General features: G+C 31.4%; 2 protein-coding genes and 1 pseudogene across 10 annotated transcripts; 2 read left to right on the forward strand and 1 right to left on the reverse strand.

Annotated features, from left to right (window-relative positions):
- The first annotated feature begins 9,653 nt into the window (after positions 1–9,653).
- Positions 9,654–36,354, forward strand: LOC111290113 (aldehyde oxidase GLOX1-like; annotated as a pseudogene).
- Positions 36,355–37,049: 695 nt separating this feature from the next.
- On the reverse strand, positions 37,050–44,899 carry MSH3 (homolog of DNA mismatch repair protein MSH3). Of its 9 annotated transcripts, none has more exons than XR_016346267.1 (13): positions 43,843–44,899; positions 43,114–43,305; positions 42,642–42,806; positions 42,043–42,141; positions 41,699–41,950; positions 41,043–41,306; positions 40,800–40,931; positions 40,400–40,660; positions 40,246–40,317; positions 39,213–39,362; positions 38,194–38,642; positions 37,404–37,735; positions 37,050–37,225 (listed from the first exon to the last, which is right to left on the reverse strand). XR_016346267.1 is itself a non-coding variant. In XM_022880346.2 (13 exons), exons 1-12 carry the CDS (start codon positions 44,803–44,805, stop codon positions 37,412–37,414), a joined length of 3,345 nt encoding a protein of 1,114 aa, XP_022736081.1. In that variant the 5' UTR covers positions 44,806–44,899; the 3' UTR covers positions 37,050–37,225; positions 37,404–37,411. The 9 variants fall into 9 exon arrangements, 6 of the variants coding, with proteins under 6 accessions (XP_022736081.1, XP_022736080.1, XP_022736079.1 ...); XR_016346268.1 differs by having other exon boundaries at positions 37,050–37,321; XM_022880346.2 differs by having other exon boundaries at positions 38,194–38,664.
- A 2,367-nt stretch (positions 44,900–47,266) lies between these two features.
- LOC111291211 (pre-mRNA cleavage factor Im 25 kDa subunit 2-like) lies at positions 47,267–50,727 on the forward strand. Its single transcript, XM_022882842.2, has 7 exons — positions 47,267–47,532; positions 48,162–48,207; positions 49,187–49,280; positions 49,385–49,458; positions 49,597–49,683; positions 49,780–49,890; positions 50,317–50,727. Exons 1-7 carry the CDS (start codon positions 47,414–47,416, stop codon positions 50,386–50,388), a joined length of 603 nt encoding a protein of 200 aa, XP_022738577.1. The 5' UTR covers positions 47,267–47,413; the 3' UTR covers positions 50,389–50,727.
- The last annotated feature ends 9,491 nt before the right edge of the window (positions 50,728–60,218 follow it).

Genomic DNA, 60,218 nt, shown 5'->3' on the forward strand with positions numbered 1-60,218 from the left:
ACCTAGATGTTAGAGAGTTGCCAATAATTATCATTTATAAAGATGTTATTTTATTATTTTTAAAATGAATGTTACAATAAATTTTAGATAAAAAGACTATCATTGAATTCTACCTTTATATCGAGAAATTTGAAAGTATTTCATTAATATAAAAATTTCATAATATTTCTAAATAAAAAACTTTAATATAACTACTTTCTTTTCAAAAAATAAAGGGAATTATTATTAAATTTTAAATTGAAACCATTTTGTCCAATACCAAAAATAATGCATGATTAATTGGTACCAAATTATAGGCGTTGTGGGGGTGTTAATTCTTCCCCACAAGTAACTGACTCTTAAACCTAACCTAGTTTTTTGTAGACCGAAATTTATCTTTTTGATAAACTTTAAACATGTTTTTATAGTTTTATTAAAAAGATAAACTTTTGGATAGTCAATCATACCCTAAAAAAATATTGGTGGCAACTCTCCCTATTTTCTTCAATTTTAAAATTCTAAATGTCTAGTGATCCCAAAGCCATTACAATAGCTTGACGACTCCACTGGGAACTTTTTTAAAGTTAAGCAAAAAATTAATCATACGTTATCCGAAATGTTGGATTTTATAGTTTTAGTTTACATTTAATTTTAATTCCCTTCATTTTAATTTTTTCAAAAAAAATTGCATGTTAGCATCCTACCTTGGTTTTGTCATTCGTTTTTCTCTTATGTTGTTTAATTGATATATCACTTTGCACATTTTTGCATATTTACTTATATGCATAAGCTCTAGACCTAAGCTCAATCTTTTTTAAGAGAAAGTCTATACTCTTTGTTATGACCTCCGTATTTGTTAGCAAAACACTTTCATTCATATTGAAATCTTTCTATTTACAGCCTGTAATAAGTGAAGATTGGGGTACTTTATTAGTTTGTAGTGGATGATGATATAAGATTTGGTCTGGGAACCTTTAGATGAATAAATCTTGACCTAACATATCATGAACCATAAAAAGCTTACCTAGGATAGAATCATGTGACCTTATAAAAAATCATCAAAAGTTAAGACAACGTTATTTTGTTGTATTGCTTTTATTATTTAAATGGTTGAATTATTGATTCATTTTATATGTATAGTCTTTAATTTTGTTGCTTACATTATATAGGCATTATGTTTTAAAAGGAGGTTTTTGTTATGGATCATTCATCAACAAATAAAGTTCTTATGAAGTCATCAGTAGTGTCAACCTCTTATAAAAATTATTTATAAGTTAAAAGCTATGCCAATTTCTTTCATAAAAATTATCTAAATTAATATATGTGGGGCATTTTAACACAATTTGTGTTTAAGTTATTACTGTAAATAAAGTTAAGATAAACAAAAAGAGTCCAAATAAAAAAAAAGGGTAAAAATAAAAAAAACAAAAAAAGAGATTTAGGATAGATAATGAGTTTGTTATCTTTTTGAAATTTAATTATTTTATTCTACATTCATTGTTAAGGTGATTTATATATTTTGGGTTATTATATTTTTGTAAATATAATTGCTTCATTATCATATTCAAGCATTTATAGATATATTTTGTGTAGCATGCAAATTAGGAATTGTGTCATTCCTTTAGCAAGAAAAATAGCATAAACGTTTTAATTTAAACCCTTGAAATAAAATATTTATTTTAATAGGTATAAGAAGTTGAAAATATAGAGGATCAATTAAAGGTCCGAATTAGTGCATTAGAATGCAATCAAGAGGAGTTTAGTTATGACATTCGAGAGATGACAAAACAACTCGTTGAGTTGACAAAGATCATTGATAGACAAAAAAAATTTATTTTGGTGCCTTCTCGAGAGTCCTTACCAATTTCAGCTCAAGTAAGTCCTATGAATTCATGGAGTCATGATCAACTGATTCTTGTTGAGCCTAGCACACTTCCTAAATATGCTGAAGCATTCAATGGTTTGATTAATAATGAAGGTCTTGACAAGATCATAAAAGGGATGAGTGATCTAACCATTCAAGTACCTGAGCTCCAGAATTTGATTCTCATGATAGAGTTACTAGGTTCTATACAATCTTCACCAATCGTTTTGAACTTAAACTTGCATTCAAATCTTTCTCATACTTGTTGTTGACCTCTTTTCTAGCATCAAAGATCAAGCCCCAAAACTTCATGCAATCTCTGAGAAGTCCACATCTGAACAAAAAATTTTGACCTTTCATTCCCCAACCACTTTTTCAGCCAATTGTTCAATTTTGAACCTTTACACTACCACTAAATCTTTAGACTTCTAGTCAACCTGTTGCCCAAAAATACCTAAGAAAAAAAAATTTAGATCTTATTTCCACTTCATATGGAATACTCTATCCCTATCTATTGAGAGACACCTTGTTACTCTTATGCTTTCAAAGCATTTAAAGCCTCTATACCTAAAATATTTCAACTAAAATGCGAGATGTGAATACCATGGTGGGATTAAAGGCCATTTCATTAAGAATTGTGATGGTTTCAATATAAGTTGCAATCACTTATAGAGGCAAAATGGTTCGATCTGACTATTATAGGGTATTAAAGATTTAAGAACAATAAGAAAAGAATGGCATGATGATAAACATGGATGAGATTTTTTATTAAAAAAGGTCTTAAAGTGATAGGTCATTAGGAAAAATAAAATGCTTTATGAATTTTTTATGTTTGAAAAATGTTTCTTTTTATGTTGATATGATGTTGTCTTTTAAACTTAGATATATGAATTATGGTTTGTATTTAATTATTGCTTTTTTTTCAATTTTCACACTTTTCATTAAAGAGCTTTGTCATATGTGCATTCATTCATTCATTCATTTATGTATCCACTTAATAGAATGCAATTTATGTGTGTTCAAGAAAATGAATTTTTCCAAAAATAATCCTTACGATTTCTTCTGAGGAAAACGAGAATATTAATTAATAAGAGAGATGAAAAAAATTATTGAGGGACTTTGTGCTTAAAAAAATTATCAACCTAAAAAACCTAGCTTAAGACCCATATAGGAGGAGTTATGGATCTAAATGAACAAAAAAATATAATCTCTTGGAAGAAAGAGTTCGAGCTATTGAAGGTAAGGATGAATCTTGTAATGTGAATGAATATCAATTGGTTTTAGATATGGTTATTCCGCCTAAGTTCAAGGTTCTAACATTTAAGAAATATAATGGAGCTAGATGTCCTGGGACACATCTAGCTCGATATTGTCATAAAATGGTTAGGTATGCCTATAATGAAAATTTGTTCATTCATGTTTTTCAAGAAAGTTTGACTAGGGCAGCAATTAATTGTTATTATATGTTGGAAAATGGTCATATTCACAACTGAAGAGATTTATCTCGAGTATTTTTAAAACGATACCAGCATATATTGAAGATGGTCCCATACCGATTGACTTTTCAAAACATGAAAAAATGCCTTACTAAAAGCTACAAAGAGTATGCTATTAGATGGAATAAGAAGGCATCGCAAATACAACCACCTCTTACCAATATGGAGCTAAATTCTCTATTTATGGATACCTTTCATTCTTTCTATTATAATAAGTTGATCAGTAATACATTGTCAGAATTTGTAGATTTATTATTTACTGTGGGCAGAATTGAAGATAGGATAAAAATGAGAAAAATTATGGATGCCAGTAATGAAATGATGAGAGATATTTTTACTGAATAAGCCCAAGAAACAATTATTGAAGGGCATGGTGAAAGAAGCCTTCATGTGATACAAAAAGATCTTATAAATGTTCATTTTCAATGGCCATCATATTGTTCTCAACTGAAGTTTTTGACTAGTAATTTTTCTCCATCACATCATCTATATGCTTTGGTTTTTTTACCATAAACAATCATATAACAAAAAATCAAGCCAAGCCATTCATGAAGTCGTAAAAGAAAGAAAGTCAAGGTGTATCATTCACTCTCAATATCTTACGTTAAGCTTTTTACCTTGTCAAAAATCATATGATCTTTGTTATTCCTGCAAGACCTAAAAAATCTCTCTACTCGAAGTGGTATGATCTCAATACTGAGTGTGAATTTCATAATGGGGTTGAAGAACATTTCATAAAAAATTATACTGCATTTAAGCATACAGTTTAGGCTTTAATCGATGTAGATTCTACAAGTTTAAAGAATTGGTGGATGGTCTTGATGATTGATAACAATAAAGTTACGAGTTAATGATGTTAAAGTTAAAGTGTCAAGTGGAAAACTTTTGTTTTTGTAATTTTGAATGTCATCTCAATAGTACCATTGGGAATGTAAATTTTTTTATCATGTTAGAATGTTTGTATTGCATGAGTGAACATTTGCATCATAGTGTTTTATAAGGTCTTTTATTCCGTTTAAATTTTAGATATTATACGTTTTTTTTTGAAAAAAATAGTAAAAAGGGCAAAGCTATTAGATTTGAATAAAGTCCCATATAGTTAAATACCAAGGCTATAAGAAGAGAAATGCCTTAAAGAAAAATAAAAAAAAGAAAGTGAAGAGTGAAAAAAAGAAAGTTTTGAGTCTAGGATGAGTTGACGATCACTATTAGAAATTTCTCAAATACCTAAACACCAATTTGCTTAAATCATCCAGTTGACTCAATTTCATAAGTCATGACCCTTCAACAGCCTTAAATTTAAATTTGAGAACCTGGCTTTCACCTGATAATATTATGATATCAAAGGATGATATTTTGTTCTAAGGCAATGAACAATAAAATAGCCAATGTAAAAAAATATGGTTCCTAGAAAATCAAGTATATATGATATTTTTAAGAATTCAAATACGGTAATTTGATATGTCAATGTTATACTGTAGTTTCAAATTCAAAATCAAGTTACCCTAAGTATTGTAAAATGACCTCAAACATACTAATATTTCAACTCTTTACACCAAAAATTGGCCTGGTCCATTATCTTGGGGGCATGTTGGTCAGAGAAAAAAAAACATCATTGCCTTTAAGATAATTTGATTTACGGTCAACCATTTTATTCTTTTTTTGTGGAGTAACTTAGATAATCTAATACTTTTAACGAGTTTATTCAACATGATCATTTTTTTGTTCATTCCATATGATCATTTTCTCATAATAACTTTCATTAAGAGTGATTTGTTAAAATGTACCATCTTTCATAAGATGTATTATTGGCAAAATGAATTTAGATATAAGTTATGAGGAGGCATGTTAAACAAAAAAAAAGAAAAACAATAAAACAAAATTTAAAAAAAATAGAAAGAAAAGAAAAATAATTATGACATTATGCACTTAGGAAATTTGAATAAATCCAAATAAAGTTTTGACAAATTCAAAGTTTTGAAAAAGGGATAAGGAAAAAGCCCAAGATAGAAAGGCCAATAATTCAAAAACAAAACACACAAATTTAAAATAAAAACCTTTTTTCAAGTTTATTTTCCTAAAGGAAACTGCTTTTCAATTTAAGTGTTTATGCTTGAAATGACAAGTGGTCGTCTTTCATTATCCCTTCACAAATGTAGAAATTTATCTTTTGTTATCTCTTTTAGCCTGATTGAATTTTTTCAAAATAAATCCTAACTAAAGATTACCCTCCACACTAGGGTAAGAATATGGATGTCTAAATGGAATCCCATGTGTTGGGACAAAGGCCCAATATAAAAGTTCACAAAAGTTTTGAATACACTCAATGAAAAAACACAAAAAAAAGGTGAAAAAAATGAAAGGAAAAGAAGAATAAAAAAAAAGAAATGAATGGGTGCAAAGCATAAGAAAATAAAAAAGAATATACTTCAAAGTGTATCTTTCAAATAAAAAATCATCCTTGGTTTAAAAAAAACCCTTAAATATTTTTTTTTTTTTACCTTTCTATCCTTTTTTTTTATAACACCAAACCTTAACGTACGTTACATCCTATAAAAAGTCCATATTGGATCAAGTATAGATGTTTAAAATTAAAGAGTTTCTCTTGAAAAAATAACCACGAATATTTTGGGTCCCCTTTTTATTACCTAATTTCCTTTTTAGATTGTTAATCCCTTTTAAAAAAATTCTTTTTCTCTTTTGAATAAGGTTGAATTCTTAGGTACATAATGTAATAATAAAAAAGATAAAAAAAAGAGTAAAAAAGAAAGATAGAAAGAAAGAAAGAAATATAAATAAGAAAATAAATATGACTCTAGAACGAAAACCTTAAAAAGGGCATTTTAGAGCAAACCTTAAAGGCCACTCCTAATGCTAAATGTGGTAGGTGCTGAACAAAGGTAAGCTGAACCTTTTTGAAAGATCTGCAATATCAAAGTCCCAGAAGTCTGAGATGGGTTAATTTCAAAAAGCTCAACTTTTGTTCATTTCCAAATAACCTTTCAAAGTATCAAGCCCTTACAACTAACCTTGACATATATCAAAATATCGCATTTGGAGAATAAGAAAAATGTTGAATATGTTTGGTTTTCAAGATATTCATATTTTTAGAAAAACTTATATTTCATTTGTAAGCTTGCATGGAAAATAATGTCTTTTTTATTCCCTTCAGGTGTTAAAACCCTTTTAAATAAACAAAAATGTTCATCTACAAAACCATTCAATCCATTTTGAAAAAAAATTTTCACCTCTTTCATTTCTGATAGAGATCGTCAATTTTTAAGAATTTAAGTCCAATTTAGCTGGCATCTAGGTTTTAAACCTAAATTATCTGGCACCGGTGAAGTCTAGTTTAGCCAGCATCAATGAGATTTAAGTTCAGTGTAGTTGGCACGCAAGCCCAGATTATTTGGCACCAATAAAGTTTTAAGCCTAATTTAGTTGGCATTAATGAAATTTAAGCCCAATTTAGTTGACACCTAGGTTTTAAGCACAGATTATCTAATACCAATGAAATCTAAAATCCAATTTAGCTATCATCAATGAAGATTTAAGCCCAAATTAGCTAGCACGTAAAGCCAGTATTAATTGGCATCGGGAAGCTATAAGCCCATATTAGTCGACACAAAAGTCTAGATCGACTAAAAAAGTATACACCCTTTTATCTCATTTAGGTGGTGAAATCTTTCTGAATCAATATAAATCTCTGGGTGTAGAATCATTCAATCAATTGAGAGAGAGATTTTTCACTTATTTCATTTCTAATAGGAATTGTTAGTTCCTCAGAAAAATTTAAGTCTACATAAATTCTTAAATCTAGTTTAACTAGCATTAAAGAAATATTTAAGTCCAGATTATCAGCATACCATGAAAATATTTTAAGCCCAACTTAGCTGGTACCTAAATTTAAGCTTAGTTAATCTAGCACTAAAGAAAGATTTAAACCCAAATTATTTGGTACACCAAAAAAAACTTTTAAACCTAGTTCAGCTGGCACCCAAATTTAAGCCTAAATTATGTAGCACACGATGAAAGATTAGGCCCAGCTTAACTGGCATCCAATTTTAAGTCCAGTTTATTTGGCTCTAATGAAATTTTAAAACCAGTTTATATGACACCTAGTGAAAATTTAAACTCAATTTAACTGACACCCAATGAAGTTTTAAGTCTAATTTAGCTGGCTATATGAAAATTTATGCCTAGTTTAGCTAGCATGTAAGCCCAAGATTAGTTGGTATGTAAACTCAGATTAATGGTCACCTTATTCAACATCCGATGTTGTCTTAAAAGTTTTGTATTTTTTGACTTACAATATTGTCCTGGTCATTCTTTATTTTTTAACTTAAGGTGTTGTCCCGATCATTATTTAATTACTTGACTTACGGTGTTATCTCGATTATTTTATATTTTCTAACTTATGGTATTGTCCTAGTTATTTTTTATTTTTTGACTTACGGTGTTACCTTTGTCATTCTTGAATTACATGACTTGTTATGTTGTATTGTTCGTTTTGTATTTTTTCACTTATGGCGTTGTCTCGATCATTCTTTATTTTTTGACCTACGGTATTATCCTTGTCGTAACGGTTTTGTATCCGCCCGACGAATTTCGAAACGAAATAAAAAAATAAAGGAGTCGCCACCAATCTTTTTTTGGCTAGGTGCGATTGGCCACCTATTAAAACATATCCTTTTAATGAAATCTTAAAATTAATTAAAATTTATTAAAAAGATAATTTTACGGTCTACGAAACAGTCTAGGTTCGGGAGTTGATTACGTGTGGGGAAGGATTAGCACCCCCACAGCGCCCGTTAAAAACGGTACCAATTAACAACGTGTTATCCTTTGATTTTGATAAAAACAGTCTTATTTTCAGTATTCAAAAAATAATTTCCTTGATTTATTTATTTATTTTTTTAAAAATTATTCTCAAGAAAAATAAATCAAAACCTTTTTATTGAAATAATTCTTAAAATGTTCCAGTATGTTGGTAACCTTAAAAAAACTCTCTCTCACCTAGAGATTTCTTAAAGCATCTCTACTCGGAATACTTTTAGAATCTCATCTTTGGAGGCTCGAATTTATTTTTCGTAAGAAAATGTCATGTTAAAAAAAAATTATTCTCGAGAAAAAATAAATTAAAACCTTTTTATTGAAATAATTCTTAAAATGTTTCAGTACGTTGGTAACATTAAAAGAACTTTTTCTTACCTAGAGATTTCTTAAAACATCTCTACTTGAAATACTTTTAGAATCTCATCTTTGGGAGGTCTAAATTTACTTTTCGTAAAAAAAAAAATGGCATGTGTGCAATGCAAATAATAACATGTTGATGCACACATTTTATTCTTTTTCAAAAATTTTATTAATTGTTTTATTAATTTTTAATTTTAATTGAAATTTTGAAGAAAAAAAGGAATTTAATCATATTGAAGATTTTCTATAAATATTCCAATACGCTGGTAATATTTTACAAAAAATCTTCTCACCTAGAGATTTCTTAAAGCATCTCTACTCGGAATATTTTTAGAATCCCATCATTGGATTAAATTTCTTTTCTTCATATTTTTATTACTTATATTTTTAATTTATTAATCAATTTTTATTTATTATTTTTAAAAAAGAAAATCTTTACTGTATTGAAATTTTTTTATAAATACTCCAATACGCTAGTAGTACTTAAAAAAAATCTTCTCACCTAGAGATTTCGTAGGCATCACTACTTGAAATACCTTTCAATCTCATCGTCGGATAAAAATTTATTTTTCTATTATTTTTTATTAGTTTAGTATTATTATTAAATTTATTTTTATATTATTATTTTTAAAGTTTATTAACATAATTACATAAAAAAATTAACCACAATTTCATCAAGTAGTCTAACAAATATGATATTTTAATATGCATAAATATTAATAAAATAATATATAAAAAATAAGAAAAATTCAAAAAAAAAATTTTTTTTACCTGAACCGGACCAATCAACGGTCCGGTCAATGCCTGGTTCGGTCCGACGGTTTGGCTCGATCTGGTTGGTTCAGCGGTTTGATACCGGTTCGGTTTGGTCTGGGCGGTTCGATTCCGGTTCAATCAGACCGGTCAGAACTGATGAAGGAAGCAGGTCGTGAGTCGGGTGCCAGACCCCGGGTCGGGTCGCGAGTTGACACGCGGATCCTCCTAGGCTGAAAGGACGTCATTTTGACCCTATGCCCAAAACGATGTCGTTTTGCTTTTAATTTTTTCTATAAATAACTTGAAAATTTTTTTTTTGTTCATTTGGTCCTGTTTTCAGAAAAACAATGAGAAAGAGAGAGATGGCTCTGGGAGAGGGGTTCGACCAGTCGTCGTCCGATCGTCGGATTGCCGTATCGGTCGTCGCCTGGTCCACCATCGACGGTGGTCGCCAGTGATCAAAAAATGGTCAGAAGGTCATGAAAACTCCTCGAGACGCCTTCTTTCCAGATCCGATCTCTTTTTCACCGGAAACAACCTCGATCAGCGTAGATCGGGGCTCAAAGTTTTTGTTTTCAAAATTTTTTTTGTTTGTTTTGTTGACATAAGATTGATGCAATTTTTTTACTTTTACAGGTAGCTTCGACGCTGGGTTCCTCCCTACGGGGAGGACTGTGCTATTTTTTTTTTGTTTTGTGTAAATCTATTTTCAGTTTGGGTGCTTTGGGAGGGTTGTGTGAAACTGAGTTTTTTACGCGTAGGAATGAGGGTCTGTCTGGGGTTGAATGGGGATTCCAGAGGGAGATTGAAGGGGATTTCAGCCAGCTGCTTCTCTCGCTTGAAGGGGAAATGGCAGGAGATTTTTAAAAGCTTCAATTAGGGGGATCTAGGTGGCTGAAGGGTAGTTAGTTAGTGGCTATAGGGTGGCTGGTCGGGAGGCTAGATGGGAGGCTGGTCGGGGAGTTGGTCGGACCAGTTCGGCGTCGTACCAACCCCTTAACTTTTGTTTTATTTTCGTTTCTTTTGTTTGTTTATTTTTTTTATTTTTTGTTTTGTTTTGTTAAATATTATTATTATTAAAATAAAATAGCAGACCCAGACAAAATCAGTGTCTACAGCTGCCCCTCTTTACACATTACTGAGAATCAAGAATAGGACAAAGATAAAGACAACGATTTTGTCTGAAGATAAATCATGATTTGATTTTTTTATTTGATTTTTTTATTTTTTTTAAAAGGTTCCTCTTAGTAGAGGCTCAACAACTTTAAAATCTCATCTGAAAAAGCTCCTCTCAACAGAGGCTCAATAACTTTAAAAATTCTCATCTTGGAAAAGCTCCTCTCAGCAGAGGCTCCATAACTTTAAAATTCTCATCTTGGAAAAGCTCCTCTGCTCTCAGCAGAGGCTTAACAACTTTAAAATTTTTTCTGAAAAAGCTCCTCTCAACAGAGGCTCAACAACTTTAAAATCTCATCTTGGAAAAGCTCCTCTCAACAGAGGCTCCACAACTTTAAAATCTCATCTGAAAAAGCTCCTCTTAACAGAGGCTCCACAACTTTAAAATTCTTATTTTGGATAAGCTTCTCTCAACAGAGGCTCAACAACTTTAAAATCTCATTTGGAAAAGCTCCTCTCAACAGAGGCTCCACAACTTTAAAATCTCATTTGAAAAAGCTTCTCTCAACAGAAGCTCCATAACTTTAAAATTCTCATATTGGAAAAGCCTCTCTCAACAGAGGCTCCACAACTTTAAAATTTTCATTTTGGAAAAGCCCCTCTCAATAGAGGCTCAACAACTTTAAAATCTCATTTGAAAAAGCTCCTCTCAACAGAGGCTCCATAACTTTAAAATTCTCATATTGGAAAAGCCCCTCTCAACAGAGGCTTCACAACTTTAAAATTCTCATCTGTTTTCAAATTTGAGTTCTCATCTTTGAACAAGTAAATTTCTCTCTTTTGAATTCCTTTGTTTGATCATCGTCTTTACCAAAATCTTGTTTTTCATTAAGAAATGAAAATTTTCTATCTTTGTTACAACTTCTCATGAATGCATGTACTGAGTGCTCATAATGCAATACATGTAATGCAATCAAAATCGTTCATTGTAGTAAAAAGGTTCTCGAAATCTCTCGCTTTCGATTTTTTTTATCTGAATTCTTATATGACCTATCTGTTCTCAACATCTGACCATAATATTTTTTTTCAAAAGTCTGCAACATCAATGTCTTATCATGCTTTTCTCATCCTTTTTCATTTGCCTTTGTCAACTTTAAAAGTAATGTTGAGATCTTTCATGTTTGTTTTTCTTTTCATCATTTTAAGTTCAAGACAAATAAAATGTAATCACATTTCTCAAATGGACAAAAATATCAGATAAGGATAAAGGAAAGGATAGGCATTATTTTCAAAAGAAAGATAATGTATTTCATATGGCTGATAACAAGTGTATGTCAAAGTGTTTGAATTGAAATAAATGTGTCAAAAGAATAATCACAAGATAATCATGAACAAAATATTCTCAGATTCTTTCTCTAAAACTAAATTAGACGACTTCTTTGATCATTCAGAGTTCGTCAAACTACACTTGTCCCTGTATTATGGGATCTTTTCTTGATGATGTTTCTGCTTCACATCCAAGCTGCCTTTTCAGGTTTTCAGCTTAGATAAGTCATCATTTTTTTTTCTTTTTCTTTTTTTTTACTCTTTTTTTTAAGCAAAATATTTCTTCACAACATCTGAATTTATTGGGGTAGGTTCATTTCTGCCAAAATCAATGCCCCACCAGAAAAAGGCCTTTTTCACACATACGGGCCTTTCCAATTTGGTGTCTATTTCCTCCGATTATCATGTTGATTTGGAAGGATTCTTTTTAGCACTAAGTCTCCTTCCTTAAAGCAACGGGGACGAGTTTTCTTGTCATGTGCTCTCATCATCCTCTTTTGATATAATTGACCATGACAAAATGCTGACAATCTTTTCTCTTCGATGAGGTTTAACTGCTCGTAGTGATTTCGAACCCATTCTGCTTTCTCTAACTCTACCTCTATCAGGACTCTAAGTGAGGAAATTTCCACTTCGACCGATAGCACAACTTCCATTCCATATACCAAAGAGAATGGTGTAACCCCAGTAGATGTTCTGACTGACGTTCTATAAGCATGCAAGGCAAAAGGTAACTTCTCATGCCAATTTTTGTAAGTCACTTTCTCTAGGATTCTTTGGATATTCTTATTCGCAGCCTCTACTGCCCCATTCATTTTTGGATGATATGGTACCGAATTACGATGGCAAATCTTGAACTGAGTGCATACTTCATTCATCATTTTGTTGTTTAAATTTTTGGTATTATCAGAAATAATTATCTCTGAAAGCCTATATCTGTATATTATCTCTCTTTTTATGAACTTACATACCACAGATCGGGTCACGCTAGCATATGATGCAGCCTCTACCCATTTGGTGAAGTAATCAATCATCACAAAAATGAATCTATACTCGTTCGAAGCTTTTGGAGTGATGGGACCAATGACATCCATACCCCACATTGAGAATGGCCAAAGAGGAGCTAGAACGTGTAATGTTGATGGTGAAGCATGAATCTTGTCAGCATAAATTTGACATTTATGACATCTCCTAGCATAATCAATACAGTCGCCCTCTATTGTCAACCAATAATAATCGATCCTCATAATTTGTCTAGCCATCATATGACCATTTGCATGTGCCCCACAAACTCCATCATGCACTTTTTCAATAATCTTCTTTGCTTCAACTGCATTTACACATCTTAAGAGCACTTGATCTCGACTTCTTTTGTAAAGGATATCTCCATCAATGAAGAAACTCATAGCCAATCTTCTGATAGTCCTTTTATCATTTTCTGTTGCATGTTTTGGGTATTGCTGGCTTTTAATGTATTGCATGATATCATGATACCATGGCCTTTCATCAATTTTTTTTTCAACACCTGAGTAATGTGTTGGTACATCTTTCACATCCAGCTTTATGGGTTAGATTTCAGTATTTACATCTATTTTGATCATTGCAGCTAGAGTAGCTAGTGCATCAGTAATTTGGTTTTCCTCTCTAGGTAGATGCTCAAACTGAATTTCTTTAAATTGCTTGACTAACTCCGAGATGTATTTATGGTACTGAATCAGCTTAGAGTCTCTTGTCTCCCATTCACCTCGTAACTGATAGATGACTGGAGCTGAATCTTCAAACACATCTAACACTTTGATCTTCTTTTTAATTGCTGCTTGTAGACTTATAACACAGGCCTCATATTCAGCCACATTGTTTGTGCAATTAAAATTTAACCTGGCTGTGATGGGGTAATAATGTTCATCAGGAGATATCAAAATTATCCCAATACCATGACCCAAAGCATTAGCAGCTCCATCAAAATACATCCTCTATGATTTTTCAACAGGTTCATTTTCTTCAATGGCCATCACATCTTCATCAAAAAAATCTAATTTCATTGGCTCGTAATCTTCAACTGCACGATCAGTAAGAAATTCAACTATTGCACTCCCTTTAATAGCTTTTTGAGTCACGTAAATGATATCATATTCTGAAAGCATAACTTGCCACCGTGCTATTCTTCCTGTCAATGAGGGTTTTTCGAAGATATACTTAATAGGATCCAGCTTTGCTATGAGCCAAGTAGTGTGATAAAGCATGTATGTCTAAACCTTCGAGCTGTCCAGATTAATGCACAACACATCTTCTCTAATGGTGAATACTTTGACTCATAATCAGTGAACTTCTTGCTCAAGTAGTAAATTACTCTTATCAGTTTCATCTCTTTGCCCCAGCACACATCCCATTGAATTTTCATGCACTGTCAAGTATAAAATCAAAGGTTTTCCTGGCATTGGTGGCACCAACACAGGTGAATTTGACAAGTATTCTTTGATCTTATCAAAAACTTCTTGGCATTCGTCATTCCATTCTCTAGGATCATGTTTTCTGAGAAGCTTAAAAATAGGATCACACTTATAAGTGAGTTGAGAGATGAAGCGAGCAATATAATTTAATCTCCCTAAGAAACCTCGCACTTCTTTTGAGGTATGAGGAGGAGATAAGTTTTGGATGGCTTGTATCTTATCCGGGTCCACTTCGATTCCTTTTTCACTGACTATAAAGCTCAATAGTTTTTCTGATTTGGCTCCAAATGTACATTTGGCAGGATTCAACTTCAACTGAAATCTTCTCAACCTATCGAACAGCTTTTTGAGATTGACTATATGATCTCTCCTTCATGAGATTTTACAATCATATCATCCACATACATTTCTATCTCTTTATGCATCATGTCATGAAAAAGAGTCACCATTGCTCTTTGATAAGTAGCACCAGCATTTTTTAACTCAAAAGACATGACTTTGTAACAGAATGTTCCCCACATGGTCATAAATGTAGTTTTCTCCATATCATCTCGAGCCATCTTGATCTGATTATAGCCTGAAAAACCATCCATAAAGGAAAATATGGAGTGCCTAGCAGTATTATCTACTAGAGTATCGATGTGAGGTAAAAGAAAGTTATCCTTGGGGTTTGCTCTATTCAGATCTCGATAATCGACACACATTCTCACTTTTCTATCTTTCTTAGGAATTGGCACTATGTTGGCTACCCATTCAGGATATTTTACCATTTCTAAAAATCTAGCATCTCATTGTTTCTTCACTTCTTCTTTAATTTTCAGCAGCATCTCTGGTTTCATGTGCCTTAGCTTTTGCTGCATCGGCTTACATCCTAGTTTTAAAGGTAACTTATGCTCTACAATATTAGTGCTAAGTCCTGACATATCCTGGTAAGTCCACGCGAACATATCTACATATTCTCGGAGTAGCTCTTTTAGCTTTTATCTTTCAACTGGTAAAAGAGATGTACCAACTTTGACCTCTTTTTTGTTCTCACCATCTCTCAAATTTACTGATTCAGTAATTTTTTGGTGGAGTTTAATTGGCTTATCTTCATGTTCTATTAATTTTAACAAATCAAGAGGCAGTGTGTAGTTATCTGAATCTTCCTCATTATCAAGTTCATCAACATGAATTAAGTTTTCAAAATCAAATCCGAGATTATTGTCATGATTATCTTCGTGTTCATTGTTTGAGACCCTGTAAAAGGGTAAGATGAGGAGAATATTGGCACACAAAAATAGAATGGCAAGAAAATGATGGAAAGAAAAGAATGAAAGGTAAAATGAAGATAAAAATAATAGAAGAAATGTGGATGCATCTTCTAAGTCTTTTATTAAAATGACAAACATAAACACACCATAAAAGATCTCCTAATACTCGTAGAAAGTAATTAGGGATTTAAAGTTTTCACATTACTTTTTCAAAGTTTTAAAAACAACAAGCAGCTCTGTAACTTTTCAATTATCCAGCTCAAAATTTGAAGGATAAGGGTACACAAATAGCTCTTCACTTTGACTCTTCTTTTCTCCATCATCCATCATTTGAATGGCCAGCTCTGAAAATTTTTCCACGAATCCTGCACTTGAGGCTCCCGATAAATCTAGATAAATGTATCCTCTCGAGTGAAAAGAATCATAAAGGTATGAAATGACTATAGGCTCTGACTCCGGCTCATATCCCTTAAGATTAGCTATCTTTTTATCTCTTTTCTCATTCACCATTCTTACTCTGTCTCCTCTTGTTGGTTTATATCCCAAGCCAAATCTGTCTCTCTTTTCATATATGATCGATGGCTTCATGATTCCTTGCAAGTTCTTCTCAAGTCTGGTTTCAGGTTGCCATCCTATCTTGATAAGCTGTTTGACTACCATTTTAGTAGTCGTAGATAAGTGTGGTGAATATAATTTAGATCCTTCAGCTATATATGTTGCATTGGCAATCTTGAAGGATCTATAAGAGCATTCTAGAGCTTCATTTGTCGATTCCACATAAAGAGTATTTATCGATTGAGTTACCAATAAATCTTCTTCTCCTACCACACATGTTAAATTCCTTTCAACAATGAATTTAACTTTCTGATGTAATGAAGATGGGACAGCACTTGCTATACGAATCAATGGTCTACCCAATAAATAACTGTATGAAGGAGAGATGTCCATGACTTAAAATTTCACGTTGAAAGTACATGGGCCAATCTGTAATGGCACTTCTATATCTCTCAACACCTCTCTTCTGGTTTCATCAAAGGCTCTCACTATCATATGACTAGGTTTCATATAAGATCCATCAACAGAGAGTTTTACTAGAGTAGTCACAGGCATAACATTGATGGATGAGCTATTATCAATCAAAATTTTAGTCATTATATGACTTTTACATTTCACAGTAATGTGAAGAGCCTTGGTACTTTTTTTACCTTCAGGAGGAATCTCTTCATCACTAAAAGAGATATAATTTGAAATCATCAAATTACCAACAAGCTGTTCCACATATTCAACAGAAGCATTGTGAGATACATATGCTTGATTTAGCACCTTCAGCAAAGCATTACGGTGTGACTCTGAACTGAGCAATAATGACAATAGTAAAATTCTAGCTGGCATCTTGTTAAGCTGGTCTACCACGCTATACTCACTATGTTTTATTAACTTCAAAAATTTACCTGCTTCACTCTCAGCTAATAGCTTCTGGCATTCTTTTTTTGGGGTTACGTCAAGACCATTCTGACTTTCATTTTCTTTTCCTATCTTGGCTTTCTCTTTTTTTAGCTTTTTCTAGAGCCTCTAGGGTATAGCACCTGCCACTTCGAGTTATGCCTCCTACACCCGTTATGTTAGCAGTATTTGGGTTGACTACAACATCATAATCATACTTTCAAGGTACTGCTTTATCATTTTGATATAAAAAAAGATCAAAAACTTTAATTGTCACCACTGGTCAAGAGACGGGCTTTTCTAACTTTGATGTTGGCTTCTCATCATAATAGATAGTTACCGGTCTACGTACAAACTTATTCTTTGAATCAATGGTAGACATTTCAACTTTCACTAATTTTTCTCTCTCTTGGTAAAACTCCATTCGACCTTTATCTATCAATTTTTACACCTCCTGACGAAATTGATGACAATTCTGGATAGAATGCCCCAGAATACCACTATGATAATTGCAGCTTTCAGTTGAGTTTATTATTTCAGAGTAATTTTGAGGTTCTATTGGCTTCAACATGTCAGTTTTGACCAATACTTCGAACACCTTAACCATAGGAGTTTTGACCTCCTCTATTCTTCTTTTCACATAGCTTGTTTGCCCATTAATCAAAGCATTTATTGATGATCTAGTATGATTTGGTAGAGGGTTCCCATTGACATTTGGAGTCCCTTGTTGGTTAGTATCAAAATTTAATACTCCTTCATTGATTAACCCCTGCACTTTACGCTTCAAAGCAGTACAATTCTCAGTGGAATGACCTGAATTTCCATAATGATAATCACAATATACATTGGGGTCATACCATTTGGGAAACGAAGGTTTCATAGGTTCAATGATAACAGGAGCAAGCAGATATTTCTCAACAAGTTGAGGATACAAATCTATGTATGCCATGAGAATGGGATCGAAAGTGAGTTTTTCTTGGGTATTTCTTGGGACTCTTAGACTACTATTAGGTCTCCAGTCTGGTCTTATAGGTACAACAGGACGATTATAGGAATAAGTGGGTGTTCGAAAGGATGGCTAAAAATAAGGTGAATAAGCTGGTTGTGGTAATGACAGGTATGGTTGATATGAATGAGGGATAGATGTAACATGGTTTATAGAAGGGTAATGGGTTTGATAGACTGGTACAGAGTAGGGTGTGAAACCTCTAAATTGTTGCCCTACAAAGTTTACTGCTTAGGCCTCATTCTCTTTCTTTTTGGGAGCTTCACTTTTTCTTGCTTTACTTGTCTCTCCTGCATCGAGCTTACCATTTTTTATGGCATTTTCAATGATCTCACCTGATATCACCATATCTACAAAGTTCTTGGTTGCATTGCTTATCAATCTCTCATAGTACGGTGCTTTCAAAGTGTTCACAAATAAAACAGTTATTTCTTTCTCAGTAAGAGGAGGTTGAACTTGTACAGCCACGTCTCTTCATCTTTGTGCATACTTCTCAAAGTTTTCAGTTGTTTTCTTTTTCATACTTTGAAGGGACAGATGATCTGGAACTATATCCGTGACATGCCGATATTGTGTAAGGAATGTCTTTGTAAACTCTTGCTAAGAACGAATATGAGTCCTATCTAGTTGGACATACCATCTAGCTGCAGAACCTTTAAGACTATCTTAAAATATATGCATTAACAACTTCTCATCTCGAGCATATACTGTCATCTTTCGACAATACATGGTGATGTGGGTCATTGGGCATTTTGTGCCATCATATTTTTTAAATTCAGGGACCTTGAATTTAGGTGGAATTACCATATCTGGAACTAAATAAAGGTCAGTCGCATCTGTGAAGCCATAAAAATTCATTCCCTCTATAACCCTAAACCTTTCTTCCAATAACTTCATCTTCTCCCAGGCACTGGTATCTTCTACCTTTTCAGGTGTCTGTATCCCTAGCTTTTCTCTTTCCTTGGGATCATCCAAATCAGGAACTAAGATCGACTCAGGTGGTTTTTCCATCATAATGGGATTAACAAAATTTTGAAATTGTCCTGGAGTAAGTGTGGATGTTATTCCTGGATAAGGATTAAGATATCCACCGGGAGTAGGAATTGGTACTCTAGTTCCTTATGAAGGTTGGTTCAGTCGTGGCTCAAACCCTGAAGGATAGACAGGATCTACCATATCTGGCGATTGTTCTTGAAAGCTAGGATTTTCTTCCACTGCTTTTCCTTTGTCAAGTTTCCTGAGCATATCCATTATTGTACTAAGATCTTCTTTTAGTTCTTCTTGAGCTTTCTTAATTCTCTCAAATCGACTGACCTGTTCTTGCTCCATGATTCTTGTCTGTGTCCTGGTATTGTATGAATGACGAATAGGGTGGGTTAAAATTTTTGATGGGTGAACTATTCTTGAACCTTTATTACCACAAAGTTTTTATTTTGAAAAAGAAAAAAAAATTAGAATGCTATGTGTTAAAAATTTTATTTTATGAAAAATGATGTATATGATGCATGAATGCAAGTGAGAGATATTTGTTCTTGGACAAATTTCAACATTAGAAATTTTTATTCATCCCATACAACTTTTATTACATAGGATTTACCATTCTAGAGTTATATCCATAAAAGCATTTGACTTGCTCATTTACCATTCTAGAGTTATATCCATAAAAGCATTTGACTTGCTCGTAATGGTCCTTCACCTCATCTAGAAAGTTCACTAGGTGCTGTCCATGTTCTCCTATGGGATTGACTTCTCTTCTTAATGCTTCTACCTTTTCAACCATCTCTCATGCTTTCCTCACTGCCTTGCAAACTTGATTAGTCAAGTGCTCTATGTATTGTTGCCTCCCTAAGCTTTCTGCCTTCCATCTCATATGAGCATCCCTTTCTGAATCACATGTGAAGATCCAATCTTTTTTCCTTCTATGCCACTCATCTATCATTGCTGAAATATGACTTTTGTGGTTTTGTAGTTGTAGCTCTAACCTTTGGATCACTTGGTGAAACGATTCTTTTTCATTCAATACTTCAAAGTGTTTTTTTTTCTCTCTTTTACGAGCATGACTTTCAACCAAACATGTACATTATACGACTCACATGGCACACTGATTGAGGATGAGCAAATCTGTAGTTCTATGGGATCCATGAAAACTTCTTAAGAGAAATATGTTCTAGAGCAAATATCTCGATGCAAAATTGTATGATATGATTAATGCAAAAAAAATGAAACCAAATCAAGTTAGTGTGGTTCGAAAAAAAACATTTTTTTTATTTTTGTGTTTTGAGATTTTTTTTTTGTTTTGTTTTGTTTCATATTATACACAACATTTATTCTTAGGTATTTCCTACAAGAAGAAAGACAAGGCTCTACATAAGGCTGGGTTCTAGGCTTATTATATGCTGAGTTTGGATTGACAGGGTTTAAAGGTTCCCAAATTGTTTCTCACTGTCGTCCATATTGGTCTAGTAAGGCACCCCGATCCTCACCCATTACAGGCTACGAACGGAAAGGGTTCAATTCGAGTGAAAGTATTTCGTTTGCCATTGCGGAAGTTATCACCTCACGAGAGCAATAGGTACTTTACTTCCTCTTATAAAGGACGAAACCCGGGTATAGAGTTTATGTATGAGATGCATCGTGCCATTATGTGCAAATATATCCTAATTTATTTACAGTAATATATATAAAAAATAAAACATAAGAGGCATAGTAAGAGAAATGTGTGAATTTTTTTGCTTTTTATTTTTTGATTTATTTTTTTTTTATTTTTTTTTTGTTTTTTTTTTACTAAAAATAAAGATTTAAAAAATTGATTAAGACTTTTTAAATCAAAATTTAAGGATAACAAGTAGTTAATTTTGGCCTGATTCTCGAAAACAAAAGGCATCCCCAACGGAGTCGCCAAGCTGTCGTAATGGTTTTGTGTCCGCCCGACGAATTTGAAAACAAAATAAAAAATAAAGGAGTCGCCACCAATCTTTTTTTGGCTAGGTGCGATTAGCCACCTATTAAAACATATCCTTTTAATGAAATCTTAAAATTAATTAAAATTTATTAAAAAGATAATTTTACGATCTACGAAACAGTCTAGGTTCGAGAGTCGGTTACGTGTGGAGAAGGATTAGCACCCCCACAGCGCCCGTTAAAAACGGTACCAATTAACAACATGTTATCCTTTGATTTTGATAAAAACAGTCTTATTTTCAGTATTCGAACAATAATTTCCTTGATTTATTTATTTATTTTTTAAAAAATTATTCTCGAGAAAAATAAATCAAAACCTTTTTATTGAAATAATTCTTAAAATGTTTCAGTACGTTAGTAACATTAAAAGAACTCTCTCTCACCTAGAGATTTCTTGAAGCATTTATACTCGAAATACTTTTAGAATCTCATCTTTGGAGACTCGAATTTATTTTTCGTAAGAAAATGTCATGTTAAAAAAAAAATTATTCTCGAGAAAAAATAAATTAAAACCTTTTTATTGAAATAATTCTTAAAATGTTCCATTACGTTGGTAACATTAAAAGAACTTTTTCTCACTTAGAGATTTCTTAAAACATCTCTATTCAGAATACTTTTAGAATCTCATCTTTGGGAGGTCTAAATTTACTTTTTGTAAAAAAAAATGGCATGTATGCAATGCAAATAATAACATGTTGATGCACACATTTTATTCTTTTTCGAAAATTTTATTAATTGTTTTATTAATTTTTAATTTTAATTGAAATTTTGAAGAAAAAAAGGAATTTAATCATATTGAAGATTTTCTATAAATATTTCAATACGCTGGTAATATTTTTTTACCTGAACCAGACCGATCAACGGTCCGGTCAATGCCCGATTCGGTCCGACGATTTGGCTCGATCTGGTTGGTTCAACGGTTCGGTTTGGTCTGGGTGGTTCGGTTCCGATTCAGTCAGATTGGTCAAAGCTGATGAAGGAAGCGGGTCGCGAGTCGGGTGCGCGGACCTCGGGTCGGGTCGCTGGTTGATGCACGGATCCTCCTTGGCTGAAACGACGTCGTTTTGGCCCTATGCCCAAAACGACGTCGTTTTGCTTTTAATTTTTTCTATAAATAACTTGAAAATTTTTTTTTTGTTCATTTGGTCCTGTTTTCAGAAAAAAAATGAGAGAGAGAAAAATGGCTTTGGGGGAGGGGTTCGATCGATCGTCGTCTAGCCGTCGGATGGTCGTATCGACCGTCGCCTGGTCCACCGTCGATGGTGGTCGTCGGTGATCGAAAAATGGTCAGAAGGTCACGAAGACTCCTCGAGACGCCCTCTTTCCAGATCCGATCTCTTTTTCACCGGAAACAACCCCGATCAACGTAGATCGAGGCTCAAAGTTTCTGTTTTCAAAATTTTTTTTGTTTGTTTTGTTGAAACAAGATTGATGCAATTTTTTTACTTTTACAGGTAGCTTCGGCGCTGGGTTCCTCCCTGCGGGGAGGACTGTGTTGTTTTTTTTTTTTTATTTTATGTAAATTTGTTTTCGGTTTGGGTGCTTTAGGGGGGTTGTGTGAAACTGAGTTTTTTACGTGTAGGAATGGGGGTCTGTCTGGGGTTGAATGGGGATTCCAGAGGGAGATTGAAGGGGATTTCAGCCAGCTTCTTCTCTCGCTTGAAGGGGAAATGGCTGGAGATTTTTAAAGGCTTCAATTAGGGGGATCTAGATGGCTGTATGGTAGTTAGTTGGTGGCTATAGGGTGGCTGGTCGGGAGGCTGGTTGGGAGGCTGGTCGGGTAGTTGGTCGGGGAGTTGGTTGAACCAGTTCGACACCGTACTAACCCCTTGACTTTTGTTTTATTTTCGTTTCTTTTGTTTGTTTATTTTTTTATTTTTTTGTTTTGTTTTGTTAAATATTATTATTATTAAAATAAAATAGTAGACCCAGACAAAATCGGTGTCTACAATCCTAATTGTTCTAAATTTTTTGACTTATGGTATTGTCCTAGTCGTTTTTTATTTTTCAATTTACTGTGTTATCTCGATTGTTCTTTATTTTTTGACTTGCAGTGTCATCTCGTTCATTCTTTACCACTTGACTCATGGTTCAATCCCAAACCTTAAAACAAAAAAAAACCAAAAAACAAAAAAAAAAAACTTTTAAAGAATCCTCAAGTTACCTCTAGACAAAATTATTGTCTTTGTCTTTGTCTTTGTCTTTGTCTTTGTCCTATTCTTTATTCTCAGTAACATACAAAAAGGGACAACTGGAGGCACTGAATTTTGTCTGAATTTTTCAAATTAGGACCTGATTGTTAATTTTATTAAAATTAATAATTAAATATTAAATATATTGGTAATAATTAATTAAAAAAAAAGATAATGGTGTTATGCACGGCACCACTATATCTTAACTACCTTAACCCACTTCTCTATGCACCAATCTCCCTTTTATCAAATAGCCTTGCCCATATCTTATGCCTAGTCACAAAAATAAAACCCAATACACCCACCAAGTTGGTTCAGACCATCCAAGAGGATAAAAAAAAATCCCTTGCAACTCTCATTTAACCAACCTCTAAGCCATTGCAAATCAACCCCATTCACTACCTGTGCCTTAATCTAAACTAGCCACCAGCCAACCCATGGCCAAACAATAAAAAATACCACAAAAAACCACTAAAGCCTTAGACAAGAACCTTATGAAAACCTTACCTGAAACTAGTCCCAGCCTTCACTACAGCACCCACCATCACCAGGACCGAATAACCACTTAACCTCTACGTGCACACCACCAATGCTATGGCCCCTACACAAAAGAAAAAAAACACCCTTTAACCCAGTCGAAACACTTTCACCACAATCAATTCAACACACACTGTCATTATCACCAAACAAATCACAGTTAACCAAAAATAAGCCAAAAGAAAAACAACAAATAAAGCAAAAATGATAAAAAAAAAAAAACCACATCCTCAGGAGGGGAATTCAACATCGACGATGATGAAGAAATGCCAAATCGATGATTAAGAGGAAAAATGGTGTAAAAACAAAAAAAAAAAAGAGATAAGTCAGTTTCGTCTAAAAAAATAAAGATAAGGTGGTTCACGGTGGCAATGAGCTTTGAAAAGCTCTTAGTTAGTGAAAAGGTAAAAAAATGAATAAGAGAACAATATAGTAAAAGAGCATGAAGATCAGACAGTGGATGAAGGCTAAAAGGTTATTCGAAACTTTGGATTTCAAGTTTAGATCCAAAAATGTAAAGGAAAATCTATGAAAAACAAGCATCGAATTCATGATGAGAAGTCCAAAAACAGCTTTAGGTCAAAATTTTTAAGTAAAAAGAGTTTGGCTGGTGGCGACCACCAATGGCAAATGGCAGCTCCTTCGCCAGGAACGAGGCTATATAGGGGGCTCTAGTTTAAAAAAAAAAAGGGATTTTTTTAAGATAAGAAGGAAAAAATGAAATTATATATAAAAAAAAAAAACCTTGATACTTATAGTACAAAAAAAGTCAAACAGGTCAATTTGACCTAACTCTTTTGTGACCAACGAACTCATCCAACCTAACTCAGATGATCGACCTAGACTTGTTGCTGCATACCAACCCATAACCACTAAGCCCAACACCAATTGTTATGGCTTGCTTACTCCTTGATCTAGCCCAGTTCAATTTAAGCTAAACTTGGGCCCATCAAATTTGGGTCAAGACTTTGTTTGGTATAATTTTTCTCTTTTAAACTCTATTATTTAATGCATTTTTATGCACACACACACACACATATATATATACATATTCAAATATAAAAAATAAAATGATTCTTGTAAAATTAAAATTATTAATACTTCTGTTAATGTTTCTTTAAATTTTCTATTGGAATTATTATCATTGCTGTAGAAACAAAAATATAAAAATATTTTTTTTAAATGAATAAAAATGAAGATTTTAGAAACCCTGCCTAGATGTTGTTGGAGGAAATTATAAATCATGCGTTAAAATTTAATAATTTCACTTAGATGTTAGAAAATTATTAAATATTAAAATAATAAAATAATAAAAGATTAATAAATTAAATAAAGTTTTTATGGAAAAGGAAAATAAGTAAAAACATAATTTTTTTAAAAAAAATAGATAAGAGAAAATAAATAATAATAATAATTTTAAAAAGAAAGAAAATATATAAATATATAAAAATCTAAGTTTTAAAATTTTTTTTAAAACGAGTTTGCTCCAAAAGTCTACCTAAATATCGAAGACTTTTAGAGAGGCTCGTAAATTTAAGAATTGAAAGCCTAAAGTGAAACCCTAAATCTAAAGCTATCCAAAACCCCAAACTAGTTTTAAATTTTTTAAGGATTTGCATGAAAACCTTTTATGAAATAATTGTTCTTAAATGTTGCCTAAATGATGGGATATTTAACAAAATTTATTTCATTAAGAATTTTTATACATTTTTGTAACTCAAAATAAATTCATTTTGTTAAAATAAAAATTTTGATAAAAATAATAAATAAACAATAAAAAAGATTTTTTAAATATAAATAATCACACACAAACTCTACCTAGAAGTTAGAAAGTCCAAGTGATCTTTTTATATTTAAAAACTCAATTCTTAAATTTACATTTTATCATCATTTGCATATGTTTCGTTTTAGACTAATGTGTTCATTTGTAATGCATATATATGTTTTTTCTAATTGTGGATGTTCAATATTAGTTATATTATTTCTCATTTTTACTACATAAAAAATTCTTAAAAATTAGTTTTAAACAAATAAAATTAAAATAGTATTCTATGAAATATAAATATTGGTATTCTGCCTAAATGTTAAAGAGTAGCCAATAATGATCATTTATAAAAAAAAATGTTATTTTATTATTTTTAAAAAGAATGTTGTGATAAATTTTAGATGAAAAGACTATCTTTGAATTCTGTTTTTATGTCAAAAAATTCAAAAGTATTTCTTTAATCTAAAATTTTCATCATTTTCCTAAATAAAGAACTTTAATAAAATTACTTTCTTTTTCAAAACATAAAAGAAATTATTGTTAAATTTTAAATCGAAACCATTTTATCCAACACTGAAAATGATGCATAATTAATTGGTACTAATTTATGGGCATTGTGGGGTGTTAATCCTTCCCTACACGTAACTAATTCTCGAACCCAACCTGATTTTTTGGAGATCAAAATTTATCTTTTTGATAAACTTTAAACATATTTTTATAGTTTTATTTAAAAAATAAACTTTTAGGTAACCAATCACACCATAAAAAAAATTAGTGATGACTCTCTCTATTTTTCTTGGTTTAAAATCTTTTCATCTAGTAGTCCCAAAACCTTTATGACAACCAATAAGTTGTTTTTGGCACTTACCAAGAAAAAAATTGTACTGAGGTTGGTTTTTAACAATAACATATGTAATGAACAAGGTTAGGCAATCACTTGAGAAGAATGCTTGGTGATTTTTGAATGCCATCAAGAATATATCAATTATTCATATTTTGTGAATGCTTGCTTGGTGAATGCTTGGTAGTTTTTTGAATGCTTATTTGGTTAATGGTTGCTTGGTGAATGCTTAGTGAGCTAAACAATAATATCAATTTCATTATGTTTAGATTTTGTTGTTTGTTAATATCATTTCATATTTAAATTTATACAAATTAGTTGATATTATGGATTCTAAAGAACATATGTCATCCTCTCTCGAACATGAAGAAGAACATATAATTGACACGTCTTCTTTGAAAAAATGAAAAGTTAGGGGACATGGTAAGTCGCATGAAGCAACAAAAAAAAAATACATGTTGACTTGAATGCGAATGGGCAGCCTATGTTAAGTGGTGTAGCAAAGATGACTAGCCATAGTTGATGTGTCATCCACAGACAATATCCATTAACTACGAAAGTTGGAGAAGGTTCTAGATGATTTATAAAAGCGTATATGAGATTCAGTTGTGATAAGTTATAATATTCATATATAAATTTATTAATTATTTGTGTATTATTTATGAAATGCAAGTATGCTCGTTATTGACATATCTTTATTTAATTTTTTAGGAATGCTTTGATGTCCCAACTGAGTATAAGAAAGTTATGTTGTAATCTACTGGGTTGAAATTTAGATACTTTAAAAACAGATTGACAACAACATATATTTTACCAAATGCTGACAAACAAAATTGTTGGTTCATCTCCCATCAACATATTCAGATGTTATTGGTGATAAAGAGTGGACAAAGTTTGTTTTAGCTTGTCTATCAAATGAGTTCAATGTATGCTTAGCAATCTTCTTTTTTTTTTCATAATACATTGTTTGGGGTGAGATCTTTATTATTGTTTTATTGATTTTGTTTTATGCATAGAATAAAGTAAGCCCAAAAGAAAATATAGGCCTATCTCACTATTGAGCATAAAAAAAAGGATATGCAAATGTGAAGTATAAACTTGTAATTATTTTTTACTAGTTATTATACATATGGTTTTAGATTATAATGAAGTTACCAACTTATATTTTCATATGGTTCAAGAAACATTCAGCTTCAGCGACGAAATATTAAGATAGGATGTTTGGAAAAAAGCTTATATATCAAAATTTGGAACATATGGGAATGAAGCAACTGAACAAATGGCTAAGAAAATTATAAGTTCATTTTATATTTATATCTTAATTGTTAGTTTGATATTTATGCATCTTAATAAATTATATTTATTGACGTTCGCATGTTATGTTTTAAGACAGCATTGTTTTAAGATTCCCAATCAGTGAAATTCTCACTAATGAGCTCAAAAATGTTATAACCATAGCTTTCAGTTCAAAAAAATAGACCTGACCATATTAAGGAAGTTAAGAACTTTGTTTCTTCATGAACTTATTTTAAAACTTAACCTAAACCCCCCACCTCCAAGACTGTTGATTTTATAGCCTTAATAGAGAAGCAATAACAACAACTTGATGAGCAATAGTAACAAATTGCTACATTAGAGGCACAATTTGCATCAATGTGAACTAACATGATTTCGAGTCAGTCTTTTATCAACATTCTAAGAAATGAGAGAGATCAAGTGTTTGAGCAAACTCCTTATTTGGTAATGATCGTTCTTGTGATTTTTTTATTTTTTATTATAATTATTTATTAGATTATTATATTTCATTTCATATAAAAATATTTGATTTTTGTATGTAACAAGTTTTTCAACCTTAGATAATCTCACATGCAAATTTTAATATGTTTGCGCTATCCAATATGCACATCAGCATTTACTAAGAAGATCGATTATTACCATCAATGTCAAAGATGGACTATTTGATTATTTTTTGACATCGTAGATTAGGCTAAAAGAGATTTTTAGATTTTATAAGAAGATGGAGATCTCAACTATTGAAATTGTTGTGTACATGAGGTTATCTTATATATTCATTTAAATATATATGATGAATATATTTTCATATATTATGTAAAATCATATGATAATTGAATTTTTTTTCATCATGTAGTCTTTTTTTATAAAAGTGTGAAGAAAAGACAAATGACTAATACTTACAGATTTATTGACTGAATCATATCAATCATAATACTACCACTGTAAATGTTTGTGTTCATTTTCTGGCTCAAGCAATGCAAAAACAGTCCCAATACTTTCTAATGCCTTATAATCCAATGTAATTAATTACTTTGTTAATTACTTGACTATATTTGATAATACAGATTTTATAATTATTACTCGCATTAAATTTTAACATTTTAGATATGATTATGATTTGAATGGGTCATTGGCAGCTACTTGTCATTAAGTACACAACATTTACAATTTACTTTTTTGACTCAAAAAAAAAAAAAGGTCAAAGCCTAAACCCAAGCTTATCAATATAATAAAAATGTATTCATCTTTGTTATGTGAACTACTATATAGTTTTTTAGGAGTATAATATATATTTTCAAGTTCTTTTGTGTTGTTTTAAGGGATTAGGTACTGATGATAGAAAGAAAAAGATAAATTGGGTTACATTTTTAATAGGTGTCAAATATATTAATTTTTTTATTTATTTAAAAGCATTTTGACTAACCAACAATTATTTGAAGGTTTCTCATCAAACAAGAACAACATAATGTGGATATTATATCATCCAATTCATAAAGGAGATTGTAATTAACAATCTTATGAGAACACTAGATAAGGTTAGTATAAATTTGAACTACTAATGCCTGTTTCTATTAACTATAATGATGAAATGTAAATTGATTGACATTCATTCATTATTTATTTTTTCATAGTGGGCTGGAAAGGAACGATTCACTCAAAGACAAAATTAATGAAGTCTAAAATGAATTGTATGACTACATATCCACATTGCACATTGAATATTAAAGACAACGAGTCAGTAATGATAATATATATATATATAACTCCAAATTCTTTTGTACTTCATATGAATCTATATTTTTCATTAATAGAATTCATAATTGTTTCATTTATACAACTATAAACAAATTGTTCATATATACAAATATAAATTGTATCATTTACACAAATTAAAAAATGTTCTATTAATACATAAAATAAAATGGTCATTTATACAAGATAAAATATTGTCATTCATATATGGCTCATATCCAATTTTAACATATGTTTGTCGTATCTAACTTCAAGCTATCTGGCATTATATATATACATGCAATACAAAATATAAATAAAAGTACTTCAATCAATTATGTTTGTTATATCCAAAATCAAATTCAAGCTGTAAACCATACACATAAATTAAAAGTTGTAACTCAATAATACATAACATATAAATGTTATAAAGATTACAAATAAGCTACATGCATCTAGGAGGAAAGTCAAAGGATGGGTGATAGGTATTACATTTATATAACTATTTTCTTATGTAATCCTTTCTAAATGCATGTGGAAGTGTAAAGAAAAAATATACTTTATGAGTATCTTTTGTTATATACTAACCAACAAAAAATATTATATCGGTTGAGAAACCATCAATTTGCATTATTTCATTGAAAAACCATATTCTTCTATCATTACTCTCGACTTCTTCTTGAAAAAAGATGAAATACCCTTAATTTCAGTTTCAGTCTCACAATATGCATGCCTTATATTACCTATAGCTTCAAACAAGTTAGATATTCTGTTGTCGCACCTAGAACGCTTCTTGTATGACAACTTTCTAGTGATGGATAGATTTGTCACATAAACTGAACCTATTTCTTAATCTTCTTTTACTTTTTCCCCCTTATGTGCATTATGAGGCTTAATCTCTAAAAAGTCAAAGCTAGCATCCTCACCAACATTTAATGATTCAACTACATCAGTAGCCGTTTCAGCTTTCTAACCAGTTACTCTACCAGTTCAAAATATAGTAACAAAATCATCAAAGTAAAGGAAAGGTTTATTCCGTAATCCTTTAGCATGTGGATGAGTCTACAAAAAAGTTAAATTAAATACGTATCAAATATTTTGAATAGAAATCAATATTAAAATAACTTATACGTTATGGTAAACTACTTACTCGAACCCACTCATCAAAAATTGATTTCTTAATAGTGATACATTTTTTTTTATCATTTCAACCAAATTCATTTGTATCTTTCATATCACAAGTAACATGATATTGTCTTTTCAGTAGCTTAACACTTAACTCGATGTATGGGTTGGCTTTAAGTTAGGAATAAGGAATTAGTAACTCCAACATCTTTTCAAGATGTCCTAGATATCCAACTTTGAATATTTCATTATTTGCTCTCCATTTACAATCATCTATCAAATAATGTAGGCATTGGATGAGATACGCATCATCTTTCTTTGTTTATAAATAGTCACCTACTAATGAGTTTTGTATTCTTCTTCTTGAAGTATTTTTTATAAGATATCTACGAGTGGTACCAAATGAAGACATTTTGATATCCTAATCATATTGTTAGATATCATGCAACAAACTACATACCAAATCTGAAACCAATGAAGATAAACATATAATTATTGCATGAAGTAAACCAATTGACATGGAAACAAAATAAAAATGATTGTAAATAATAGCCAACTACATTGTACACTCATCAAGAAAAAAATTAAAAATATATATATTAAGAAAATGTAAAAATAAATTGTACACTAAACAATAACGTGCAAACATCTTTAAAACCAATAAAATAGTAAAAAAAAACTACAATGTCCTTAACATTGGAATTGCAACCAATTGGTGAATATCTTTAGTGCCAGATTATCTCTAAACTGAATCCAAGCATCACTTGGCTTAACATCCTTAATTAAATCTTGATGTTTAGATCTATCTGGTTGGCTACTAATCCCTTAAACAACATCAATTTCAATTGGGTCAATTGCCATATCAAATCTAATAAAATTATAAAGAAGGCAACGAGTAGAAATGTTTTGCATTATGTTTTTATTAGATAAATGACTTCTCCCTTAAAATTGCCCATCTAGTTTTCAATATACCAACACATCTATCGATATAATTTTTTGCTTGAGAGTGTTTCATATTGAAAATTTTCTAAAGTGTCGTTGGTTAGTGTCTTGGCTTTCAACTATTCAAGTGGTATCTTTGACCTCTATAAGGTACCAAAAAACTTTTTTCATTTATGTATCAAGAATCATGCAAATAATAACAACCTATTCTAGTATTACAACATTAATACACATAAACAAAAATGTGGTCCATGCAAAATTTAAACTAAAATATTCAAGCTAATGATATGATACTTAACCAATTTCTTCATGTTATGGCATCCTTTAGCATTCTGCCATCTATTTGTAGAATATTCCCAGTTAGGTAGAACATATATGAATTACATTTTTAGTGTGAAAACACTAAGAACATTGGCAGCAATTTCATATTTTTTAGTCTTGTATCTAGGCCTATCAACTGAGCCTACATTCACCTTTATGTTTGTTCCATTTAAGGCACTCAAACAACCCTTAAATCATTTTCATCTATTATTTGTTGAATTCTCTGGTATTGATTTGGGTTTTTTAAACAATAAGGAATGGAGTCTCAAAACAGAATTCAACATAGCATGAAATTACCTACTAATTATTTTTTCAGATTTAGCTACTTGACTCTTCATAACCTTATTTTTTGTATGATGGGCAATGATGTGGAGAAAGGTAATAACTAGTTATTCTATTAACTAGTGCATGTAATCTCCCTTGTATTTGAAGCAAATGACATAATTTTACATAAGTTTTCATATCCATTCTATAATTATCTATACACTATTTATCACTCTAGAAAATCATTGTAGTTAAGTTTAACTCTCTAATCTATAACCTATCATATGTGTTATCAACATAAGATAGTCTACATCTTTTTCTATATTTCATTGCAAGTAATGTCATAGCAACAATAAGTAACATGTGTAACATAGTATCCATCTAATTTAAGTGTAAAATAAGCATTGTTACCAATTGTATCTTCTTTCTTAATGATAAACGAGTTAAACTATTTAGAAGAAACATTTTAGTTAATGTTGAAAACATGTGTGAAAATCAAATATGTATACTTCCTAGATGAAATCTAAGACACATCCAACAAAATTTTTTTAAAAAAAAAACAACAAAACATATATGGATCAAGGACTAAAACCAAAATGAAGAATACATATAAATAACCCACATCTTTTCAATCAAGATTTAAACAAACAAATAAAAAAATATATTTGAATCAAACATATTATGTAGAATAGATAATGATGTAACAAATAGTAGACACACCATTTATTGATAAAATAAAAGATAAACTGAACAGGACAAAGATGAAATCACAAAGGTTGTAGATTATGTTGGTTGAAAAAAAGAAGTTTTTACTTAAAGACTTATGATATTATTTGAAAAAAAGAAAATGGTCTTTGTTATTCGATAAAGTTAAAGACTCCAAATACGATGTTTCTTATGTCGTAAACATCGTTATTGTATTTAAAAATTGAGTTTTAGTTTGATTAAACATAAAAACGTTTGTAATGTCTGAATCTCGATTTTCGAGAAAAAAAATTACATTTATTACGAATAAAAAAATACTGCATTTCTATAAAAAGAAATGCAATAAATAATCTTTGATACTACATTTAAATCAAATATTGTGTTTCCTTCAATGGAAACAATTAAATTCATCAAATATTGCATTTTTGTTAAAATAAATGCAATAATTAGTACTATTCAATTACAAAAAGAAATTACTACTTAATTAAACAAAATTTCAATAAAAAGTAATCACAATTACTGCATTTGTTACTAAAAAATGTAATATTTGACATATGTAAAAAAAAAAAATCCTTACCATACATTGATTTTCAAAATGGTAAAATAAAAAGAATATATTTTTTATTTAGAACAAATGTGGCATAAAAGTAACTTTCTTCTCAGAATCTTGAAAAACAATAAGAAAAAATAAGTTTTCGATTCCGAGACTTTTTTGGCACTATTAGACATATAAGATTTTCCTAAGAATTAGATATCGATAAACCAAATAGAGGAATCACACACAAGTACAGATTTTAGAAAAAAAATTTAGATTCTCTTGAACTAAACGCCCTCTTAATGCTCCCTTTAAATGAAAATTCAATGTTCTTAAATTTTGAAGGTCCACGCCCTCCTTGTATACCATAAAAAACCTTATTAGCTACTCCTAAACATAATGATTAAGGGTGAAAAATAAAATTGATTCTGTATTTATTTGGTTTGAATTGAATTAGTTTTTTTATTTAATTTGAATTAAATTTATATATTAAATGTGTATATTAACTTCAAATCAAATTTTAGATTGAGATATAAAAAATTTTAAAAAATGAATTGAATTATATATTTTTATTAATTTATATATTTTTTCAATTTTATAAAATAAAAATAATTATTTATATCTAAATATATTTAAATATATCAAAAGTTATATCAAAATAACACATATATATAATTAAATTTTAAGAATTTATAAATCAAATTAATAAAATTCAATTCAAATTGAATGAATTTAAAAAAAATAATTTAGATTCAAATTAAATTTTAAAAATTTATAATATTACACGTTATCAAAAATATTAAATCAAAGTTGATTAGACCGAATTATTATTACTCTTTCATTATACCCCTCCTTTAATTTTAACCACACGAGGTGTAAACTGATGGCAGGCTTGGTGCTATCAATTAATCTAAGCTTTTATGACGAGTTAGACTATTTCCTCTTTCCAAAATATATATGCTGACGTCAACTTGTTTTTTTTATTATTCTCAACAACAACTACAGTCACTCCCACTGATCTAGCCACTAATGAGATAGGTACACCTTAGAATAGGGATTTTGAAACTGGTCCGAGTTGAGATATTATTTTATTTGATTTTAAAATATTAATATAAAATAATTTTTTTAATATTTAACATTTTTTAATAATTATAAATTAATTAGATTTCATTGATTATATTGAATTTTGGTTTAAAAATTTTAAAGTACTAATTAAACACGATTTAATTCATAAATCCTTTTAATTTTAATGAAAGAAAAAAAGAATATAACAAAGTAAAGACTGTAAATTATAAAAGGATAATTAGCAGCAATTAATACGTGTAATCTATGCTAATTGATCGGTGATTTTTGAATCAAATAATTGTGACCATGATATTCTTGCGTCACCAAAAGGTACTATCTCCGTTACGCTATTAACCCTAGGCCTAGCATACCCCATCTTCTTTAGTTGTAAAATTTAGCTACCTGGGCTGTAAGGCCACTCACTCTATTATCAGATACGTGGTGTTCTTCTGGTGCATTGTCGCAGGATGGTACTTTAGAACAAAGTGGTGGTTATAGACTCGGCGAAAAAGTTGTCCGACACTTCAAACCACGCATGGGTTGCGACCAGGAAGAGCATCAAAGTGGTCTTCTTTCACCAAGATGGTATGCTACTAATCAAGTCTTACCAGATGGGAACTTGGGAAAATCATTGTCGTTGGTGGGAGATATAATATAACATATGAATTTATTCCAAAAGACTCCAGTTCTAATCAAATACTACCAACTTCCATTCCTAAAAGAAACAAGATATTCACCCCTGGGCCCCAACAACCTCTACCCTTTTCTACATCTCTCAACCGACTGAAATTTGTTTGTTTTCGCCAATGAGCCCGGAATTCTACTCGATTATGTGAACAACAAGGTGATTAGAAGTTATCCTGTAATGGCCGGTGGCGTTGCCCACAATTATCCGAGCACAGGTTCCTCTGTTCTTCTCCCTTTGAAACTCTTAAGCACCAACAACGACCACAACACTAGTACCCCAGTTGCTGAGGTATTAATCTGCGCTGGGACACCTCCGGACTCTACGAGAAGACTAATGTCGGAATCTTTGTTCCAACGTCAAAATCTTGGGGTCGGTTGATAATTACAGTCGCATCTCCAAAATGGGGAATGGAGGAAATGCCATTCAACAGAGTGATGGGCGAAATGAGATGTGCTTATCATAAATGGTGCGGCCCAAGGCACCTCTGGATGGGGTGCTGCACGAGAACCCGTTCTGAATCCAGTGTCATACTGTCCAGACACTCAAAACAGTGACAAAAATACCAGATTTGAGGTATTAAGCCCGTCTATGAATCCTAGACTTTATCATTCAACTGCTCATTTGCTATCAGATGGTCGAGTCTTAGTCGGTGGCAGCAATAGGAATATAATTACAACTTCTTCGCACTTTAACAAACTGAACTCAGCGTTGAAGCATTTTATCCACCATATTTGAGATCGACAAAGCCTCGGCCATCGATCAATGCGATAAAACCTGGGTTGCAGCTAGGTTATAAGCAGAAAGTTTCTCTGGAGTTCACATTGAAGGGGAATGTTAATCAGGCAGATACCTTTGTCAAAATGGTGGCTCCGTCGTTTACTACACATTCAATGGCAATGAGCCAAAGTAGCTAGTATTGGCATTCTACAACAGAGTGAATGAAGAAGACTTCTTCCGGGAACTATTTGATGGAAGGTTGCGCACCCAAGAAACAGCGGCGTTGGCGCCTCCAGGATATTGCCAGTTATTTTTGGTACATGAATTTATTCCTAGGAAAGGGACGTGGGTCCATATTAAGCTGTACTGATTAAGAGCCGTTATATGTTTTTGTAATTCATAATTTTTTTTTTTTTTGAGAATTCTGTAATTCATAATTTAAATATAAGAAGAATTGGATCGTCCATCAGAAGAAGAATGAAAAAATGGGTGAAGCTCTTGAATTGGATTTTAATATAAATGTTTTGGTATATTGTGAATGCAAAGGTCAAGTGTCGTGCATGAGCCAAAAATTTAAACGTGATTCTCCTATTCTTTTAACAGAGAAGGCATACATGTCTCCCATTAAATGAGACTGACCCCCAAGTAATTAAATGCATCATCAGATGGGCCTTGAATAAAATCCGTAGTAAAGTTCGAATGGCCCAGGCCTCGGATGCACAACATTATATAAGACAAAGAAAACTAAGAGCTCTTGTAGTTCTGTTCTCCGTATTTAAGGCACAAAATGAAAAAGGATTAATGTCATAATTAATTTTTAAACTATAATTAATATTTTAAATCATATTTGATGCATAAAATAATGAATAAAATATGATAATAATTATCTTATATTATGTTTAATTTATATATATAAAAAAAGATAAAATTACAAATAAAATTTATCATCCTCTTAATATAAAATGATTCATTTTCTCAAAATAAAAAATTATTTTTAATTCATGAAATTAAATTTATATGTTTTATTATACTTTTAAAAATTACATTAATAATTTAAATTATATAAATTTTAAATAAAAATAATTTTAACTAATAAATAAATTATCTTATTTTAATATGTCTCTCAAATAGAAAATATGATAATATTATTTAATCTAATTCTATTCATCATAATATTTTATCTTACCATAATTTTATTTATCAAACACATCCTTAATGTGATACTTAAACTTTGAAAATTAAAAATCTTCAATATAATATCTAAATTATAAATGTAATAATTAAAATTATATTTACTTTTAACATGATTAATTTTAAATGAAAATATATGATAAATAAATAATTTTTTAAAAATCATATTAATTAATAAATTTATAATCCATATATCAAAAGTTTTTAGATTCAAATACAATATTAAATATTTTACTATAATTTAAAAATCATTCACACTTGACAATCTCATTTTCACAACAAAACATCGGGAAGCGTCAACATGGAACTCAGATTCATTATAGAAGTTAAAAATTTTCCTCGTATACAATACTATACACAAAATTCCAGCAATCCATCATCTCATTTGTGCCTCCATCAATCTCATGTGGCTGTTCTTTCCGTATACTATATACACTGTCTCACCTTGTAGAACTGCCTCTGATCTGGTGCAGCGAATTATTAAATGTGTCAAAAATGAGATTGAAACTACTACCATCGAAGCAATGCAACTTAATCAAGATCTAGCAAATAGCAGAGATCTGTATGAATATGCTTTCACCATTAAATTCTTTCAAAAAGAAAGAAAGAAATTGACAGAGTGAAAGCTTAAATATAGATTACCTAAACATTTACCCTTCTATTAATTCCTTTGCAATGCTTCTAGCCTCTTCCAATAACTGAAAGCTTTTTGCAAGATCATCATTCGTTATTGCAGAGGTCAAGTTCAAAAGCAAGTCCCTGAAAGCATTAGCAAATTCTTCCGAATCTACTATCCTTTCACTGCAGAAGCTACCTGTAGAATTCAAAACATTCTCTTCTGTTTCTAGTTCTTGATCACTTGTTGCTGTTTCTAAGCACTGCCTTTCTTCTGATTTTTTTCTCACTCTGCTGCCTTCAATTGCTTCCAACCTTGTAGCCATAATAATTGCTTGATCGATGCATGATGAAGGCAACTGCATCAAAACATTAAGTATCCAAACAACTTATATGAGAAGTAAATGTTTAGAATAAAACGTTTATTCATATTCGCAGAAATTAAATGGGAACAATCAACAACGTCCACGAAAGCCAGAATTGGGCCAGTTCTATGTAAATAGCAGGCAGCACTTAAAAGTCTTTCCTTATAAATCTTGTCAACCTGAATTATACCAAAGTGTCATGGTCCCCACCAACTTGTAAGGTATTATTCACTTTAATCCCACAGGAACTTACGGTTTTGTCTCACAAAAGGCATCTCACAAGTTGAAAGTGATGCGAACACTGATATCCCAAGATCAATTTTAGTACGAAACCGATGTGGGGTTCATGGCTCCTCTCTAGGACCATGACATAGGTTTCACGTTAGATTGTTCTGTTTTGGAGTTCTTATTCTGAAATGACTTTTAAGCAACACGGAGAGAAAGAGAGTTACCTGTGCAAGTTGTGCAACTCTGAAACCAAAACTCCTTTCACAAACACCAGGGACAAGCTTATATAGGTAGGTGACTTCATGATCTGATTTTGCATCCATGGTACCATCATCATTATGCGAAGTCAGATATGAAACATGATATGCCTCCACAGACCCAGGAAATTCAACTTTAATGTCAGCAATTTTAGGGTAATGGGTAACAAAAAGAACCATGCATTTTTTCTGCTCGAGCAAATGCTGCAATGTAGCATAAGCAATAGCTACACCATCATGTGTACTAGTTCCTCTTCCAAGCTCATCAATGATAACCAGTGAGCGTGCAGTGCAATTGTGGAGTATTTGGGAGGCCTCACTTAGTTCTTCTAGAAAGGTACTTCTCCCTTGTTGGATACTGTCGGAAGCACCCATGCGTGTGTAGATAGCATCTAATACAGGCAGAGTAGCTGATGCTGCTGGTACAAAGGAACCAACCTAGAAAGATCAGAGGGCACGTTTTGAAACAGTAAGACTATTAATATTTTTATTTCAAGAAACACAGTGAAAAAAGAGAGGAACTGGACATCATAGGGATTATTTACTTAACAATCAACAATGGCAGAAGAAAATCTCATAAATTCACCCTTCTCATACGAATATGTAAAATCATGCAGGAGAATTTGTGAAGGGATGAGAAAAGGATGAAAACCCAGCTTAACATTAACACATATCATCATGCCTTTAGTGGAATGAATCTTGCCCTTCTATTAAATTACTTTTTTTTTTTTTTGGATAAGTATACAAGTAGTATCTAATTTAGAAAATGCACATGAATGACCTTAGTGATAGCAAAAAAACTATGACAGATATTGAGAAAGGGATACACAGCAATATTTTGCAAGAAACCATAACAATTTGTAATATACAGTGTGATAAGAATAATTTAGCTTAAGGACAAAATAATACTGAAGATAACAAAAGAGGAGATAAGAGAAGGGGAGGGGGGAAGAGACAGAGAAATAGTATGTGAGCTAAAATTCTACCTGAGCCATCATAGCAATTAAAGCAACCTGACGAATGTAGCAACTTTTCCCACCCATATTAGGACCAGTGACAATCTGACAATACTCCCTATTTGCATGCAACGTTGTGTCATTCGGAACAAAACCATCTTGTAAGATAGTCTCCAGCACCTGATCAAACATAGCACTCAATAAACAAACACCCCAGAGCAATGTATCAGCTGTAGTTTATATATAGAATTTAGGTCATGTTTGGTGCATAAGATGATGGATATGATAGAATGATAATCATTATATATTATATCTGGTTTGTATCTAAAGAAAGGGATAGGATTACAAAGAGGATTAATTATCCTCTTGATATAAGATGATTCAATCCTCCAAAAGTGGAGAGGATTATTTTTAAATTCATGAAATTAAACTTACATGTCCTATTATACTCTTAAAAATTACATCAATAATTTAAAGTGTATAAATTTTGAGGAAAGGTAATTTTGACAAATAAATAAATTATCTTATTATAATCCTTACACATATTAAAGACAAGATATGATGACATTATTTAATCTAATCCTATTTATAATATCATCTTACTTTATCCTATCATAATCTTGTGTACCAAACACATCTTTAGTTCTGGTATTTGGTCAAAAGTCATCAATCATGGTGATTAATTTTAGGGGCAAAAGAAGAAGAAGGTGTTAAGAAAAAGGAATATTTTATGAGATGTAGTCTGCATTAGAACATGGTCAAACCAATGCATCCTAGGTTAACTCATTAATAGAAAGTTGATTTCTCCAACAGAGACAAATAGTACACAACAATTATATACTATTTAAGCTTAATTCTCATAAATATACAATTTATGGATGCCTAAGAACATCATGCAAGTTGACAAAAAACTTTTTTCATTGATGGCAATAAGCACTTGACAAATCAATTTTCTATTAATATATGTTAGCATTTAGTAAAAAATCTTTCAACATGTTCCAAATAAGTGCAGTTAGTAAGTACAGTTAGATTTATATGTTTAAATACATATGCTTCAACTTACAGGGTGACGACCAGAGTGGATTTTTATCTGAACAGGTTCATTGTCATCCACAAAGTTAGGACGAACATAATTCTGCAATAAACCATTGAAAAAGAAAATAAATATCAATTTAGCCAGATCAAGAACAACGTGTGAAGGTCCACCAAGTACATACCTTATTTCTTGAAAGAGTGGCAAGAGAGTGCAAACAGTCCAAAGCGGCAAGTGCTTGAACAGCAGCTTGGAACTCCACATAATATTCTTCAAATTCCCTAAGAAAGGTGCCCCATGCAGCTCTACAGATAATGATAAGCTCTTCATTTGCCAGTCTTAACTGGTCTAGAGCAGTCAATACTTCAGGTGGATGATACCTTACTGTTTTTTTGGTACTGTTTACCTTAACCCAGTTTGAAGGTACATTGGCATCTATAGGCAACTGCATTGAAGCTGAAGTGGTTCAGGGCCACATAAACCAAACTAGGATTGCAAGAACAAGTAAACCATGTGCAACAGAATTATAATTGTCTAGAGAACTTTGCTTGATTAAGTCTTCCAGAATAAATAAATAAACCTACCTCTATCAAATGTGTAGTTCCTGACACACATATAAATTCCAAATTGTGTTTCCCAAGTTGCCTTCTATACAAGGCAATCAAATTATCCAGTTTCTCCTTTGCCAATTGAACTGCTTTCCGAGCTCTAGCAACCTGTAGGTAACCAGTCAAACCAATTGGATCTGAAAAAAATCAAAAAACAAGACAACAACAAGCACAAGAAGATTAAAATTCAGAGATCTTCACTTTCATCCAAATACAAACCTCTGGAAACTGATCTTTAGAGATGATGATTAAGTCTGTTAAATCCCCTTTATCAGCTGCTTCTTTGTTTAGGGTAGATAATAGTTTTGCAGCTTTGCCAAGTACATTGGAAGATGAAGCAGTCAAAATCAACCTTTTCAACAGAGCAGACTGCACAGTCACAATACACACTTTCCTGCCGCCATAGTCTTCATATTCTTCATCAATACAAAGCCGCTGAAGTTGCTTTCCAGCAGATAAAATAGTTTGAATAACTGCAATGAACTATACAATTGAATCCTTAGGAATTTATCAGCACATCAAGCAGCGGGCTTTACACAATGGCACCCACTATTGAGGCTACTTTACAACAAGGAACACAAGACATTCTTATCAATGGCTTAAATGCGACAGGGGAACCAAGAAAAAAGAACAGAAGATCAAGTTACTAGTTACAAATTAAAATTAAACTTTCAGTTTCTTCATTAGTACATATCCTGAACGACTTGCCAACCAACAGATAAGAAATTATAGTGCCAAAAGACCATAGTATAACATTTAAACATTTCCATGCAAAGAAAATAGAAAGAGCCTTGTAAGCCGGACTACTGGAGTAATTGTTGCTCTCATGCTGCACGCCCAATAACAAAGATAAAGAGGGTGATGAATGATGATACCTCTGCTGGAGTAGCAGTTCGATGGAAGATTCTTGTTATTCCGCGTTGAATATCAGGTGATCTTCCTAAATAAGTTAAAACCGAGGAAAGCACACAGGATAATTCTGGCTGCACAATGGTTACATCAGAATCTTCAGCATCAATCTCAACAATTCTCTGGGAGCCTTTATAAGACCCCATTGACAAAGAAATTTCAGAAACAGCATCAAGTCGAGCAGATATCATGTTTCTATCACACAATGGGTGAGTCACCTGTTTTATGAAACAAAACTCTAAGGTAAAATTGTAAGTTAAGAAAAATATGACAAACTACCAGAAATCAGACTCAGTTTTAGGTCAAATACCCAGTGTCTGAGAAGCCTTGATCCATAAATAGTAAGACAATGATTCATGATTTTCAGTAATGAGCCAGATTCAGACCCATCTGAATTATTCTTCAAAATCTGGAGATAGCAAAAGAATCTATTCAGAGTAAAACAAGGTTCAAATTAAGATGCAGAAAGTTCTTAACCAGATAAAATGTTTCAAAGGAAACATTTTAGCCACAGGCAGTTTTTCTAAAATTGAATAATGTATGAATTAATTTTTTCAAAAAATCAATGCTAACTAATAACAAACTTCTAGAGTTCTAACTGGCTACCATAGATCTAAAAAGATTATATCTCATGCAGGATTTTACCCATTGTTATCAGTCTTTATACAATGCTTGTTCACAACTGATTGCAAGATAGAGAAGATTTATTGATAGGGTATGCTAGTTGACCTTCAGAATGAGGGCAAATCTCTACTAGTACATGCATGAGCGAATGACAAATTTCTGATGCCATTTTGTGGCAGGACAGGCAAACAACAACCCAGATAAAAGCAACTTGGCAATAAAGGAAACTAATGTTTTGAGAAAATCTCAGGACTAGACACATATACAAAACGATAAAACAATTACCTCTAATTGTTGAAGTGTATTTGCTGAAAGATTCATCTCCATGCTGCTTGATAAGGGACGAAATGAAGCTCCCAGGCACACAATTCTTTCAAGTCCAAATTGACTGAGATGACGAATGGTTAAGGCCAATGCTTGTAACGCCAAATCTGGCATGTTCATGACTCCCTTAAAACCAATAAAGTAAGAAAAGTAAACTAATACATTAGAGAAAGATCAATAACAAACCCTGGATTACTAGAAGAACGAATTCAAGTTAGTAGTATTATATGGAAATAGGTAGGCAAGCAGCAAAATTTTTGAAGAAACAGCTAAACATTGTCTAATTTTCACAGTATAAAATATGTATAATTCACCACAAAAATTACCCATGAGGACTAGTTGACACCCAAGAGTAAAACAAACCTCAAAAGAAACCATAATTCAAATTCAATGTTTCTTTCAGTGCGCAAAAAAGTAGTGACCAATGTCACACCTGAATTGAACAGTGAGAATTTCCCTGTTCTGCTGCCTCCTCTAACTGATTCACATTATCTGCAAAATTATCTTCAGCCACCTTCTCGTATACAGACATCACTTCTCCTAGTGCACCACCACCTTTGAAACAATCACGAGAGGCATGCTCCAGTCGAACATTTGAAGCAGGTCCAGCATATGCTAGTAGCAACTGATACAAGAATTTTTATTATCATGAAAATTTTGGAAGACATACCCTCTGAATTTTGAATTTTTATTATCCGGAAAATATTGACACACCTTTCCGTTTTTCATGGTTGAAGGAGCCAGATGCTTTGACCAGACTTTCAGTTAATATTCAAAATTCGAAAACGTAAAGCATTTCAACCAAAAATGTGGGACTATATTTATCTATATATTTGGCAAGTTTCAACGACTACAATCTTACTCTATTTTCCATTAAATGACTCTTTACCGCCATCCATTCCCACTCATAACCATAATACCTCAAAAATTCCTCTTCTTAAACAGCATTTTCTCTTATAAACAGCTATTAACTACAGAAATCCATAAGAACAAAGCCATTGCAAACACTTTCAATGTAATGCCATTCTACCCAAAGAAATAAACTTCCTCAACATAGTTTATCCAATATTTTTCGTTTTAAAACAAATGAGGTTAGTTTTAACAATTAAACCTCTCTGCAAATATGCCACTTCACAAATTGTAACACTAATAAAGGAAATACCTTTTCTGTTTGTTTTGAAAGCGGTTCTCCAAGCAATAACTCAGCCGGAGCCAAGCTTAAAACCACAGCTTCAAGCCCACTCCTCATAACCCCATCATCAAACTCCCCATAAAAAACATCCCCGGTTGAAATCTCCACTCCAACAACCCCAACCCTCACATCAACACAACCACAATTTGAAACCGACCCTGAAGATTCCAAACCTTTCTCCACAACACAAAACAAGTAATTACTCTCCGCACCACAACCTTCATCTTTCCCTCCCACATCCTCTGCGGCCTCCAGCGTCGCCTTCGTGTACAATGCCGACAAACCCCTGCAAAATGGTCCAACCCGGTTTGAACCATGAGCCTTAATCGCTGCCGTTTCTGTCTGTTTCACCACCCCAACCTTGTACCCGGCACTGACCAGTCTCCTCACGTGGACATTCAGTCGAAAAGTTGGCACACTTGCGGTTAAGAAGTTGCGGTCCATGTGGGCGTAAATTCCCAACACTTTCGCCGCAATTTCCGCATCCTTCCCAAAGAATCGGAACCTGTAACCGACTTCCACCATGAGAAGAACATCCGGGTATTTGCTTTTTAAATCCACTACTTGTTGTTCCAATGGGGTGTACTTTTTGTGGTCGGATTCGGAAGGTTCCAGAAGAGGTGGTGAAGAGGGTTCTAGAAGTTTCTGGAGGAACTTTTGGTGGAGGGAAGGATTAGGCTGAGGAGGAACAGGGTTATGGGTGTGAGGGGAAAGCTTGGTTTTGGGTCTTTTAGCAGAGGAAGCAAGGTGGGCGGAGAGAAGTTTGCGTTTAGAAGGTGAAAAAGAGACCGTTGTTTTTACGTTAGGGGGTGAGATTGGCGGTGGAGGAGGAGGAGAAGAAGATGACGGGTTTGACGGTGGAGTTGGGTTGGATGAGATTTTTGGTTTGGGAGCAAAGAAACGAGAAATGACTTGTTGCTTTAGTTTGTCCATGTTTGGTCGGTCAACTGATCAACCAAATTGAATGGATTTCGGAGAGATGATGATTCTCGAAAGGATGGATACATGGAGATGAAGGCTTTTGTTCATTTGCCGCGCCCGCGCTTTCCTATCAGATAAACGCGCAGCTTTACGATGAACAAGTTAGTCGAAACGAGACTGATCAGTGAAGCCCAAAAATTGAAATCGAATTTGGCCCTCCGACGGTGGTCCTTATTGTCGGATAGGTGTTTAAAATTTTCTTGTCAACGGGCTAAGCTTGAGCCTAATGGACTAGATCCATTCAAGTCCAATTAGGAAATAATACGTTTGATGATAATGAAATTAACCGATGAGATTAAAAATAATAATAAAAGTGAAATTAATTATTTTAGTAATGAAAGTAAAATTAATAATGAAATATATATTTAAATATAAAAGTAAAATTAATAATGAGATTGATTTTAATAAAAAAATAATTATTAAAAATATTAAATTAAAAATTGTCTATAATAAACATTTTAAAATTATTTAACAAAATTAATAAATAATTAAAAATATTAAATTTTTTGTCAAATAATAACATATTAATAAATAATTAAAAATTTACTTTTGCCAATAAAATAAATCATTTTAAAAAATATATATAAAATTTAAACAAAATGAAAAAAAGGAATAAATGTTGATTAAAAAAAAAACAAAGTGAGGATAAACATGGAAAAGAGCTGTTGCTCTTCACTGGAACCATGAAGTTCTAGTTTCTGACTGAAGATGCAATGCGGTTATACTTCTTCCAGCGTGCTATTATTTGTTTCCCAAATGATTTTATGGCGTAATTACACCCTTCAATTGCACTCAACTGGAATTGCTTTCAAATCTAAATAAGCACTAAATACCAAAATTTCAAGATGATTATTAAAATTATGTTTTAATAACGACCAAATACTCAGTTTCCTGCCCAACAATTATTATTATTATTATTATTATTTTGGTTGTTAAAAATAAAAGTTTACATTCAAGTCTCTAAAGTTCAATTTTCAATTGTAAAATGCACTAATAACTAATAGTCTTAGTCTAATGATCACGTGGTAAAATTTAACCAGCAAAAGTTTATCACAATGTCATGTTTTTTTTAGAAATGTATTTTAAATTTTAAAAAATAAATATATATTTATAAAATTTAAAAATCAATGTAAAATTTTAAAATTAATTTTTTTTCAAGGCATTGCTAAATGGAGCGGACGAGCTAGGAAGCCATGACGGTGGGATTTTGCGCTAATTCTCCCGAGTTCGGCAAGGAAATGTGAGTCCAAAGGGTTTGCCTTCTACAGGTCCTGTCATAAAAAAATAAAATAAATTTTTTTATTTTAAGAAAAATACGTTTTTTTAATAGTAAATAATAAATTAAAATATATAAATATATTTTTCAATTCTTATTTTTGAAATAGAAAATAAAAAAATTAAAATTTTAAGGGAAAAAAAAAGAAAGGTCCAAGAGAGGATGAAAGGTAGAAAGAGGAAGGGTAAGGGCGAGCCTTAGGCATCTAAGTGATTAAATTTTCCTTCAGTGGTAATGCTTTAGATTTTTTCAATAATACATGTTATTAGAAATTTTAAAATTTTGATATGAATTTAAATTTTTTTTTTAAAATAATTTGATTTGAATTGAATTTTATTATTTTAATTAAATTTGGTTCATCATTTTTAAATTTTATTTCTTTAATTTTTATATGTTATTTTTATAAGATTATTAATATATTTAAATTGTTTTATATATAAAATAATTATTTTTATTTTATAAAAATTTAAAATATATATAAAGTAATAAAAATTTATAATTTGATTAGATTCATTTTTTTTTAATTTTTTAGGTCTTAATTCAAAATCCAATCAAACTTAATATATATATATTTAATTTTTAATTTTAATTCAAATTAAATAAAAAATAAATCATCTAAATCAAATATTATAATTTTAAATTAATTTTTAATTTTCTTAATTTTTTTTCTTCCACCTACACCTACCTCTAGCGTCCTTTCCCCTTTCACCTCCCCTTTTCTCTTATCTCGAGCTAGCGAAATTTGTCGTTGGCTAGCGTCCATTCCTTTCATGCCCTCCCATCTTTTTTTTTTTTTCATCTTTTTTTCTTTTTTTTTAATTTCCTTTATTTTTTTTCTTTATTTTTTTTATTTTTAAGTTCCAAAAATAACAATTTACTAAAAATAAAAATGATATAAAATTTTTTTTCATGTGTCCTAATTACCTGACATTTTTTTGCCATGTATATTAATTTATACCATGTTAATTGTTGGATGTTAGTGAAATGAATTAAAAGCATGTGATGAAATACAATTTTAATGCCTAATTTGAAATGTTTTTGTTAAATATTAAGAAGTTGTATAGTTTTTCACTTATAAAAAAAATTGTATAGTTTAAATAAGAAGAGTATAATATTTAACCCCTTTACTAGTACTTTTTTACAAAGTACCAAAATTTTCACTCCCTCCGTTTCTAATTTTTCCTTTTTCCTCATCGAAACGATTTTTCCTCCCAAAAGAGAAACGTTTCGACGGTTCGATAATTTAATACAGTTAAAGCTTATACGATTGCGGAGAGGATAGAGATGGTAACGTCACCGGCGGTGAACACATATCCATTGTCGAGCTACACCTTTGGCACCAAAGAGCCGAATATGGAGAAGGACACGTCCGTCGCGGATCGCCTTGCTCGCATGAAAGTCAAGTAATTTTATTACTTTCTCCTTTTTATTTTTCTTATTCAATTGCATTTTTACAGGATATTTTAAAAACCCTAGATAAACCCCATTTCTCCTTTTGGTTCTCGAGAATGCTGCGCTGAAGTTTTTCCTTTTGTGCTCTGTGTTATTCGGTTCCAGAAACATGAAAAAAAAAAAAAAAAAAAAACTAATTTGGAATTACTTATGTTGGACTGTTCGAATTAGTTCAGTCGATGATATAAGTTTTGAAACCTTAGTTTCATCATCTTTCTTAAACTATATCGCGATTTGCGAACTGAGGGGTATTTGTAGATCAAAAGGAAATTACTGATAAAAACAATATAAGTTTTTTTACTGAGATTTGGATTGTCTTTCTCATATTTTAGATGAAGTACAAATGTCGAATTTTTTTTTCTATTTACGAGAAAGTTTGTGTTTTGCTAAATATTCTTTTTTTATTCTCGTTTTCGAAACCCAAAGCAAAACCCAAGAATGCAAATTCATTTTCTAAACTAAAAGTCTCCATTGAAGATTAATTGTGGGTGGAATAAATTTACTGTGAAGACTGGCATGTTGAAACTTTGCTATCTACAAGCTCAAGTTTGTAATTGCTTCTTTTGATTGCGAGTTGCAGTTATATGAAAGAGGGTATGAGGACAAGTGTTGAGGCGATTTTACTGGTATGTTAGTATGCTTCTGTTTACCCATTATGCTATAGTACACCAAGAAGAATTTACCTTGTGATGCTTATGCTTCATTCTCTTTTGTGAAAATTTGTGGTAATATTTTTAAATCCTAGTTTTCTACACATAGTCTCATGCAGTCATGTCTTTAATGTTTATACTTTGAGTTATTTATATGATAATCCTCTGTGGCATGCTTTTGGTAGATTTGACTAGTGACAATGTTTCTTGTTAGAGATCCATCACGTTGAAACTTCAGAAAGACGTAATGTTCTAGATGTATTTAACCTTTTTCATAACAATATCTTCATTATTATGTGATGACAAATGCAATTTTATTGCAGACTTGGTACTTTGTCATTTTTATGAGGAAAAATTAGAACACTGTGTAAAATTTGAAATTATGATAAGATAGTAACTTAAACATCTTGGAATTGGAAAATACTACATCTACATATGTTAACTGCTAAAAGTTTACTTGTTCTAAATTTGGTTAAATAATAAATTGACTACATTTGGAGAGAAAAAGGTTATTCAAATGTGTGATAAAGCCTCCAAAATGACAGCGTGTTTCATACTTAAGCATCAGCAGGCTATCTCTGCCATTGTTCATTATCATAGAAAGGGAGGTTGTTTTTGCATCTCAGAGGTGTCTACCATGTAAATGTGTTTACATATGACCACAATAGTTAACCTGGTAGAAATTTACAACTGTCTTACATATGTAAAGATGAAATAGTGTATCAAGAAAAGAGGAGGAATTACATCCTAATGCATGAAGGACTCCTTTTTAAAGGCAAGGAATTTTTATATGTTTTTTTCATTATGATTGACTATTATAATATCTGAAGGAATTTGCATTCTTTTTGGCATTACAAGTTTGTGTTGTACTTTTGCTACTTTCTCCTATTTCTATAACTTACCAATTACTATTATCGTTGTATGGTTCAATTGCTTATACAATTTTCTCATGGAGGTCCAAGAACATAATCATCCTCACATTCTTCTTCTGCAAATTGGGAACACATTCTGCAAACTTCCTGGTGGACGCTTGAAGCCTGGAGAGAATGGTATCATCTTACTTTAACTTTTTTCCTTCTATGTCATAATGTCTTTATCCTTACATCTTTTCTGCACTATTTTTAGATTATATGTCGGTTGTTTTTGGTTTTAGAGATTGAAGGTTTGAAAAGGAAGCTGACGAGCAAACTTGGAGCTAATTCACCTGCTCTTGTGCCAGATTGGCAGGTATAGATTTGTTGTAATTATCTTATTAGGATGAGGAGGGCATGTTTTACTCACAATTTCCTTTGAACTTTGCAGTGATATAGTTTGAAAAAAAAAATCTTTTAATGCCTAATTCTGTTCCTTGTTATCTTGTTGCAGATTGGTGAGTGTGTGGCCATCTGGTGGAGGCCCAACTTTGAGACCATAATGTATCCATATTGTCCTCCTCACATCACAAAACCTAAGGTAGCGTGCAGTTATTCTTGATCTTTTTGTTACTTCATGTGGCTATTAATGAGCTATGCTATCCTTTCTCAACCTCCTCTATTGTTGATATTGCAGGAGTGCAAGAAGCTTTTCCTTGTTCACTTGTCTGAGAAAGAGTACTTTGCAGTACCAAAAAATTTGAAACTACTTGCTGTACCATTGTTTGAGCTTTATGATAATGTTCAGGTAGGGAGTATACCGACTCTCATCCATTCTTCAACTTGATTTATAATTTGAGTTTTGCAATTTAATTTTTTATTTTTATATTTGCGTTAATAAATCTGTGTTGTGAATTCAAGATTTCAAAAACTTGGTATAGGGGAAATGGAGAATGAACTGTGGATCTGTGGCAAATTACTCTTGGTAGATCATATGTTTCTTCTCTGAAATTATCTCTGCTGTTAACAACCAACTTTGTTACCTCTGTCGCTTAAATTTCCTTTTTCCTTTCCTCTGGATTTCTACTACTAATTTCCTGCATTTTTTATGAAGTGGTGAACAGTAGTTTTGCTGCTTATATATTCCATACTGTTTCTACTTTCATTTTTCAAAAAATAATTTTTAGCTTTATTACTCTTCTGGTTCTAACAGCAGCACTTAAATGTCTAACAGAGATATGGACCAGTCATATCAACCATTCCTCAGCAGCTTTCTAGATTCCAGTTCAACATGATTACTACCTGACTTTGGCATGGATATCAAGAGGGTGAACCTATGACTTGTGTCCTGACAGCTACATCCTGAGAATATTGTGTAGGCTTCAAGAGCTGTAGTATGATGGTATTTAATGACAGACTTCTGTGTTACTTGGGTTTCCTAAGTTGATTAAGATGATTGGAACGTAACATTATGGCAAACTCCTGCACTTTAATTTAGTTACAAACCATTTTATTTGTTTTTATATTAGTTTAGGTCACTGTTAAGCAGGCTCTATCTCGTCTGGGTCCATAGACACATTAGTCTCCCAACTTAGATGGTTTAATACACTTTGGGAAGATTTAACAAGCTATTTTTCTGGATTAATGGGTTGGTATATCTTGGTTATGGAATATGTCTGCTATGTTTTCATGTAGAGCTGTTTGTGCTCCCAGTGTAATCTGTAAGGTGGAGTAGTGGTTATGCCTGGCTTGATGTTTATGCAGCATGATTGATGGTTGTTCATTAAACAAGCTTACAATGCAATCATGCATTTGAGTTTTGAAACAGGTAAATTAGTTTGTAGATTTTGAGGGAGTGTATTATTTCTACTTGACAGGATGGAATTATGGGCAACTGGATTACAGAGGTCGATGGTTCCTTTCTGATGGAACAGAAATACTGAAGCTCCTATTATTTGTTGGATCCCAGTGAAATTTTTAAAATTTTCATTTAACACAAATGTCAAAGGAAATGTGATGTGAGAACTGTTCAGTTTGTTCAAGGGAAGCATTTTCGTTAGATTACTATGGTTATTTTGCCAATAGTTGGGGGGTGGGGCGGGGGGCGGGCGCGCGGCACCGGCTTGGAACGTCCTAAATTCACTTTGAGGAAACACTTCATCTTAGCAGAAGTAATAGTGCAATTCGCAGGCATGATGAAATAATGACTGATCAAGATCAACAGTCATTCCAAAAAAAATTGCTTGAACATGCAAATCTGGTAGGTTGCTTTCAAAGTTTAGGGTTTTTATAGTTTGTTGCTTTTTGCAAAAGGAATCGATTTTTTACAAGTAACTTGTGCTAGCCCGTTCCATTGTTGTCCAATGTAGTTGTTGGTACTCTGAAAGCATTCTGACCAATGGTGTCTTCAGATTTCAATCCTCTGAGGGGGAATTCATGTAACATAGATATGCAATCCTCAAGGGTACGTCCATTAAAGGCATAGCCTCGAACCATGATTTACAATTAGAAAGGAGTAGCCATTTTAGGAAAATGAGGTTGGAGTAAATCCATGGATCCAAACTAGGTGGCACGACGAAGAAATTTGGAGAAAAAGTGGAAGCTTTGAGAAAGAGAAGCAGTGAGAATGAAGGCATGAATTTGTTTTAGCTGATTGAAAGTGCAATTTTCAAATTAATGGCATATAACCTTTTCTTTCATACTAATCTTTTTAAATTTCTTTAGTCTTTTTATTTTTGTCTTGAAATATTTTAAAATGAGCTAAGGCAAACTTGATTATGAATGATGAATTTCATATTGATTATTGTTCATGTCGTCCTTACTTGCTTTTTAATTTTCAAATTATGTTACTATCAGTATATAGTAAAAAAAAGAAATATCAGTTTTTTAATTTTATTTTTGGAATTAAAAATTTTCACTGAGAGTGTATAAAAAGTAGGAATAATTCATATAATTAACCTGTATAGACTTCTTTATTTTCATTATTTTATACATGTTATCCACAGCGTATGATTACTTGATTACTGCTAATTATGTTATATCCTTTTCAACACGTATCATCTTAATAATGTAAATTAGTTGATTACTACTATATATGACAAATGGTCCTTAATTAGGAATAATTGATGTTACTTCCGTTTTCATCACTCTTGTCACGGTGACAAAGGATTTACGGCTCGAGGGTCAAATGTCAAAATCTGGTATTCGACATATATGCCGCGGCAGCAGCAGCATGACGTTAACGTAGAGATGTACGCGTTTTTTTGTATACGTATGTTATGTAATGTAATTGTAACAGACAGAGATACGGGCGGGGCTACCTACTCCAGCACTTTCTCATTCGTTCGTTCCCATGGTCATCACACTCAAAATCCTCATTTATCTCTGTTGATTTTGATGTAAACAAAATTGTCGTTGACATTAGAAGCTTCCGATGGCTCGCTGGTTTAGGTGATGATGGATATATATACTACTATTATCCTTTTAAAAGAAATATGTATTCCACAAGTTTAAGTCATTCAACGTGAACAAATCTTTTTCTGTCCTATTTTGCATAAAACAATTGGCGAGAAATGTGAAATGAACCACTCACTATTATTCCTTCTAATTAATTAGGTAATGATCTTGGGGCTTTATGTCTCTCTTACTTAAAATCTATTAATAAAAATCTATTAATAGTATTACACATGTATTTTCTAACAAAACAAATCAATGCTTAGCAAAATTAAAAGAAGAAAATTTGCACACATCAGGATTAAATTTCAACTTAGGAGAATTTATTTTTTAAAAGATATGAATAGATCATTTGTATTAAATCTCTAATTTAATATTATACAAGTTTGTCAATATTACTTGAATTTTTTTATTTAATAGTAAAGGGTTCATGTGCTCCGCCCAGTTTATCTCCAATTTTAGTCAATTTAAGCAATTTTATCTATATTTGATTTTAAAAATTCAAGAAAAATTATTTTTTCTCGATTTTCAACTATTCGAATTTAAATAATAAAAAAAGATATATAATCTTTTTATCACTTAAACCAATAATATTATATGAGTTTTGATCAACAATTAGTTATTTATATATTTTATAGGAAATTAATCTGTTAATGTATATTAGAGATGGGAAAAGCGAGGTCAGAGGGGACAAGTGAACACCGAAATTACATAAGTAGTTATATAGTACAATTGATAATTACAATTTTAATCCTAAAACTTTTCCCTTTTAGATATTTCAATTCTAAAACTTTTACTTTTACATATTCAATCCTAAAAGTTATGGAGAGTGTTAAACGTCAGTTTTTTCGTCACGTTACAAACGAAAAAAATTAATGAAAAACTTACATAGGCATATAACTATGCAGACGTGGCACCAAAATCAGCAACTTCCTCATCCATAGCATGGACTCTATATGGAGGGAATTTAACCTCCCTTTGTCTAGTGTTAGCCGACGTCGCAACAAAAAAAAAAAAAAAAGGGAAAAGATTAATAGAAAAGAAATTAAAAATAAAATTGCTTAACACTACATAACTATTTTTAGCTATTTTTAATATATACCATATTGCGTGTATTGTGTGTCACATTATTTTGTCTTAATATATGATATATATATATGTATATATATCTTGTTTTAATTTATAATTTTTCTAAGTCACATTTGGTTGCTACCTAGCTATATAATTAAATTAAGATGACCGATAACATAATTTAATTATTGTCAATATGATAACTTGGTTAAGTAATTAACAAATATAGAGTTTTAATTATCCTATGATTTTGGAACACATGGCAAATTCCAATTGAGCTGACTGCTTCTGCTAATATAATAATTTTCTTTGCACCCTTGTATTTTGATTTTTTATTTTTTAATTTTCAGCCCTTTCTCGCTGTGCTTAAGTGATCAGAGCATCAAGTCATTTGTAAGAAATTGAAAATTGTTTAAAGAGGAGATAAATTAATAAATATATTGAAGAAAAAAAATTAATAAATATATTAAAAGTCTATAGAATGGTATCTTCTTATTGATTTATGTCTTGAGGAAAGGGGGAAAATCCTTAGGAGACTTGATATGGAAGCATCCCAAATTAATAAAATATTCTATATATATATATATATATAAAAATTAAATGATACTTTCTTTGCTATGAAGTTTCTTTATTATTTATTTATTTATCTTTTCTATTTTGTAGAAGATCTTTTCTATTTATCTTTTTCTATTTTGTTCAAGTTTCATTATTATTTATTAACCTTTTCAATGTGCTGCATATATGTTTCAATAATTGAACTTATTAAAACTGTCTCTTCTTCTTTTTCTATAGAAGCTGGCAATGTACTTATGAAATTAAACAAATGGTAATTTGTACATTATATATATGAATTAAACTAATTAAGTAGGTACCATAAAAAATCAATTAAACTAATAACTTTCAGATTGCATGAAATTATTGAAACTAATTTATTGTGTAATTCCGTAATTAAAAATAACTCATTGTTAATGATGATCAAGGAGGCGTTATAATTTTAGAAAGCCCTAACTTTGAGATCTTAAGATTTAATATTACCATGAGGAAGCTTAAATATTCTTATAACTATAGAATGGCCAATCTCTATTGAAGTTGGTATATCTTTCATAAGCATGTATAATTGCATAAATATATACATATAAATATATATATATACGTCTGTGCGACAAAACTTTTCCATCAATAAAAGTAACTTTGTATTTGTGTATATATATCTATATATATATATATATATATATCAAACTCCAAATGCAGTATACCGACACTTAATTCTTCCTCGTGGGAATGCGAACTAAATTTCTTTTTTTTTTTAATAATGAAATCTACTTGTTAAAAAAGTCCTATTTTGACTTTATCTCTTTATTTTAGAGGGAAAAAAAATGATAGAGGTAGGTTTATGTTGAAGTTTTCTGAGGTTTCGTCATCTGTGATTGTTTATGAAGTTTGGTAGGGCAAAGCTGACTTAAGCAATTGTGAGAGTTACCACTTAGCACGACCACATGAGACATGACTCTGCATATATGAAAGATCACATTAATTACAGCATCCAATTTCTGCACTAGTAAACACGATCAAACCCATGTAAGTTATATTCACCAACATATATCCTATTTTTTTCAGAATATTATGAAATAAATTAGCGTGAAAGCCAACATAGATAATCAAAGGTAAAATTAGAGAAAGATTGAAGAGCATGTTTAAGGTACATTCCATCTCTTCTCAAGATGATTTTCTGGGAAAGTTACTAAAGAGATTAAAATTTTCTGAACCTGAATCAATTCTCTGGTTTTGTTAGAATTCTACTCTTACGACGACTCTAACAAAAATATATATAATTGTGTAGCTTTCATCTGATAGCAACTTAATCAAAATTTTAATGAAGAATCTTTGAAACTAATTTTGGCCATTCTTTCCAAATCATTCAGTATTAATTAATCAGCAATATTATTAGAATATTCATCGCCCCACAGTGATGAGTACGCTTAAAATTGTGACTTCCGTCACATTGTTTGGTGAGTCGACCTTTTTCTTCAATACTTTATACACATACAGCCCTAGACATAATCAAACCAAATAAAAACAAAGGAAGAAAAATCTGTCCTTTTTTGCTATTATATGAACACATTTGTCTGAAACTTGGACAAGTTGCATAAAGGGAAACAAATTAATTTGTTAACAGAGTGTCAGCCATCGGCACCTAACATGACAAGAAGCCAAAGGTAAAAATAGCATCAGATACGCAGCCATTGGTTGCCAAAGGAATCAAACCAAACTAATTGTTTAATTTGTTCACCGCATTACAATTATGAAATGCAATAATATGGCATGCAAAAAATTCTCAGCATCTTTATCAGCAAATATTAGTGTATGGTTAATCTCAAATCTTACTATAATTTAAAGCTAACTACATGGGTTTTTGTAACAAAAAAAAAAAAAAAAAACGTAGGTTGCATTCTAGAGCGCCTGTGTAGTTAGCTTGTCACGTGTCATTTATAGTGTTGAGTGTTGACACATGAATATTATTATTATTTTTTATTTTTTTGTTTAAATATTAAAATAAAAAATTAAAATGATTAATCGATCATAATATTATTAGATATTACTTTTTTATTTTTATTTTGATATTTTGTATTATATTATTATATATTATATATTTATTTATGTATAAAATTTGTAAAAAAACATATATTAATTTATTAAAGAGTAATACAAAAAAATTGTTATTAAACTAATCAACTACAACAAAAGTTGAAATTAACGTACTAGGCCAGTTCAAGTTTGTACTACAAGAGTAATAAAAAAATTGTTATTTAATATATATTGTTATTAAATATATTAATGTACTAGGCCAGCTCAAGTTTAAAAAATCTCGTTTAGAATCAGGGTTGAGCTTGGCCAGGTTGGCAGACCAGCCGATCCATTGGACTTCTCTAGGCGGAAACAAGCGAATTAACGTTTAAATATATTACAGACTTTTTTAAAAGAGAGAAAATTAAGATTGAGCAATAACTCGATTCGGTTAATTCGATTTAAAAAATTCAAAAATTAATTTAATTAACTTAATCAAAAATAAAATGGAACCAACCGAATAATAATATAAAATAAAAAAAAATCAAATCGATTTACCCTGCTTTGGTGGGCTTCCCTCAAGGTGACACCGAAGGTCTACCTCCTTTCGTGCGCCCCTCACCTCCTCAACGAGGATGATCCACTGGATTGATTGCAACACCACGAATAATGGGGCGTCTGCCTAATCACCGGCTTTGTCCAGCTTTTCGTTGCTTACGTGCACCGTGGTTGGGATTGTAAACTATACCAATACTAGCTTGGTATTGGTTTCTGTCTAATCTTGTTGGTTTCGGTCATTTTTTCACTATAATCGTTTTTTATTTGCTGTATTCAACTTTTAATGTAATTCATATAATTCATAAACACAAATTTCATAAAATCTAAACACAAATCTCATAAACACAAGCTTCATGCACAGTAAATTTAATCTCAAGCTGTAAATTAATGAGCAATAGATAATACACAGTAAGTCTATGTATCAAACAACATCAGTGATCAACACATAAATTTTATAAAGTTTAAGTCAGTGAGTAATACACAAGCTCTAAATCAATGAGCAATACTCAAATAAAATCTAAATACAAGCTTTATAAACTCTAAGTCTAAGTCTTAAACAACATAAACACATACAATACATAGCAAATTATAATCCATAGAGTCTAATTCTCAAACAACATTTAACAAGCAACGATAAACATATTAACCAATTACAGTACTTAAATTCCAAGTCTCAAATATTAATATCTAGTAAGTAGTAGGTAGCAGTGGGCAATGGGCAATGGGCAATGGGCAGTAGGCAATGGTAAGTAGAAGGCAGTGAGCAGTGGGCAGTAACACCCTTTAATATTCCAGCAATAAATAAATAAAAGCAAAACACAATTCAATGAAAAATTATTCCATTTAAAATTGTCTAAAAGAGAAAAATTTAACTACAGGGTCTAATTCAATCTTGGATAAATCTAAAAGTACATAAAAAAATAAAAAAAAGTTAGCTTTAACTAAAAGATTTAAAGAAATAAGCATTGAAAAATAATGATATAAATAAAATAATTACCCAAATCAATCTTGTTAAATTGTTTTACTTCATCCTCTAAGACATTTGAATCAAAATCTGTAACTTCACATAACCAATCTTGAGCACAAATAAAAGCTTGAACAAGTTTAGGAGTTAAAGAACTTCTATATGTATCTAGCACATGACCACCAGTGCTAAAAGCAGATTTAGAAGCAACTATAGATATAGGAACGATTAACACATCACGAGCTAGATGGGAAAGGATAGGAAACTTATGCCTATTAAATTTCCACCAAAGAAGAACATCAAAGTCCACCCCCTCTTTAATAGCATCAGGCTCTTCATTCTCTGATTTATTCTCTTTTCTACCTTGTTATTTTTTAAACCTCTTAAACTCAGTCGTAACAATTTGTGAGTTATATAGGTCTACAATTCCAAATTCATTGGTAGATGGTAGTGGTTGACTCGCATGGCTACTATCACCAACTTGTTCAGATTAAGGTTGCAACATGTTTTTGTATTCATCAAACAACTCAACTATTGCTTATTGCATTTTCTTAATCATCACTGAAGTTTGATCACAAGAATACATTTTCATAAAGCAAAACTCCACAAACGTAAGTTTTTTTCGAAGATCAAGAATTGAAGCAATAAAAAGTAACATATTCATTTTCTCCACATTCTCTCAATACTTGTCATACTTACCCTTCATTATCTTAGTCGTTGCACTCAACTCAACATCAACATTCAATTGCCAATCTTGTAAAATACCATAAACACCACATATATCTTCAAGAAAATTATTAGTGGTGACATATGTAGAACCCGAAACTTTAACTGTGAGATTGTAAAATTTTTGCAAGAAAAGGCATAATTTTCTGACACTGGCTCAATCATTTTGATCGAGCACCTCATTTCCCTACAAGAGTTCAGTTTTGCAATAAGGATCAACATCATCAAATGCCTCAAAAGTTGTTTCAAATTTTTCAGCTTGTTCCAACATCAAGAAAGTAGAGTTCCACCTAGTGCTAACATCCAAGTACAACAAGCTTTTACTTTAAATATGTTTATTGACAACACACTCTTTAAACTTAGCTAACCTAGAGGGTGATTGTCTCACATATCTAACTATCCCTCTAACATGAGTAACTGAATCAATTAATTCCTTTAACCCATCACTCATAATAAGGTTAACAATATGAGTAATGCATCTCAAATGAAGATATTTGCCTTCTACAATACTAGTTCTTGCATTATTAAATTTTTTTCTCAAGTATAAGATTGCAACATCATTAGAACTAGCATTGTCAACTATGATAGTGAAAACTTTATTAATCCCTCAATCATGCAAACATTTCTCAATTACCCTACCAATAACCTCACCTTTATAACTAAAAATGGGACAAAAGTTTAAAATCCTTTTGTTAAGTTTTCAATCATTGTCTACAAAATGAGCAATAAGACATATATAATTAACTCTTTGCAATGAAGTCCATGTGTCAGTGGTCAAAGATACTTTCATAGTAGATGATTTCAAAAATTACTTTAGGGAATTTTTTTCGTCTGCATAAATTTGATAGCAATTCCTAACAACAGTCCATCATGACGGCATACGAAATCTAAGGTAAGCAATAGACATGCAACGCCTAAATCGTTTAACTTCAACAAATTTAAAAGGTAATTAGTCTGTAATAAGTATCTCAACCACACCTTTCTTAATGGCATCTTGATTAAACTTTCAAGTACCTAATAATGCATCTCTTCCTGAGCTTAAAACTAATTCTATTTGCGAAGAATCGCTACTAGCATGAGAAAATTTAGTACAAATACCCATGTGATTCTTTAATATAGATGTTTCATTTTTTTTTTGGGTAAGGATAAAATTCTCTATCATAATAATTGCATCTAGCTTTGAAATCACCATTATCACTAATAAATTTGGTAAAATGATCCCATACCTCCAACCATGTGTTAGGTTATTTCCTTTAGAATTTTGTGCTCACAACTTCGCTTTTTGTTCCATGTGTGTCTCTTTTACCTTAGAGGATTGATCGAGTATCTGCTTGTGTAGTATCTCTATCACTTATCTTCAACAAAAGAATAATAAAATGTAAGTAAGTTTCAAAAGTAAACACGGTTTATACAAACTAAAAAAATAATAAAATAAATGTCCAATCAAATAACAAAAAAATCTTTGTAATTGGATAAAGTCAATTTTGCGGAGTGGTCATGATGGGAAGATAAAAACTGTTAGACCAAATGGATTTGTCACCATTCAACAATATTTGTTTTATTTTTAACCTTATTCTTTAGCTTTTGCTATAGATTGTGTAATTATAGACCTTTTCATGAGATGGAGTTTTTCATTATGTTTATAAATGCCTTACATACCACAAAATAGTTAACAAAAGTTGCTTGAATTAGTAAGAAATTTTTTTTATAATAGAAACTGATATAGCATATCTATAGCAGCACATCTATGAATCAAACAGCTAAGCCTAGATATGTTAGACAACTATGATTTCTAAATT

This window comes from Durio zibethinus, chromosome 11 (assembly GCF_047325235.1).
Source record: "Durio zibethinus cultivar Kanyao isolate XHJ-2024 chromosome 11, ASM4732523v1, whole genome shotgun sequence".
NCBI classification, from domain to species: Eukaryota; Viridiplantae; Streptophyta; class Magnoliopsida; order Malvales; family Malvaceae; genus Durio; species Durio zibethinus.

Excerpts from the sequence above, each read along its gene's own strand:
- MSH3 (XM_022880346.2), bottom strand. The coding sequence starts at position 44,805 with ATGGACAAACTAAAGCAACAAGTCATTTCTCGTTTCTTTGCTCCCAAA. Across the intron at positions 42,807-43,113 it reads ATTCTCACTGTTCAATTCAG|GGAGTCATGAACATGCCAGA; the intron begins GTGTGACATTGG and ends ATTGGTTTTAAG. Across the intron at positions 40,661-40,799 it reads GAACTACACATTTGATAGAG|TTGCCTATAGATGCCAATGT; the intron begins GTAGGTTTATTT and ends GCTTCAATGCAG.
- LOC111291211 (XM_022882842.2), top strand. The coding sequence starts at position 47,414 with ATGGTAACGTCACCGGCGGTGAACACATATCCATTGTCGAGCTACACC. Across the intron at positions 48,208-49,186 it reads GTGTTGAGGCGATTTTACTG|GTCCAAGAACATAATCATCC; the intron begins GTATGTTAGTAT and ends TTTCTCATGGAG. Across the intron at positions 49,684-49,779 it reads CTCACATCACAAAACCTAAG|GAGTGCAAGAAGCTTTTCCT; the intron begins GTAGCGTGCAGT and ends TTGATATTGCAG.